At 36.0% G+C, this 72,089-nt stretch overlaps 1 protein-coding gene across 2 annotated transcripts; it reads right to left on the reverse strand.

Moving 5' to 3' along the window:
* Positions 1–2,603: 2,603 nt before the first annotated feature.
* EPYC (epiphycan) lies at positions 2,604–40,610 on the reverse strand. 2 transcript variants are annotated; one of them, XM_038558631.1, is made up of 8 exons: positions 40,475–40,610; positions 39,987–40,076; positions 37,441–37,618; positions 16,024–16,192; positions 10,957–11,115; positions 9,710–9,912; positions 8,265–8,360; positions 2,604–3,240 (listed from the first exon to the last, which is right to left on the reverse strand). In XM_038558631.1, exons 3-8 carry the CDS (start codon positions 37,603–37,605, stop codon positions 3,070–3,072), a joined length of 963 nt encoding a protein of 320 aa, XP_038414559.1. In that variant the 5' UTR covers positions 37,606–37,618; positions 39,987–40,076; positions 40,475–40,610; the 3' UTR covers positions 2,604–3,069. The 2 variants fall into 2 exon arrangements, with proteins under 2 accessions (XP_038414559.1, XP_038414560.1); XM_038558632.1 differs by having other exon boundaries at positions 37,441–37,632; positions 40,475–40,489.
* Between the last annotated feature and the right edge of the window lie 31,479 nt (positions 40,611–72,089).

Here is a 72,089-nt window from a genome sequence, read left to right on the forward strand (position 1 = left end):
CTGCCCACCCCAATTTTGTAGTAACAGTATTCAGGGGAGGCTATGAGGACAGAGGTTTTTAGATCATTTGTGGGGAGATCTAAGATCATCAGTAAGATTCCTGTGGGCAAAGCCTCATTATGACTTTTTCACGAGCCCCTTCCTCCATAAGAAAATTAAAATAAAATTTCTAATTTATGACTTGTTGCAGTAAAGATAAATATAAGCCAGATTAGATTCATTACTCCATGTTTGTTATCATCGTCATCATTATTGTCGTTATCTTGCTTTCTTTTATGTTAAAAGAAATGAAGACATTTTTCATGGGTCTCTAACATCATTATTGGCCCTTGGCACCTGCGGAATCCTAAACTGAGAACTCCGTTGAGTCACAGAAGATTTTTTTACCTACATGAATTGAGAGATAATAAACTGCTAATTTTGAGACAGTTTTTTAAAGGCAGTGATAGAAAACAGAGTTGCAATATTAGAATTCTACTTTTAGCCTGATTCAGGATAATGTATTTAAAGGCAGTATATCTAAAAAGTCAAAATGAGGGGCATCTGGGTGGCTCAATCAGTTAAGCCTCTGCCTTTGGTTCAGGTCATGACCCTGGGGTCCTGGGATCCAGGGTTAGAGCGGAACCCGGTACTTCATCAGGCTCTCTCCTTAGTGGGGAGCCTGTTTCTCCCCCTCCCTCTTCCTCTGCCCCTCCCGCCGCTCTTGCTTGCTCCTTCTCTCTCTCAACTAAAAAAAATAAAATCTTAAAAAAAATTTTTTAAGTCCAAATGAAAATTCCATTTCTAAATATCACTGGTTTATAATGATGGATTGATGGTTATGCTTTTTTAAGTTTTATAACTTTGGGTATACAAATTATGATTAAGTGAGTGCATGATTAGTTTTCCCCAAGAAAATTGATAGTCTCAAGAAAATTGATGGATATTTTTCAATATTACAGACGTATCAATGTTTGTACTTTAAATTGAAACAAGGAGATTCTTATGCACCTACTGTGGAGAACCATGAGAACAATTCTCTTCAATTGCTGCATTACAGAAATTCGGAATTTAGCTATCGTGTCTACAAATAATGGCATCCGATGGGTGATAGAGACTAATGAGAAAAATTCAGATATTATAGATGAAGAAATATATTTGCCTGAAAGAGACAGTTGAAAATAAAAATATAGATTGTATATTTTTAAATGTTAGGGGTGTACTATGGCCAATTGTCTCTTTTTTTACTTTAATAGGTTAATTCAGGAATAGATTACGCAATGATGAAAAAGTTTGACATTTAACCATTTTTGAGAGGTAGAAGAGAATCATGCACTCTCCCACACTGTCGGTGAAAGTGTAAATGGGTATAACATCTTTGAAGGCCAATCTAGTAATATTTATTAAAATTTAAAATGATATATATGCTCCTTGACCCAGAATTCCACTTCTATGAATTTATCCATAGATGTACTCTCATATGTCCACAGAGCTCTTTATGTTTACACAAGGCCAGTTTTGTAATTTAATTGTAACTACAAAAAATAAAATAAAATGAACATTCATGTCATGGGCTGATAGATGCTTTTCAGAATCAGTAGAGCTGTATGTGCTTATATGGAAAAATCATCAAGAAATCTTTTTAGCGAGAGAAGCAAGATTTAGAATAATGATTATCTCTTGTACTTAAAAATCCATGTTTATACACATAATAATGGTGATGTGTATGTGTGTGTAGGACCTGCACATGTATATTTGTATAAGAAAGGGAAATTGCAAAAAAAGAAGAAAAAAAAAAAAGGGAAATTGCTTGGAGCACCCGGATGGCTCAGTTGGTTAAGGGTCTGACTCTTGATTTTCGGCTCAGATCACAATCTCAGGGTCATGATCTCAGCATCGTGAGATGGAGCCCTGCATGGGGTCCCACGTTGAGCCCCGCAGAGCCCAGTGCATGCTCAGCACAGAGTCCCCTAGACATTCTTTCCCCTCTTTCCTCCACCCCCTCTGCTCCTCCCCCTACCCACACTCCCACGCACACATCTCTCTCTGTCTCAAATAAATAAATCTTAAAAAAAGAAAAGGGAAATTGCTTATGTAGAAGTTTTTATTTCTCATGGAAACTTTCACAAAAGCATTCAAGAAACCATTTCCTAGTTATTTCTCAGGAGTAGAACTTGGAATTTGCAACTGGGAGGAAAATCATCTTTCATTCGGTCAATCTTTCAGTTTATGACCATGTGCTGGTATTTTGATCATACATTTCAGAAAGATCAACTTCCCTTAGCAGGCGTGCCTTAGCTTCTTCCCTAGTGCGGTGATCATATCATCATCTATTTTCCATTTTCTAAATTTTACTTTATTCAAAGGCACAGAAACATACCTATAGAAGGATTTGATAGCTGTCTGGTTGTGTTTGAGGGACGAGACCAGGGTCAGGTCCTCCTGTAACACCATCATCTCACGAGATCTACCAATAAATTGCCATTTAACCAAGGGTCTAAAATGAGTAGTCATATCTCTAAGGTGATAAAATATTATTATGCAAAAACTGAAGCCACGTGTTTTACTGTTGCATATGATTATTTGTGTGTTACGATTATAATGAATATTTTCCCACAGCTCCATTGTAAATTTAAAATACTTTTATTCTCACCTTCATTTTCTTTAATAGATTTGGAAATAGAAACATGCTTTAGTGAAAAAAAAAAGAATAGGAAAGCTAAAAAACATCTAAATCTTGGCAATACACCTAAAGTGTTGATTTTGTATTTTTCTTTATTATATGCTTAACTTGAAATTGTATGGGATATAAATCCTCAAAACTTGCAAGTTACATGTGATTTACAAGAATATCTGTGAAATATTTTTTAGCATTTAGTTTTGCTCTTACTGTACATCATTTGGTTTTATTCCTGACTTACCTGGTGTTTGCTTAAATTACTAAATTGTCATCTTAGCTCAAAACTTTTAGGTGTACACCATTTTTCAGAATACAATTTGAAAGTATCATTCTGAGCTTCTGTTTTTTGAAGAGAGCAGTAAGAATTGTTCTATTGTAGTGGGCATCGTAATGCTAACCATTATCTGAAATTAGACAAGGCTTCCAATGGGCAAGCGAGGTAGGCACATGTACGCTTGAGGAGTTTTGCTGAGATTGATAGGGTTTCCATCCAATCGAATATCCTCTAGCGCCTTACGAATATAAGTCAAATTTTTAACATTGCAGAAGGTATCTTCATGCATCTCCAAAATGTTGTTATTCTAAAAGAGATGACAATAAGTAATAAGGCAAAATATAGCATACACTTAGTATTGTTTAATAACATAGTTCATTTTGCCTCATCCCCATTTTTATTCTTTTGTTCCTTCTCTTATCCAAAAAAATGCATGTTATGGGATCATTACGCATCATTGGGCAACTTCTAGGCAGGAGGAATTAAGTGACTGGAGCACAAAGTAGAAATGGGCTTGCACTTCAGTAATAGAAATGAAAGGGAGGTGAGAAAACTAATTTAAAGAAAAAGTTATTTCTAAAACTGATGAGTACTGCAAAGGAAGAATGGTAACTGTGGAAAGTTATCTGAAAGAATTATAGTGATGGAGCTGAGAATGGAATAACAACACACAGGCCTGGAAAGAGCCAAGGTAGGAATATTGCAGGGAGAGAGAACACCAAGTTCATTTTGAGTAATTACAGTGGAATTTCAAGAATGGGAAAAAAAGTCAACATGGCTGAAGTAGGGATCCCTGGGTGGCTCAATAGCTTAGTGCCTGCCTTCAGCCCAGGGTGTGATCCTGGAGACCCGGGTTAGAGTCCTGCGTCAGGCTCTGTGAATGGAGCCTGCTTCTCCCTCTGCCTGTGTCTCTGCCTTTCTCTCCTCTCTCTCTCTCTCTCTCTCTCTCTCTCTGTGTCTCTCATGAATAAATAAACAAAGTCTAAAAATAATTAAAAAAAAAAACATGGCTGAAGTAAAATGAGGGAGAAAGGGAGCAACTGTCAGGAAGATAAACAGGGCCCAGAAATACATATTTAAAAATAGCTTTATTGAGTATATTTCACATACCATAAAATTCATTCATTTTAAGTATATGGCTTAGTGGTTTTTAAGATAGTCCCAGAATTGTACAACCATCACCATAATTTATTTTTAATTAATATTTTTATCATAATTTGATTTTAGAACATCTTAAACATCCTCCAAAAGCCCTGTAGATATTAGCAATTACTCTCCTCACCTCCATCCCCTATCTCCAGCCCATGGGGACTTCTAATGTACTTTCTGTTTTTTTTATGGATTTTCTTATTTTGGATATGTTATGTAAATAGAATCATATATATCATCTTCTGTGACTGGATTCTTTCGCTGAGAACTGCATTTTCAAGGCTTATATTTTGTACCATGTATCAATACTTGTGCTTTATTGCATGATAATATTCCATTGTGTAGATATACCACATTTTTATCCATTCATCAGTTAATAGAAATTTGGATTTAGAATTTTCCAAATTTCGTTTTTGTTGATTTCTTTTTCCAGGAAGTGTCGAGTTTTTCCGAAGTAGCTGCACCATTTTAGATTCCTACCAACAATGTATGTGTTCCGATTTTCTCTGCATCCTAACCAGCACTTGAAATTATGTCTGTCTTTTTTATTTTAGCTGACCAGGTGGACTTGAAGTGGTATCTCATTGTGGTTTCATTCATGGCTACTGTAGTGAATACAATTGGTATATTATATTGATTTTATTTTTTTATTTTTTTTAATTTTTTTTTTAATTTTTATTTATTTATGATAGTCACAGAGAGAGAGAGAGGCAGAGACACAGGCAGAGGGAGAAGCAGGCTCCATGCACCGGGAGCCCGACGTGGGATTCGATCCCGGGTCTCCAGGATCGCGCCCTGGGCCAAAGGCAGGTGCCAAACCGCTGCGCCACCCAGGGATCCCTTATATTGATTTTATAAACTGTCACATTGCTGAACTCATTTAATAATTCAGAAGGTTTGCTGGATTACTTATGACTTTCAGTTTGGGGAGTATTTCCATCGTAATAACAAATCTTCCAAACCATGACTATGGACTACCTTTGCTTTATTTAGATCTCTTTCTCTCCAGATAAAATTATGTATGTTTAAGGAGTACTGTAGAATGTTTTGATATATGTATACATTATGGAACGATTACCACAATCAAGCTAATTAAAATTTTCATCACCTCCCGCAGTTACCTTTTGTATGTGTTTCCGGGAAGAACACTTAAGACCTCTCAAAAAATTTCAAGTACGTAGTAGGGTACTCTTAACTATAGTCCTCATGCTGTATTACGTTGTATCTCCAGAACCTATTCATTCTGAATAACTAGTATTTTATGTCCTTTGACTAATATGTTCCCATATCCCCTAGTCCCCAAGTCCTGGCAATCACCATTTTACTCTCTGCTTCTTTGAGTTAAACTTTTTTAGATTCCACATATAAGCGAGATCTTAAAATATGTATTTATCTGTGTTTGGTTTATTTCATTTAGCATAATATTCTCATGTTGTTGCAAATAGAATTTTTTCTTTTTTTTTTTTTTTTAATTTTTATTTTTTTATTTTATGATAGTCACAGAGAGAGAGAGAGGCAGAGACACAGGCAGAGGGAGAAGCAGGCTCCATGCACCGGGAGCCCGACGTGGGATTCGATCCCGGGTCTCCAGGATCGCGCCCTGGGCCAAAGGCAGGCGCCAAACCGCTGCGCCACCCAGGGATCCCCGAATTTTTTCTTTTTTTTTGAAAATTTTTAAAGTTTGAATAATATCCCATTGTATACATATACATACATACATATACAATTTCTTTATCCACTCACCCATTGGTAGACACATAGGTTGCTTCCATGTCTTAGCAATTGTGAATAATGCAGTGAACATGAGAGTCTCTCTGAGACAGTGATTTCATTTCTCTTGGATATATACCCAGGAGTGGGATTGCTGGATCATATGGTAGTTCTGTTTAATTATTTGAAGAACCTCCTATCATTTCCTATAAGGACTGTACCCCCTACATTCCCACAAATAGTACACAAGGGTTCCCTTTTTTCCCACAACTTTATCAACCTTGTTATCTTTGGTCTTTTTGATAATAGCTCTTCAGTGAGGTGACATCTCATTGTGGTTTTGATGTGCATTTCCCTTATGATTAGTGATGTTGGGCATCTTTTCATATACCTGTTGGCTATTTGTATGTTTTAAGAAATATCTATTTTGGCCCTTTGCCAATAATTTAATCAATTTTCATTGAGTTGTTTGAGTTTGGTACATATTCTTGATATTAACACCTTATCAAATGTTTGGTTTGTAGATCTTTTCTTCCATTCTATAGATTATCTCTTCTCTCTATTGATTGTTCCTTTTGCTCTGCAGAAGTCTTTCAACAACATGTAGCTTTCAGTCTACAAATCTTGTACTTTTCTTGTTAAAATTGTTCTTAGATGATTTATTATTTTGTGATTAGTATAAATAGAATTATTTCCTTAATTTCCTTTTCAAATTGTTCATTTCTAGAGTATACATATATAATTAATATTGGTATATTGATTTTATTACCTACTACATTGCTTAAATCACTTCTTAGATTTCTTCTTAGACTCATTGTTTATTAAGGAAAGTGTTGCTTAATATCCATATGTTTGTGAATTTTCCAAATTTCCTTTTTGTTGATTTCTATTTTAATTCCATCATAATCAGACAAGTACTTTGATAGGTTTCAGTTCTGTTCAATCTATTGTGGCCAGTTCTGTGGCCTAGTATATGACCTACCCTAGGAAATGTTCATTAAGCACTTGACAATAATGTACATTTTGCTATTGTTGGATGAAGTGTTCCATAGATGACTGTTAAGTCTAGTTGATTTTTAGTGTTGCTAAGGAGTTCTTGAACTATTTCACAGTTGATCTTAAGGCTAGTTGTTCTATCCATTATTGAAAGTGAAGTATTAACATTCCAACTTATTGTTGAATTATCTATTTCTCCCTTCAGTTCTGACAGTTTATTCTTTATACATTTTTGAGGCATATTGTTTATAATCATTATTCAATGTGTGTTATATATTATATATAATATATAATATATTATATATATAACAATATAATATATTGTTAGATGTATATATGCTTATAAGCATTAATTCTTTCTAATGGATTGACCCTCTTCTCATTGCATAATGTCCATAAGGGATAAAAGTTTTAGTGCCTATGTGCTGTACTACTCCCTTTGATAGGTAATAGGTACCTGCTGTTAATAGCAATTGTGCCTTACATGTAAGTACTTATCATGTTCCAGTAATTACTATTTGCTTTATAAATTAAAACTGTGGTGCAGGGAGGCTCACATATTTTGTCTAATCTTTAGATAGTATTGGAAGTTAGAATTTCAGCCCAAGGAATCTGTTTTTGCCAGAGCCTTCATTCTTAATTACTATACTATGTTTTGGCAAACATTTTGAAAGGAACCAAAATTAGGGATTTTTATATAAGCATTAAAATATAAATTGAAAACAATGTAAATTAAAAACAGCTATATACTCAATATTGGTGAGGTGGTCATTAGAAGAGATTGTTTTAAAAAGAGTTCATTGAATGCCTTTTTAAACCTTAGAATAGAGAATATGAAGCCAATTACTTTTTTAATGTCACATATACACAAGCCCATTGTGTTTGAATAAACATCAGAGATGCTGTTACTTTCTAGGGTCAATATTATCACAGACAATTGTAATAAAATTTAACTCAGAATTAGAAAACACATTGGAAACAGATTTTCTTAATCCAGAGAGATGAATATCTGTCATCTCTCAGCAGATAGGAATGCCCTAGGATTGAATTTAATTCAATACATAAAATCTAAAATTAAAAGCTAAAATTGATACTTTTTTCTCCTGAAAGCTAGAAATCAAATTAGGTTTTTCTTTCTCCCATTTTCTCTTCCATTTCTAATTCTTATACATTTCTTCAGAAGATGAAGTTTTCATTTTTTTTTCAAAAGTAGTTTTGGGTGCCCGAAAGATGCATTATGATTTAACAAAGACTGAAAACCTCTAAATACTAAGATTATCAGTAATCAATCAGTATAGACAGAGGCATGAAGACCTTGCACTCAGATGGAGAGAGAGAGAATGAGAGGAGAAAAAGAAGAAAATTGGTGACAGTGCGTCAACAGGCCATTATAAACAGTCTTTGTGTCTCAACTTCCTCCTCTTTGCTTTTGTTTTTCATGGAGCTGTTGGGCATACCTTACCAGTAGAAGCCTACCTGGAGGTGAAGAGCCCGTAGGTTTTCTGGGAGTGGCAGAGGGATGTGGTCCAAATTGTTATCAGTGAGGTAGAGATGATGGAGATCATACATATCCTGTAAATATTCCAAATGTAGGGACTTAGTGGAAATTAGTGGAGCCACAGTTGTATTTTCCATTCCCTGTTCATACAACTATTTGTAAAATAGCACGTGCCTGTCGAGGTCTGGTTTTGCAAAGGTGAAGCAGATTAGTTTTTTTCAGGTTACTAGACAATTCAAGTGAGTTTGGAAAGAATTAACTGTAAGCAAATATTTCTTGATGAAAATGCAAAGTGTTTCTCAATCTCTACAAAGAACCTTGCTTTGTTCTAAATTACTTAGTTTAAGCAAGGCAGTGTTTTTCCAGGGAAGACACTCTGCAGAGGATTTTGAGGATTTGGGTAAGACGTAGGAGGAATGTCCTTCATGTTACAGGGATGGAGAAAAGAGAATTTCTCTCCAACAAAATCCTCTTCTCTCTCATAAAAGTACCAGGAAAAGAGTCACCTGCTAAGAGATATTGTCTTGCTAAGACAATAAATATTTAGACAACAACAGGTCTACTCTCTAGCCAGACACCACAGAACAAAGTGTGACTCACCACTGCCCATGCCAACAAAAGCTGCTGAATGGAGAGACTGAACTTTGACCCTTGGCAGGCTCCAATGAGGTGGCCCAGCTCCCTTGCCTACCAGGGTAGTGTCCCAGGAGAGCTAATGGAGAAACAGGACTTTCGCCATTGCTCAGTCCTAATGGGTCCACACAGCCCCCTGAACGCTCCCTGTGTCCTTTCAAACAGTATTTTAAATTTGCTCTTTTAACAGAGATTGAGAAGGACAGTTTGGATACAGTAAGAGTGGGTAAGAAAGCTGGTTGGTGGGTGTTCCCTTACTCTATGCTGTTATTCTAAGTAAGACCATCTCGCCCCAAACTTGCTTTCTTCACTCAGAAAATACAATTTCTCTCTCTCTCTCTCTCTCTTTTTGAAAACACAATTTCTAAGATGAACTGAATCCATCCTTTTTTTACAAGGTAATGAAAAGATTTGAATGTCAAGGCACCACCCACACCCTGCACAAGTAGTTACCCTTAAAGCCACATAAAATATTCGCCTTGAATGGAGTTCTTGGAAAATACAATTTGTCTGGCTTGTACCATTTTCAAGTGCTCCCTATAGATTCGTGTTCCAGGTAGTTACTCACTCTTTATTCCAGTTCTGTTCTCTGTTCTTGCTGTTTAACCAGCCTCAGAACTTACCAAAGCACAATATTTCCCCAAAGCTTGATAAATAGGATTGTATAGTTTACTTTAGGAGGTAAAGGTCCCATCACATTGAATCTCCTTATGGAAATAAAAACGCTAGTCATTGACATCAAAATGGGATGGAAGGATGAAAGTCTTCCATATCCAAATTTAAAACTCACTTTAAATGCTTCTTGTTTTATTCCTTTCCTTCCCAGCCTATTGTTGCTGATATCAATAAATGTCAAAGTGTTTGGCAGTTCTGGGAGCTGCCTTATTTTATTGTCACGCAGGACGAGCTCCCGGAGGTGAGGTAGCTTTCTGAATGCATCCTCATCAATCTCAGATATTAGATTTGAGGTCAGATCAATCCTTCTTAAATCATCTAGAAGGAAAAATGAAGGAAGTAGTTAGATACGTATGAATATGTTTTGCTTGCATAAAAATATGAAGAAAAATTTTCTCACATATAAGTGAAGATAAATACGAAGTTAATTAGGAATGAACAATTAAAGAAATAATTATGTATAACTACTTTATATAAAAATTCAATTGTTTTCACCCGATACTATACTTATTTACGTACTTGTAAGAAAGATTAATTTCAACAAGGAATTGATACATTATATTTAAAATAATTGGTCATTTCCCTATATTCTTCATAAGCTTTGTCTAGATTTTTACTATTTAAAAGGTTTTCCTCAGTGATGACAGATTGCTATAGTTTTTAATAGTAACAGATATATTAGCATTAAAATACAAAGGCATTAAAAATAAATTTTCAAAGGATTAAAACACTTTATAAAGACAAGTATTAAAGTTCTTCTAAGTTGGCAGCAATTATAAAGTCAGAATGTAGGCTTGTATGCATCAATCATAAAGCAATTGTGCTTTAATGGAAGTCTATTCAAACAATCCAAATTCTAGTAAATATATGACCATGACGTTTTACTCAATGCCTTAACATGATAATGGGTTCCCAGCCTATAAAATATACATATTTATGGTTCTATTTCTTAAAAAAAAATTTAAAGGTTTTATTTATTTATTCATGAGAGACAGAGAGAGAAGCAGGCAGAGACACAGGCAGAGGAAGAAGCAGGCTCCACACAGGGAGCCCGATGTGGGACTCAATCCTGGGTATCCAGGATCACGCCCTGGGCTGAAGGCAGATGCTCAACCGCTGAGCCACCCAGGCGTCCCTCTTAAAAATATTTTATTTGAAAATATCAACTATGTAGTTTCATCATGACCTTTAACTCTTCATCATATAATTAAAACAAACCTTCAAATATTTATGTAAGAAAAAAAGTTGATTTATGAGCCATATTTTCATATTCAAATTTCATTTTTTGTACCAACATTTTATAGTGCTAAAGTTTAGGAAAGTCTGTAAGGAAGACAAAGATATTAGTGTTATCATACATACCTAGGCTTGCAAAATCATTTTTGTTGATCTTTTTAATTCTGTTGAAGCGGGAATAGAAATAAGCGGTGTTCTTGGGCAGTGGAGGAATAGCATCAAGTTCATGATCATCACAGTATACAGTGGTGCTTATACATGTACATAGAAGACAGGTTGGAAAGTCTAAAAGGTAGAGGCAAATAATTATATGTAAGTAACAAAAGCAATTTCTAAGAAATAATGTGATTAGATGTTTGCTAAATAAGTTTAGTCTCATACAGACCATCCTGGTATATTTCATATTTTCTCACATGGTTTTTCTGTAAGTGGAAATTAAAGTCCAGTGTACCAACCAAAGCAGCCACAACAATTAGTATATTCTTTGTAATGTCTTACATTTTATTTTAAATTCCAGAGTGTGGTTGTTGCTTTTATACTTATTAGAAATTCTCTTTTCCAATGTAAATATTAAGACTATGGTTTCTGTAAAGTTAAAATGTCATGCATACTATTTTTTATTAGGTCTTTGGTTCCATATTTAAAGACCACACTGAAACAAAATCTGCTTCAAGAAAAAAGATAGGGTAATCATCATTAATATTAATTGACTCAATCTCTAATTATTGAATCCTTTCTAGGTAAATGACACTGTGCTAGCTGGTGAAACAGTGAGGAGCACAAACAGATACAATTCTATTTATGATCTTCTATGGCAGATACATGTGAATAACACGAATAAAATGATGACTGTGGAAAATGTTATGAATATAGGAGCATAAAATAGGGGAATTTGACTCAGTCTGACAGTCATGGTTCTCTGAGGAGGTGAAACCGGAGTTGAGGTCTGCAAGAATGGAAGGAGTTGACCATACAGGTGGGAGTGAAGAGTATACGGCGGAGGAAGCAGCATGCGCCAAGGCCCTTCACTTTGGAGAGATTACAGAGAGCATTGAAGTGTATGGACAGACCACACAGAGACCTTAGTGGCTGTGTTATTACAGGTGTCATTTCTTATCCTAAGGATGGGCAGGGTATTGCATAATCAAATTTGCATCTTAAGAAATCACTCTACTTGAAGGTGTACTAGGAGACTGAGGGAGGGCAAGTGGACAGATTGAAGTTGAGCTGTTGTCTAGATAAAAGATGATGGTTACTTGGCTGGGATCATGGTGAGGTGTTGGAAAGGCAACAGGTCCAAAAGATATTTATGAGGCTGGATTATATCTCCACACATTGGTCTGTCTCTACCATGCACGTGCACCTGCGTACACGCCTCCTACACTCCCTGTTTCCTGGTCCAGTAGAGGACAGTGAGCTTCTAGGGAAGAGAGAAAAGCGATGACCAGATGGAAAGAAGGAAGACAGAATGGGGGAGATGTTATGGAGGCCAGTGGAGAGAGAGAGAGTCTGAAGGACAAGGTAATAGAAAGCATTCAAAAGCTGCTGAGGTGCTCAGGAAGTTAAGGACTGAAGATATCTGTTGGATTAGTCATTGTGGTGATTACAGGCTGCTTCAGCAAGAGTTGAGGAGTCATGGGGCCGGGAGCCAGAAGAACAGTCATTTGAGGAGGGACTTGGGGGTGCAGAAATAGTGACAGCAAATGTAGACAATGCTATTGAGAATTTGACAGTGAAGGAGGAGAGAGATGGTGATAGGTTTCAGCAGATATATTTGCAGCATGTAAATTGACCGAAGCAGGGGTAATTTAAAGAAAAAGGTCCAAAGTAGGAGAATTTGACTATTAAAAGGATACTGAGAGGGCAGGAGGAAGTGGGACCAAAGCACAGTGGAAAGGATTGCATCCTACCTGTGAGAGGACAGACAGTTGGTCTGTTGTAATAGGAGAGGGAGATAAGGTGTCTGCAGGTGCTTGTAAAGATTACATCTGAAAACAGAAGATTGAAAGGCTGCTACCCAGGAGATCGCATTTTACTCTGTGGAGTAGGAGGCTCAGCTTGAGGAGTAAAGGGAGGAAGAGAAGGGTGGTAAGATGTGAAATGAACAGAGGATGTAAAACAGCCATGAAGACTACATGGAAGTGATGCAAGAACTTTCTTGTGATTGCTCAGTGGTCAGTTCATCAACCAGGTCACTTTCCTGTTTTGTTTTGGTTTGTTTTTTTAAAGATTTTATTTACTTATTCACAAGAGACACAGAGAGAGAGGCAGAGACAAAGGCAGAGGGACAAGCAGGCTCCTCGCAGGGAGCCTAATGTGGGACTAGATCCCATTACCCTGGGATCAAGGCCTGACCAGAAGACAGATGCTCAACCTCTGAGCCACCCAGGAGTCCCTCACTTTCCTGGTTTTAGCTTTGAACTCTCCCACCGTGGGACCAATCTCACTCTTAGGCGAACCAGGACACTTGGCTGCCTGAGTTGAAGGATCCATTTGTGGTTTGTGATCAAGAACTAGTTATGCACCTACTGGGTCTTCTTACTGTCATTAAGTAGGAGTTATTCATAATAATAGTTTTGGGAATGAAAACTATTTTACGACTGGAAATCTAGGAAAGACAATTTAAGGGGAAGTTGTAAAATATTTAACACCAATTTTTCAGATCATTATAAATTAATATTTTCCACTCATAAAATGTTTTAAAAAGTAAGGCATTTGATTCTTCAATGTATTCATGTCTTTGCTAATTTAATAATAATTGCTTAGGGTAATTTATATATATTCACACCAGTTATAACTTAATTCTCTTTTTTCCACTCATAACCCAAGTCTACTTTATATTGCTTCAGAACACTGTTTTGAGAAATTGGTATATGAATAGTAAAAAATACAATATTTTGATTACTAATGCTCTAAATATTTCTTTCTAAGCCATTTAACTTTGATGAACATTTAAGATTTAAATTTCATCTTAAGGTTTAGAATTTCTGGCAATGCTTCATCCATGGAAATTAAAATGTGAATTGAATTTTAACTTCATTACTCACCTTCAGACTACTTTGGAAATAACTTTTATTTCCCCTAAAGTCATAGGTTTTTTTTATATGGTTTCAAAGCTGACATTATTAAGCCATAATTTTAACTAAAGCTTTTGAAAAGATTGGGCATCATGTTTTTTGTTGTGCTTGGCTCGGCTGAAAGATCTGAGTATAGGTAATTAGTCAACTTTTGACAGATCCGAAATTACTTAAGAGTGAGTAATGTTCCAGATAAATTTAATTGCCTTTTTGGAAACTTTCTTCTGGGTACTTAAATTTCCTTCTATTGTAGGTGTATCTCTTTGGTTTTATTTGTCGAGTGCTCTCCTACTCCGCAGAATGCTAACTATGTGGAAGGACTATGGTGTACTCACGAGAGGTACTGGCTTAGGATTTAGTGGTCTCTCTTCGAATTTCAGCACTGCTGTGAACCACCTCCATCATCTTGGACAACTTCTACTCTATGTTGGGGTTTTAGCTTTCCTACTTGTAAAGTGGAAATAATAATACCTAGCACACAGTATCATTCAGACTCTTCAAAGAATTAATATACCTGAAACACTGTACTGGTTTGCGTAGACACCACATTTTACAAAAGACAACTTGTTACACCACTTATTGGTGAACAGTTAAAATCTGGTAGGTGCGGAGAGTCGATTGGTGGTTACCAGGGACCGGGTGGGGAGTGATGAGGGTTTATTGGGCAACACACACAAAGTTTCAGTGATGCAAAATGAGTAAGTTCTGGAGATCGGCTGTACGGTATAGTGCCTAGAGTTAATGAAACCGTGTTGCACACTGAAACATTTGTTAAGAGCAAAAAATAAACTGTTATCAATAATAGAGTAACGAGAATAACTGACATTTATTATGTTTATTATGAGTCAGGCACTAAATCCATTCATTTAATCCTTATGATAATGCTTTGAAGATCTGTTATTTATGATCCCGTATTTTAGATGAGGAAGCTAAGGCAACACTGGTGAATGGCTTGCTCCAGAATGTGTAACCAGCAAGTCCCAAAGCTGGGATTTGAATGCCCTCCCTCTCTTTTGTTCTCTCAGTATGTTCTGCACACAATACTGTCATATTACCCACAACACATTATTGCCTCCTCATCTGTTTGCATGTCTGTCTCCCTGTACTAGATAAAACTATCCATGAGAACAGTCATCATTTTAAGATAAGTTTTGTTATCTCCAGAACTTACAGTACAGAGACACTCCAATGCTGTGCTAATGAACCTTTGCAGTGGGAACTCTACTCATTTTCCCACACCCCCTTGCTATGCCATTCTCTGTATGGGAAAGTATCCTGGTGTGAGTCCATCTGAGTACCCCCAAGGGATGCACTGACAAATTCTAACAAGAAACAGACAGATCATAGAATCACGTTGAACACCGGGAGCTTTTTCTCATTAACGAAAAGGCCCTGGTTTAGATCACCTTCAGGCTGTACAAGAGGGAGTCCAGTGTTAGGGAACACCTTCCACTCTGCTGTTCCCCAGGACTGAGAGAGAAGCAGCCCATGTTCCAATAAATACACAGACAAGAATCAGGACAGGCTGGCTTTAAACCCAGTGTGTGAAACTAGCAGCTATGTGATCTCTGACAAGTTTCTACTCTTTTTGAGCTAGTTTCCTTTGTAACAAAGGCCTAAGGCCTTTACATGGTGGTTGTAGTCATTAAATGAGAGAATGTGAGGTGCTGAGCATGTGACATTGTGACACATAGCATGTGTTCAATCAATGTAAAATATTATTACCATCACCATCATCATAATCAGCCATCCTTACCTTCTCACCCTGAGCCGCTGTGGCCTGCACTGTCAGGCATAAATTTTCATCTCACTGGTAGTGTAGTGTATTCTTTGTTCTAGAGATGGATCCCACCCCAAGGGTTTTGAGTTATGTATGATGCTAGATAAATACTTTCGTCCCAAATCTTTGGATATTTGATCATTTCCATCATGCCAAAGCTGAATTATTAAAACCACTTTATAGTTGTTACAAAATACATGGGTATCTCCTGCTTCTAACCCAGCCTATGGCACAACTTTCTCTGTGGGTGGTGCGGATGGCCTGTGGCATTGGGGCTTGGCACTTCTGAGGTATAACCAAGTGGACTTAATTCAAATCAGCCTTGATGGGCCTGACCTTCATTGGTGTGTGGGCCCAGAACCCCGGTGAATTCAGGCTCCTGTGGAGAAGAGCCATCGATGAGTCTGGGGGTTGATTCCTCCTCCTCCTCTTCAGCCTCCTCTGGCTGTGGGGGTGGGGTAAGGAGCTCTCTATTCCCAGAAGGCATCACTGTGGCTATTTCAATCTGAAAAAGAAACAAAATTTCATCAGGCAACCTTCTCTCTCCCCCTGTGAGGCAGGAAGACAAATTTTGAGTGTATCCATTTTGGCCACAAGAGGTCACTGCTGTTCTGAAGTTGGACACCGCAGGGCCTGCTCCCCTGGAGGGGTACATGTGGTTCTAGTTACTATTATTGTTGGTTTTAATAAATTTTGCTTCTCAAATCTTAGTAATAATTTCCAATGCCCATGGTTTTGGGTTTGTGGGTTTAGGCTTTTGCTTTTTCAAACATTCTTACATGTTTATTCATTTTTTAAAAACCCTCATTTATTGTTTTCTAAATACATAGCATTGCAAGAATGCATTATTGTGGTGGAAGATTCAAATTAATCCAGAAGCGTGCAGAATAAAATCCCAAAGTCCTTTTAACCCTGAAGTCCTGACCATTCCCTTGGAAGATAAAAACCGTTAATAAATGAAGGTGTATATTCTAGTCCTTTTAATCTTGGTTTCCTAGGTTCAGATAATCTGGTTTGCTTGTTTGTTTTTTAACAACTTACACTTCTTCCAGTTGTTTTACTGTAAAATATCCTTTCTCCTAAAAGAAAAGTATATATGGAGATATGAAAACTATATGGTTCGATTATGCTGTGCCATTTCTCATATGCTTTCAATATTATTTTGAGTAACAAGCATTACCAACAACATTTGGGTTTGTTAAAATTGACCTTTTTGAGAGCTTTTACAACAGAGGGCATTTATTAAAATTGAAAAAATACTCAAATATTTTCTCAGGGATTATAGTTTATATTCTACTTGGTTTTCTCTTCTTGCATATTTTAGGTAATGAGGAACTGCCCTTAAGAACACTGTTTGCATTTAGAATAAATCCTTCTCTCAAATCCCTTCCCATGCCTCAATGAGACAATTCTCCTGTATTACTTAAAAAATGTGTACCTCCCTGACAATATTGTCACCTTAGGCAGGAAATCTGTTCAAGACGGTTTGCTAGTAATATGCAGCACCCACTTTTGGGGGCACACTTTTCTTATGGCTTCCCCAGGAATCCCAGCTTCCCCTTTTATCACCCTGACTGGGCTGCTTGATCCTTCCCACCCTTCTTTATTTGCACTTATTAACCAAGCAAAATAACACACAAATTACCTTCTACCTTATTTAATGTCAAAATGACACGTGCAATATTATTTTTGTGTGTAAAATAAGTACATGATTAGGCCAGATATTCCCTGAGTATTTTAGATAGATGTTCTATTTCATCACAACATTTTTAAAGATACATTTATTATTTAGTATTATTTTTTTATAAATTTGAATACATTGCTTCACAAATGAAAAATTATCCTTTTAAAGGAACACTAAGCTCTCTGGTCAGGTCACACTTTTGAATTGTTTCTCTATGTTTCTGTAGACTCTCCTCATTTCCGCCCTTTCTGCACTGTATTGTGAGGGCTCCATCGGTTCGTGCCTATCCAAGCCCACTAGATGGTACACTCCGAGTTACATGTTTTAGCTTTGTAACTCAAGGCTGTAGCATAAGAGGTGATCAACAAGTACTTATTAAATATAATTTTAAAATTGCTTGTCCAAAATGTATCTAATTCACAGCCTTATATTTAATTTCAGAAATTCTACTGATAAGAATCATGAATGTGTTCACGCTCACTTTGATGCACTTAAAGCATGAAATCCAAGCAGAAGCAGCTCATATTGTATTCGGTGCATTAGGAAGCCATACATAAAGATATTGTAAACCTTGGCCAGAAATCTCCACTTGCGAAGATTGGGCATACTTCCTTAAACAGGGAGACATACGGTTTCCATCTGCAGGATCAGAATGAAGCAGATTTAGAAGGAATAGATCTGCAGAGACCAAAAGGAGGCTCCAGGAAGGGCGGAAATTGAGACAGATGTTTCATGGAATGGAGGCAGCCTAAAGGGAGAAACACATTCCAGACACGTCGCCTTGAATCTTCAGCTTTGTAGGGAAAATGTTTGCACATACTTTCTACAGATAATTGTTTTTCCACTGATCTGATGTGAAGCTGTAAGATCTCACTTGTCATCTGATATAATGAAGCAAAACCAGCTTTTGTGTTTATCAGAACCTGTTTTGTTCATGCTTACTTGCTAATAAAATGTGAACGTTGAACAATTTTGAAGACCAAGGAGAAAGAATGCTTTTTCAGTTCAGCGAAATCCCAAAACTGTAAACTCAAAATGCTGTTCCTGGTAAGCTTTTCGAATCGCAGATGCATTTATTCTCACTATTGAATAGAAATGATTTAGGCTTCTGTCTTTTTTTTTTTTCTTTTTCTTTTAACAATTTTCATACTGTGTTATGAAGCTGTAAGGCAATGCAAGCAAAGAAATGAAGCCAAGGAAGTATGACCACCTGGCTCTCCATGTGGCTGACTTTTATGCTTATGCTACAGAAGCCTAAATTTGGGAATAAACACAAATGGCCAGAAAACATCCCAGCCCCTTTTTCTCAAGCTACAACTGGCAACACTCAAATGCAGATATAACGAGGACTCTGATATAGATATCCATCCTTCCCAAATTCCCCTCCATTATTTTTCCTTTTACCTCCTTGTTTTACTCTGATCTGACTCCTACTGAATTGTTTTAAGCCAATACTTATTATATTTACTTGAATTTTGCAAACACAATAAATACAAAGGATCACTCCTGCATATGGCCTTGGACTTGGCCACCACTGTGCTTGCATATCTTCTCAACATAGGACCATCAGGGCATATCTCTGAGTTGACTTATTTGTAATAAGTTGTCTATTTCTTTCACCTTTTTACCAGGCTTTAGAACTATAGATAGTTTATGTCATGGTAGACTGTGTTTAGGAGTGTACTCCATGCCCCTGAAAGAGTATGTCTATTCCAGAGATGACAAATGCTTGGCCCATAGAGCGACCTGTAGAGCGAAGTATCAGCAAATGTCAGATTGGAGTGATAATAGTGCCAAGAAGAATCATCAGACCTGCTTCAGCCTCTGCACCCCACGCAGCCTTGACTCCATGTAAGCAATCCAGAACCTTTTTTTTCTTTTTTTCTTTTTTTTTCTGTGTCCAACACCATCACCATAATCTAAGTCACTACCCTGTCTTGCTGGGAATACAGTAGTCTACTTACAGGAAGTTGGCACTTCTTCCATTATACATTCACTCAATAATGAGAATAAGCTCTTAAAAAGACAAAGCTGATTATGTCAACCTCTGCTTAAAATATTCAAATGGCTTTTTTATTGTTCTTAATACACAAGAACAGTGGCCTTGCAGAAGCACAGAAACATTATTGGTTAAGAGGAAGGATTCTGATAACATGAGCATGACTTTAGCCTACCTCTGAGGCTTTGGGTGAGTTACTTTACCTCCTGGACCTCAGTTTCTCCATCTGTAAAATCCTGGTATATATAGTATATAGTACAGCTGTGTTAGGATGAAAATGTTACTACACATAGTTAAGCGCCATGGAAATTTACTATTATTATTTGCTATTTTCTTTTTTGCTATTTTTATTTTATGTTTGCTATTATTATTAAAATAAATTTGGGCAGCCCCAGTGGCTCAGTGGTTTAGCGCCACCTTCAGTCCAGGGTGTGATCCTAGAGACCTGGGATGAGTCCCTCATCAGGCTCCCTGCATGGAGCCTGCTCCTCCCTATGCCTGTGTCTGTGCCTCTCTCTCTCTCTCTGTGTCTCTCATGAATAAATAAATAAAATCTTTTATTTTTTTATTTTTTTTAAATCTTTTAAAAAAATAAAATAAATTCAAAACTCTTTGACTTACAAAGTCCTGCATGGCTTGACCCTTCTAGCGTCCTCTTCCTCCATTTCATACCAACTGGGCTCTTCTGCTGCACTGATTATCTGTAATTTCTTATGCTCCTTGTTCTATAAGACATTTGCATGTACTAGTTGCTCTACTTGGAATTCCCAACATTCCTCATTTTTTCCCCATTCTTATTTTATTTTTTAACAGCTTTATTGACAGTTCAGTAAATCCATGTAGAAAAAGAAAGTAAAAGTATGTATACACTGAGATTCTTGTTGACTCATTGATTTTCACTTAAGGATGAAGAGATCATTGTTTCTATTAGAATAGAAAAAATAATGCAGTTTTAATTGTAGATATGAATAGGGTCTAGGATAGAGTCACAGTGAGGTTTCCATTCCAAGAAATTGAAGTTACTTTAGGTTGTTCTCATGATATAAAACTGACCTTAAAAATGCACAAGAAGGGGCACCTGGCTGCCACACTGGTTGAGCATCTGCCTTTGGCTCAGATCGTGATCCCAGGGTCCTGGGATCGAGTTCCTCATCAATCTCCCTTCAGGGATCCTGCTTCTCCCTCTGCCTATGTCTCTGCCTCTCTCTGTCTCTGAATAAATAAATAAAATCTTAAAAAAAAAAAAAAGCACAAGAAAAGAGCATTCCTCCCAAGCGTTTGGGAGCAGCTTCCTGACTCTTGACTTACTAGTGATATTAGTACAGCTAAAGAAAAAAAAAAAGTGAAGAGAGTGGCAGGCTAAAAAAAATCAAGTTCAGGAAAGAATGGTTTATTATTGTTACCAGCATTGTTTGGAGCAAAGAAATATTAAATTTGTTGAATATATACCAAAGTCACTAAAGAGATCATCTCTGATATGAAAAGAAGTTTTACTGGATCTCATCAGGGACCAGATGAAAATTAACTGGCATGGATTGAATATTCACTATGTGAGAAACTGTTACGTTCTTTCCATTGATTCATGTGTAATTATCAGAAGAAATCTGTAGAAGGTGCAATAATCGTGCACATATAATAGATTTGTAAACTGAGGACAGGAGGCGGGAGGACCAAATAAATTGCTAGAGGTCACAGAATTTCTAAGTAGTTAGGCCAAGATTTGCATCTAATTAGTGCTGCCTCAGACTGCTTGCTATACTTAATTTTGATTCTGCACTCAGCCAAATAAATGTCTGCTGAGTAACCTGGTTTCTTAGGAACCTGCATTCTGAGAAAGAGGGGTTCTAGATTGGGGAAATGAGGCTTATCATTTTAAGGATTCATAAATGAACCTTCTTGTACACATTTTAAGCCTCACATAATTTTTGCATGGAATAACTCATCAACCAAAAATCTTATTTGATCATCACTGATTATGTTAGTCAGTTGCTAATCCTGAAGGCTAAAGATCACACCAAGGCCATGTTGCCCTATGGGAGCAGTTGACAGCCATTCAGTCTTCCCCTGAATGACAAGTACAAAAAATATCACATAGCATTGGTGTAGATGGATTATAAAATTCAAGTAGCATTTATTATATTTCTCATTTTTTTAATAAAGATTTTATTTATTTATTCATGACAGACACACACACACAGAGAAAGAGAGGCAGAGACACAGGCAGAGGGAGAAGCAGGCTCCATGCAGGGAGCCTGATGTGGGACTCCATCCCCGGACTCCAGGATCACACCCTAGGCCGAAGGCAGATGCTAAACCACTGGGCCACCCAGGGATCCCCATAATTCTCATCTTTGTGAGAAATAAAGTATTGTGTCAGAATAAACTTTAGTCTGGTTAAACATGATGGCTAAGACAATTCCGTGTATTTACCACAGTTTCATTTTCCTCCGGGGCATTCAGCTAAACTACATTTTCTACTTTCTTTGAATCTAGATTGGGTCATGTGGCGAGCTTTAGCCAATTGAATGAGAAGGGAAGTAATGCAGCACATCTGGCCCAAATTAATGAAGCACAAGGATACTTGCTCAATCTGTCAAAGGAAGATACCATTATGACCTTGAAGTCTCAAGGTGAAGATGGTGAAGTTCTAGCAAGAAAGAAGTTTGAATCCCTGAGTAGCTACTTGGAGGACAGAAAATCTATTGACTTGTATTGGACAGTCATGTCAGCAAGATATAAATTTTTGTTGTGTAAAGCCATTGGGATTTTGGAATGGTTACTGCTGCTAATGTAACTTGCCCTAAAATACATTTTTTCAATTTTTCTTATCCATTTCTTAACCATACTGAGGGAATAATTTTTAATACGTTTATGGATTGATTTACCTAGCACGTCACTGACATTAGAAAAAAAGTAAATGCATATTTTTTTGTCACTCTTTTCTTTCTGATTTCTTTTTTACAAATAACTGTCCTTTGAGCTTGCTTATTTGGTGGACTACTTACTGAAATAGTATACTACCACATTTGAATGAATTCACCGTTATTTCAATTTATTTATTTACAAAACTTAGTATTTTATTAGCTGGATTAAGTAAGAGTTAATAAATTTATATAACTATCTACAAGTCCTATATCAAAATTAGTTAACAGCTTTTTATTTACTTCAAAAATCATAATATCACAATATTTGATATTGACTTGCTAGGATGTAGTTATGAAAATGTGAATTCTTTCATGTTTTTAAAAAATCTATCCTAATAAATTATGATTCATCATAAATTCATAACTCTAAATGGTAATGCTTTTTTGTATTTAATGCAATGTTTAAGTGAAAATTTTAATGCAAAAGCAAAGAGAGCTGATGATTTGAAAGTCTCATTTAATCATACCCTCTCTAGTCTGTGTCTCTTCTGGGACTACAGCATTTTGTTGTTCACATGTTTATTTTCTCATTTCCTTTCCTTTTTGTCAGAAAGTGGCAATATTCCATTTTTAGTTGCCAGAAAATAATTCTACTTCGGTTTTATCCTAGTTTATTAAGGTCTCCATTCACCATCATCCTGCTAGGCTCCAGAAACTTAATAGACTTTCAATATCCTAGTTCTCACAAAATGTATCATCTAGTTCTAATTGAATGTCTCCAAATAATATTGGTAGATAACTTTGGCAAAGGCTTTAGAAACATTATCTAATAACAAAGTCAGTTCACATTCCTTCCCCCCTTACTGCCCTTGTTCCCCAAGTAAGGATGCCAGGAGGACAATTTAGTGTAGGCTGAAATCAGTAATCTCATGAGGATAGGGGTTGGGGGAGAGTCAATCACAGTAATTGAAAACAAGAAGTTGGACTGAAAACCAAGAGATTTGGAACTTTATAAACTCTAGTTTTTTTTGTGTCCTTTTTTTTTATGATGGAGTAATTTAGAATTTTTTTTAAGTTTCAATCTTTCCTATCCTAACACAAAGCAAATTGTTCCTTCTAACACAGACTTTATTGATTCAGAAAGCATAATGAGCCATGGCTTTTAATAAGTAGAACTTCTCTGTATAAAATTGCTATTCAGTCATGTTGATGATGATGACAATGAGGATGATGATGATGATGATGTATATATTATCAGTGGGTAACAATTGTATATATTATCAGTGGGTAACAATTGACATTTTGAATAGGAAAATACATGCATTTATAGAGGATGTCCCAGGGAGGATCAGTGAATAGCCAATTGCCTTTAAAAGGATAATTAGTAAATTAATTTGTTTCTACTATCCAATTTCGGTAGTAAAGCCTTAAAAAATTTTACAAATTTAGAAACCTGACTATCTTTTAGGGTCAGAATTACTTTAAGCAAATTCAAAAGATGTACTAACCCAGAAAGCTAACTTAAATTCTTCTACTGCCACCAATATAGTCTCTGTAGCCTTTGTAGTCTCACTTGGGAAGCTAATTATGATCAAAAGATTGTTGGTGACCATAGAACAGAACAAAGGACTCTAGGCAAGTCAGTTCTATAATACCATAAGGTAAAGGAAGAGCTGTTTTCAAGGGATCAGAATCTTTAAATTTGTTGATGACCATAGGTTTTTGCTATTATTACTATGATTGAATCACCCTGCCAGTAAAAGACTGCTGAATAGTAGTTAATTGGCTTTGAAAATATTTGATTTTATGATTTTTTTTCTCTTAGTACCAAAATATATCATTTCCCTTCAACCTCCTTTATGTCTTCATATATGTTACAGATTCAATATAGTTTTAGTAGAAGGATTTTTCTCTTAAATGCCCTGGATTTGATTTCTTTCATATTTATGTCTTCAAGCAGAGTTTTGATATCATAATTCCAAAGAAAACACTTATGAGAAAATTTGATCCAGCCTTAATATCTTTTATACATATTTTCTTTATTCTTCTTGTATATGTTAAGAAATGGAGTATATTTTTACTTCTTTAAAGCCCACATTAAATGTGAGCAGAAAGACTGGCATGATGTCACTGTGATTATCCTTTAGAGCTCACCTATCTGCTTCTCATATTGGCCTCATTGACATCAAAAGCCAGTGAGTATGCAAACTGATGGGTGACAACATTACCAACCAATAATTCTTGCACTATTTCCATCTTGTCTGTGTGGATCTTTTTTTTTTTTTTTTTTTTTTTTTTTTTTGTGTGTGTGTGTGTGTGTGTATCTTAATAAATACAGGGTAAGCTTATCTATTCCTGGAAGATTCAAGACAAGGTTAGCCATAACTTGTCTTAGGAGTATTAAAAGGATGAATCTGTGGAATTGGGAAAGATTTAGTGAAAATTAGGCATATTGAAAGAGAGGCAGGACAATAACAGGTCAGTTTCAGTCTTTAGTGAGATATTAGTATGATGGGAGAAAATGTCCAGGGTAGGATTACCCAACTTGAAAATATGAAAGGTTCCAAAAAATTTTTTGAACAGTGTTACTTCTAGAAGATTTATAATTCAAGAATCTTCTTAAATGTTTTTTAAGAGTTTGTTTGTTTATTTATTTATTTATTTTAGAGAGTGGGGAGGCATAGAGGGAGAGGGGGTAACAAGGATCCAAGCAGACTCTATGCCGAGTACAGAACCTGAGATCATGATCTGAGGCAAAATTAAGAGTTGGATGCTTAGCAGACTGAGCCACCCAGGTCCCTTTAATTTCCATTTAAAAAAATATATATTTATTTATTACCTGAGAGAGTGTGAGGGTGAGTGGGGGGAGGAGCTGAGGGAGAGAATCTTAAGCAGACTCCCTACTGAGCCAACTGGGGGCTTGATCTCATGACCCATGAGATCATGACCTGAGCCAAAATCATGAATCAGCCACTTACCTGACTGAGCCACCCACGTGCCCCTATTTCTTTTAATCTTTCCCTATGTTAGATGCCACAAGACAAAATCAATAGGACTATGTTAGAAAAACAAGAGTCTGGATGAGAAAAAAAAAGAGAAGGCACACAGGTAGCACACAGTCCTAGGGCAGTATGGGGACCAAATTCAATGCAGATTATAATAATTCAGGAAGAAAAATAAACACCAACTGACTCACACTATAAGAGGAGCCGAGGGAAGTCAAACACTTGATCTGACCCATCCCAAGAGATTCTGATTTCAAAAGTCGGAGGTGTGGCCTAGGCATTAGGATTTCTGAAAGCTCTACAGATGAATCAAATATGTAGTCAAAGTTGACCACACTAGAGGGGAAATGTACTCCACTGAATAGTATGTAGAAGACAGAAATGCTAATTAAGTCCCAGAATTTTGAAAGGTTAGTAAAGTCTTGATGAGAATGTGATAGAAGGATTGTTTTACACTGTGCTCCGGGGGCCAGAGGCTTTACAAACATTCACAACAGCCTCAGTTCAAGAATCTGCTGAGGTTGATTCTTCAGGGAAAAAAAAAAAAAAAAAAAGATGGGGAAGAGCGGAAAGCTCTCTGGGAGTTGGATTTCTTGAATTTTGGAGCAGGAAGCCAAGGAGAAGCCACTGGCAGAGCTTTCAGGCTGGAGAACCCCACCAGCTGAAAATTCTTGCTCACAAGATCATCTGTCACCTGAGAGAATAAATAAAGCAGCATCAGGAGCCAGAAACCCAGGGCTTAGCAGAAAAATAGGCATTCAAAGACTTTGAGTTGAGCATGCAAAAAGAGGAAAAAACTTCTGATTGACCTGGTGGCTGGGCTGGCCGCCATCATATGTTTTAAAAACATTCTGGAAAACAGAACTATCTCAAATGCTACTCTGAGAAAAGAGCCATTATACTAGGGGATGTTTCCTGGCTCAGTGCTGCTCAAATGACAGGTCTATCAGAATGACGGGGAGGAGTGATGTCCCTGATCACTAGCCCTCTGGGGCTTCTGATTCGTTAGGTCTGTGGTGGGACCTGAAAATGTGCATTCCTGACCAACTCCCAGGCGATGCTGATATTGTCAGTTCAGGAACTACATTCTAAGAACAGCTACTCTAAGAACAATAAAACAGTGCAATAATTTAACTCCTGATGGAAGATTTCTCCAAGTGTTTGAGCTCAAAATTTGCAAACTAGGGACACTAAACATGAACTGACCAACATCTGGGTGAGGCTAAACCAAGATTTTTTTCCACCTCCTAATTTTTCTTAGGTACCCCATGTCTTTTCTTGGTATGGGTCTGCCCATACCATGTATTGGTTCTGGGGAATCTGCTTTTGCTCAGATTAATTATTTTGGAGACTCAGGATCAACTTGTCTTTAAAATAGAGTTAGTTTTGTGATAATACTGTATGTGCACTTAATCCCTCATTCTTTTTCATATTAAGGCCATGGGAGACTTGGTAATGAACTAATAACAAAGGATCTTCTTGAAGGAACTACACCTGTATCTAGAAGAATTCACTTATGTTGTCATTACTGGAAGAGTCCAGCTTGACCCAGGTAAGATGAAGATAAAGCAAAAGGAATTAGGAGAAGGACTATTTAGATTTAAATTTTTTGGATTTTTAAATCAAAGTCAAGCAACTCTGATTTTATACTATAATCATTTTGGATTTAAGCAAGTTCAGACTTAATTTGCAGGAGAGGTTAATCTATAGTTTCTATTTTTCCTCCAAAACTTCATAGAAGTGGAGGAAATACATACATATTTGTGTTACGTTTATGTTTCTGGTATTGTTTTATTGGAGTGTATTTACTTAGCATTTAATTTCATTTCAGAGTCTTTTCTAAGCTCTATTATTAAGGTGGCTTTGATACAATTTGAGGTAGAACATAGAAGTGAGAGTGAAATTTCAATTTCAGGTACAGGAAGGCCTTTGAGATAAATTCACTGATGCTCTTGGATCGATTTTAGAGCTTCTGGGATCAAAATCTACATTCTGCCAGAAGCCACCTAAGAGTGATTGTTGGCAGGTGGTAGGTCTCATAAAGGCAGGACCACAATTGTCCTAAAAATCGGGGTTTTTCTGTTGAAGGGGAGAGCTATATTGAATTTAGTAGTTAAGCCTAATGGCTGGAAGGCCACCATCCTTGGGGCGGGGGTGGGGGTGGGGTGGATACATCCCCTGTTGGCCTCTTTACTCACTCTTCCTGAGGAAGAATGACTAGGCTAATTGGTGGGTGGGAGAAAATACTAGGGCTGAGTGTTCACCCTCTCTTTTCGGGGGAATTTCCTGCCTGTCAAGAGCATAGATTGTTTTGTCCCTTCCTGCACTAAGATTTACTGGATCAGGCACTAATCTGAGGATGGTGGTTAACCACTGTTGCTGAAAACTGATGGCATATCTACTTCTGGAATTTTATGTTAGGATGCTCATAATTGCTTCATACCTAAGTCATACATTTCAACCCAGCCTTTATTGGTAGTAAAGGAGATATTTTGGACTTCATTTGTCTGAATCTCATTCCTGTTACTCTACTAGGTCTGAAGTTAGGTAGTGCAATAGGAGGAGCTTATATGGGGTCTCTTAAAACCTAACACTTATTGTCCAGAAAAAAATCAGTATTATATGTATCTATATGTATTATAATACAAAATAATATGCATTTTATATATGTACCTGACTCTTGGCTTCATATTATGTTCCTAACTCTTGTTTTCTCTTTACCTTACTTTCCTAATTCATATTTTTTGTGTCATAATGTAAAAGAATACATAATCAATCATATATAGTATAAGATGTGATATTGTAGATATCTACAGACTATATCTACAGTCTATAATATAGACTATATTATGTAATTTTAGAAATTCTTTTGTGAGATGTTGATGTAAACGGGTATTTTATCTCTATAGTAATATTCACTGTATATATCTTTATCTGTTGCTGTACACATTATAGCTTATTATACTTATTCATGTAAGTAGCCTTAAATACTGTGATAGATAAACACACAACTAAAATAACATGTCTGAGATTCTCAACTGAGGACATATTTGGGGACAATTTCTCAGCATATATATTTTGTAACAGAATTCATAGAAGCCTTATGTCTCACCAGGTAACTACAGATATGTGTGTGTGTGTGTGTGTGTGTGTATTTCACTTTCTGTATTGTGTTGAAGATGCAAATTTATAAGATGAGTAGATAAGTAGGTACTGAGGGTCAGAGAGGAACAGGTATGATTTCCCTGCCCCAATATCCTTGGCTCTCAAGAGAAGACGGGATGTCAGATGTAAAGTGAACTCATGCCCGATGCAGTCAACCTGAATTACAGCTGAAATTCCATCCCTTTCCTGAAGGTTTCCATGACCACAGTGCCCAAGCTTCAGTGGCTATTGACTGAATGAGTGATTTGATGATAAAGCTAACATTTATTAAACATTTACCATGTGCCAAGCTCTAAGTTAGGCAGTTAACAAGCATTATCTTACCTAATCATCATAAGGTAGCTTATAAGCAGGAAGCTGAAGCTCAGAAGGATTGTATGATCTTCCAAGGCTGTACAGTTGGTGTACAGACCTAGAAGTCACACACAGTAAGTCTGGATCCAAAACCCACGTCAATCAACACCATGACAAAGTGCTTCTTAAGGATGAAACAAATGTACACATGAGAAACACCCAAAGCCAGTGGTTTCTTTCATTATTCTTTGCAGTGTGTGGGTTGATTGTTTAAATGCCAGGCAAATTCAAGTTAGGTAAACAAATGTCCTCATCGATATATTCACTTCAATTAGGATCCTCACTGTGCCAGTCAGTTCTGAACCAATAAGGCCAGGCCTTCAAAAGATAATATTTAAATTATAGGTCTGCTTCTCATTAAAAAAAGAAAATGGAAATCCAGAATGTTATTTGGATTTTCACTCTAGCACAGACTAAAGTTTTTGTTAAACAGAATGGAATTTTACATTTATCTTTTTCCAAAATTGTCCCACACAGTTGATAATAAATCTTGAAGCTATTGCTTGTCATTACGATTATGTCAACAATTGGCTTCTGAAGGTTTTAAAAGGAGTGAGACATTCAGCCTGGGTTACTAAAGATGTATTCTTAAGGATTTCATAGGATGGTGTGTGGTTATCTTAAAGTGCAATGGAATTTTTCTCTGAAAGTGAGCCTGGTGCTCAAACTGATTTAAGTGATCCATATTAATTATCTAAAAGAATGCAACCATGAAGACTGGCAATGAAAGCTCTATCTTATTTTCTATTTTATCTTGAAAATGGAAAAGGAAGAAATGTGCTTGGCAAAGACTGCTCAATCCCCACATTTCTCACAAAGCAGCTTTCAGTTCAGTATTGTGTTACCTCTCGATCCCTTAAATACTTTGACAGCTAACACAGATGCTTAGATATTGTGTTCATTATAATCACTTGAAAATTCTTGCTTTTCTGATTCCTAACAATCAAATTACTTAATTTCAGAGGAAAGAAACCTCAATATTGGACACAGCTAAAAGAAGTAAAGATTAAAGAGAAGAAGGAAAATAATGGGAGTTTTTAATGCCAAAGTCTCTCTGGTTTGGCATTAAAACAATCTGGTTTAAATTTTACTCTGAAATTTACTAGCTGAATAACCTTGGGCAAAATTCTGATCCTCAGTTGTTCTTAATAATAATAATAATAATAATAATAATAGAATAATTTCTCATTTCAAGGGACAGTTATGAGAATTAACTTGTGTTTGTGGTCTCATAAATGAGGTATAATTCAAACACAAACAAGTCACTGACAAAGACCATCAATGTTCTTTCATTTCCTATATGACCCTATATGGTTGTATATGATGAGCCTATATGATTGTATGTTTGTTGCTACATTTTTTTCAAGTTTTCTAATAGTTTTAAAATAATATTCAAATAGTGTAACACTGTTTTGAGAGGAGCATATGGAAAGTTAATCAGACAGCCATATTAAAAGCTCATCAGCAAAATTCTTCCCTCCCTTCCTCCAGAGTGTCTTCCATGAAGAAGATTAGCTTTTATTTGTTGCCAAATTCTGAAAAGAACATTTAATTCAGGTTGAGCCTAAGTTACTTCTTCCAATAAAAAGTGTTTTATATGCAAACCATAAGTTTGAAACCTTAAAATGTATTGTATAAACTGGCCAAAGAGAGACATCATTTCAAATATAAGGATAAAATTATTCCATGCCTTCATCATCAGAGGAAATAAATAGTAGAAATATTACTAATTTAATTACTTTTTGTTTAGAAACTACAGAGATGGTTTTTGAAATAAGCTACCTGTTAGCATTACCAATCTATTACATTTAGGTAACCTAATTAAAAATATCTTTACGTATCATTTCCAAAGTGAACATTATTTCTATAAGTCACCCAAAATTAATTTGATTCTACTTAAGCAATTTCTAGTGTTAGAGGCATCAACATTTATTCTAAAATTATTTGCATGGCACCATATTACCATGATGACAACTGAAAAGAAACCAAAGTTCAACAGTTACTGAATACAACTGCCTTCACTGAGTTTTTGTCCATTTCTACAACTCCACTAAATTTAATTTTCATTCCTTTAATGAATCCGGTTCTTCATCTCTGAAAGCTATTTTTTAAGTTTAATTAATTTGTTTCCATGGCAGTTTTCTTTATAAGGATGATTTTAAACAATTTAGCTACTTATTCTCTTTATGAAAGAGAAAAAAACAGGCTAATTTTAAGATCAATGGAGAGTAATAGCAAGGAAAGCATGTCTCTTCAAAAAATTTCCTGTTGGTCAATTATTATTGATATCCCTTTTCAGTTGTTATTGCTGTTTATTTATGAATGTATACCCCACCTCATTCCAGAAATTTATAAGGCATTTTTAAAAGCATTTGTGGTAATGCTTCAGTCTATACAAGGACATTAGGATGATAGGGAAGTAATATAAAATGAGGAGAGGCTCCTGGGTGGCTCAGTTAAGCATCCAACTCTTGGTTCAGCTCAGGTCATGGTCTCATGGGTCCTGAGATAAAACCCTGCCTGGGGTTTCTTGCTCAGCAAGGAGACTGCTTGAAGATTCTCTCCCTCCCCCCTTTTCTCTACTCACACTTACTCTCTCTACATAATAAATACAACTTGAAAGAAAAAAGACAGAAAGAAAAAGAAAAAGAAAGAAAGAAAGAAAGAAAGAAAGAAAGAAAGAAAGAGAAAGAGAAAAAGAAAAGAAAGAAAGAAGAAGGAAAGAAAAGAAAGAAAGAAGAAAGAATAAGACAAAAATTCTGGCTCCAGATTTCTGAGCAAAATGACTAGCACAATTAGTTCCAAGATGTAGGGCCCAGAAAATAAGCAACTTTCTTAAAACTTGCAACCCATTTGGACAATTCCTAATCCATATCCTCTTGAAGAGCATTGTATGGGATCATTGCAAATGCCCTTCACACTGTCCTACATTAAATACAAACAAGTGTTCCACAGGGTTCTGAAGTAAAACTATTCATGTTGTCTATTGAAGATGCAGGGACACTGCAGATTCAAGTAAGTAAAATTAACTACATATAAGTAAGATAGTGTAGGACAGGATAAGTCTGACTGGGTGGAGCAAAGGAGAATTTCCTGCAGGAATGGTAGGTTCATATCCTCCATAAATATTAATATGGTCACTTTTCTGGGGAAAAGAAATAACTCATGGGCAGGAGGTGTTTCTCTTAGATTTCAGAGAAATGAAAAATCAATAACCCCAAAACTACTATGAAACTGAAAACACCAAATACCTACCTTATTCAAGACACAGTCTCAATTTAAGTCACTCAAAGGATACCAAATTTTGAACTTATGAAATCTTCAAGGAAAATAGCGAAATATTTCCCTGCATTCCAAACCACCCAATAAGTATGATTTTTATAAATCTATATACAGATTAGATAGATAGCCCATGACATACATATACTATGTTGGAGAATGACTATCTACATTTATTCTTTGAAGTAGTTAGTCTTAAGCCATTCTGTATTACAGTAATTAGGTAAGTCTATCTATAAAGGTTACTTCCAGTTTACATTATTCACCCATAGAACAATGCTTTCTTTCTCCTTTAGTAGTGTGGGAGCACCAGGGTTCAGTTCAACTAAAACAGATGCCAAGTTAAAAGAACAATTTGGAACCTGGTAGAGAATGGAGGGGAGATAATAGAATTTTTTATTCATCTGCTGGAAATTATTTTCTGATATGAGAAGATAGTTTCACTATAATTATATGTCATTAGTAACTATAATCTTAGTCACTTACTTTCTCTTTACCTCAATATTCTCATCTATTCAATGAAAATGACAATAGCATTTCCTAGTTTTGTTGTCAGAAATGAAATAATGCACATGAAAGCCTAGAATAATATTTGGCATATAATACATGCTCAACTAATATTCATCAGAAAGCAAAAAGTTCCTATTTTGGTCTTATGGGTTATATCCATTCCTTCTTATATCATTAAAGTAAAATAAAAGCTAAGCAAAAAAACTCAGAAATTTTATGTTATACCAGCAAATTTATCCATTATTCACTGGGTAACATAGAGTATCATGATGGAATTGCTGGGCCTAAGATCTGCTCTTAACATCAAATCTAGCAGAGCTTGGATATTCTAAATCACCAGAAATCATTGTTTAAGTCAGCAATCTGGAGTACTATCATTACATAAGATTTTCAAACCCAGAAATTCTTTCATGACCCTTTCCAATCACTAGGGAGGTAATGAATATCCTATCAGCAGTAGAAATCAACAAAGCTCTGTTGCGATTCTAACTCCAGGGCTGGGGGGGGCGGGTAGTAATTTGGCTCATTGTTAAATAAATCACTGGATTCATAAATGCAAGCCTTGCAGCAGTGTAATTCAAATTTGGTTTTCAGGAAAAAAACATAATTATGGCATATTGTATTAGTTTGCTCTGGCTGCCTGACAAATTGCCATACATTTAGCAGCTTTAAACTATATTCATTTTTTTAACAGTTTCTGTGGGTCAGAAGTCCAGAGATGGCCTGATTAGGTTCTCTACTCAGGCTCTCACAAGGCCAAAATCAAGGTAATGGCCAGGGCTGTGAGCTCATGTGGTGCTCTGTGTTCCTTGGATCTATAGTATGTGGTTTTCATGTGCTCACTGGCTGTTGCTTCTCTCAAAATTTAGAGACTTCCTGCACTCCTTGCTATGCGGACCCATCCATCTTCAAAGCCAGCAACAGATAATTTCCCTCGCCTTGAATTTCTCTCATGCTGCAAAACTTGACCCTGACCTCAAGACACCATTTTAAAGGGGGCATGAGTATACAATGGAATATTCCTCAGCCATCAGAAAGGATGAATACTTACCATTTACATCAACATGGATGGAACTGGAGGGTATTACGCTGAGCGAAATAAGTCAATCAGAGAAAGACAATTATCATATGGTTTGACTTATATGTGGAATATAAGAAACAATGCAGAGGATCATAGAGAAAGGGAGGGAAAACTGAATGGGAAGTCATCAGAGAGGGAGACAAACCATGAGAGACCCACTATAGTAAACAAATTAAGGGTTGCTGGAAGAGAAGTGGGTCAGGGAATGGGGTAACTGGGTGATGGGCATGAAGGAAGGCACAGGATGTGATAAACACTGGGTGTTATATGCAGCTGGGGGGGTTATGGAACACTCCATCTGAAATTAATGATATACTATATGTTGGCTAACTGAATTCTAATTTAAAAAGAATTTAAAACAGAAAGGGAGCATAAATATAGGTCAAGCCAAGCAAGAGAACTTCCCTTTTTAAATTTCAGTTGTGCCATATAAAATAACCTAATTATAGGAGTGATATCCCAATATATCCATGTTGTTAAGGATTATAGAGGGTGTGGACATACTAGGGGATGGGACATTTCAGGTACATCTTAAAATTCTGCCTACCTCATATGTCAGAGGCCTTAAGGATTAATTATTTAGTCTAGAGGGTCTACTATATTGGCCTACAATGCCAAGCCTTAAAATTTAGAAGAAAGAGACTGTCATATATTTTAGAAGCATTGTTCAATTTTTCTATAAATTTGTAATTTTAAACTATTAAAGCTGTCTTTTCTATAGATGATAAACTCTAGGCTAAGATAGGCAGAACCAGACTCTTGGCTTTGAGAACAAAAAATAAAGGAGCCTAGTTTCAGTACTCTCCATGTGCTTTGTTTACCATGAATTTTTTCATCAACCACACCGGTATGTTACCAGTGTTCATGCAAAAAGTATCACTTAGGATCGAGAATGTATTAAACACTTGCTCTTAATTTCTAAAGGTGAGATAAATAAGGTTATCAGGAGTTATCAGAATCTGAATTTCCAGGACTAAATTCAAGAAATTCATATCATAAGTAATTGCATTCTAGAGTCCATTCACATGGCTGGATTCATTGGCTTTATTTTACATTTTTCCATAAGGAATTGTTTATTAGTTCTTTGTTTATAAAGGAATTCACATTAATGATTTGTTAAGATCTGAGATGATGTTCTGAATTTTGTTCCTCATGTTATTTTATTTATTATATCATATTGTTTTTATCTCTTTTTTTTATAGGTGGTGGGTGAGTAGGTTGGCTAATTGAATTTTGCTACTGTGCCAATTTGGTTAAAAATATGCATAGTTTTTAAATGTATTATGTTTTCATTATAGCATGGGTATATGTATATATGTGTATCATGTATCTATACACTGGTTTTCTGATGTTGACTTCATCACAAAAGATTATGAAACCCGGGATAACTTACGTATTTCCATTAGCAACAAGAGATTATTTAGTAGCTCCCTGGAGCTCTCAGTTGTTAAGAATACTGGGTTTGGCTAGGCCAGTGTGAAAATTAAGGAAGCCTGAATGAGGTAAGTGGGTACAATGCCACGTATTTGGTACCTTGCAAGAAGTTTGCTATCAGAATAAGCAAATACTGAGGAAATACTAAATATAATACTAAATTATATTTCTCTCTATACACTTACTAGCTTAAATTTCTTGATGGCAGAAAGAACTTCACAATCTCATGAGAATATCTGTTCATCAAAAAGGAAAACTGTGTGGAGGTTCCTCAAAGAGTTAAAAATAGAGCTACCGTATGACTCAGCAGTTGCACTACTGGGGATTTACCCCAAAGATACTGATGCAGTGAAATGCCAGGACACCTGCACCCCAATGTTCATAGCAGCAGTGTCCACAATAGCCAAACTGTGGAAGGAGCTTTGGTATCCATCAAAAGATGAATGGATAAAGATGTGGTCTATATGTACAACAGAATATTACTCAGCCATTAGAAACCACGAATACCTATCATTTGCTTCGACAGGGATGGAACTGGAGGGTATTATGCTGAGTGAAGTAAGTCAATCGGAGAAGGACAATCAAGGGGTTTCATTCATACGGGGTATATATAAAAAATAGTGAAAGGGATTATAGGAGAAAGGAGAGAAGATGAGTGGGAAAGATCAGAGAGGGTGACAAAACATGACTCCTAACTCTGGGAAACAAACAAGGGTTAGTGGAAGGGGAGGTGGGCAGGGGGATGGGGTGACTGGGTGATGGGCACTGAGGGGGGCACTTGATGGGATGAGCACTGGGTGTTATACTATATGTTGGCAAATCAAACTCCAATTAAAAAAGGGCTTCTGACAGCAAGCAACAGCTTTAAAGAAGTCTTCAGATAAAGCTGGTCGCTTTCACAATTTATCTGGGGCAGCCTTGAGCACTTCCTAGCATCCACTCCCAGGCCTACCCAAAACAGAAGATTCACTTACTGTACTTGCCAAGCCTCTTGATCCTATGAAATATCTTTTGAAGAAATGACAAGTAAATTTAAACTACAATATTTAGTTCTGTAGATAACTGCAGATACATACTTGGTCTTTTTTAAAAAAATATTTATTCAATGGGAAAAGGAGCAGGGCAGATGAGTTCAGCCCTGAAAAAGTTTCTCCTTATATTCTCCGCTGATGCATTAGGTTGAAGGTATGGAGGTCACGTACAGCAAGTCTGGTATTAATGAGCATACACTCAACAGAACATGCCATTAACGTAACAGAAGATGTACAGCATAATGAATCAAACAGTGAAAAAAGACCTGAAAAATAGAATCACAACATGGCAGAAAAAAAAAATGGTCTTCTGATAAACCTAAGACTTTACTAACAAGACAGAACGAGAAAAAGGGAGACAAAGAAGGAGTGGAGGCCAGGCAGGGGAGAGTGAAGACAAAATAGAGGAAGATGGAAAGGAAAATGGAGTCTGGGAGAAGATGTGAAAACTATCGTATTGTGAAAATTTGATTCTTGAATTTCATCAAGCAACATAAGCAACAAGAAGGTTTATCCTCTTAATATAGAACTAAGTTCCATTTGAATATATGCTTTTGTCTAAATATTTTATTTCCCTAGTTATCAAAAGTAATATTCTAGGAAGATTTACACTTGAATGACTGCCCAAAATATGTTATGATCCTGTAAAGGTGATGTAATTTCCCTTTTGGTTGATTTCTACTTAATTAGTTTTTGTCAATGTTGTACATTAATTACACTCTAACATTTCAAGGTCTGTTTGTTTTCTGATTCAGAAAAAATTAGTCTGTATCCTTTAGTTATGTAAAAAGTCTAACATTTAATTAGAAATATGTCATATCAGATTTATGTAATGGGCTGTAACCTTGCCAATGCCTACATTACTGCTGAGAGATAATCAGTCATTTCAGAAAGCACATTCACTCTTGGAATGCAGTGGAGTTCCAAATCATCATCCTTTCTTTGCATTCTTTTTATTTTCTCTTAATTTATTTTAATCTCACATCTTTTTCCTTTGCTCCAAACTTCCCCAACTTTCTCATCATTGCATGTATATTATCTCCACTCTTCCTTATTGACTGCATTTTCTTCTAATTTTCTCTTCTAACTTGCTAGAAACTCTTTTGTTGTTGTTGTTTTAATTTTACAAGAAGATGTAAAGGAAATGAAGTGAACTTTGAGAAAGCAAAAGAGTGTCCCAATGTTAACTTTCAACAACAGATTGAACAGATTCTGGAGAAAAGATTCATATGAAATTATTAAGCTAGAACATCTCTATTTACAAATAAAAATCTATTTGAAAGGAACAAACTCAGTAATTCCCCATATGCATGCTTTTAAGTCTCAAGAGTGGGACCAATCAGTTACCTCAGCTTGACCAATAGGTATGTTTTCATAGTTGTACAAATTATCCAGGTCTTCCAAAGTGGCATCATACGTTTCTGAGTCATAGTTGATGGGTTCCAGAGTTGGAGCAGTCACAGCAGCATCAAAGATGACAAGTCCCAGAATGAGCCTTGCTAGCATTTTCATTTTTCAAGCTTTCCTAATCAAAAAATACTAAAATGTATAAATATTTAATTGATAATAACTCATGAAGACTTTTCACTAAACAGGAATGATAAATCAATATGAGTGCTTAGAGCTCAAGCTTACACAGATCATTTATAAGCATAACACATGAAATTGTGTAGATTCTGAAGATTATTGATACCGATGCTCAAATTAATTCAGAAACCTATCTACGTTTTTATAGTAGATACTGTAATTACAGTGAAATTAAGTTTATTTCATAGAGAAACACAGAGAAAATGGGATGTGGAAATATTGTGATACACTTATTGACAAAAACTTTGCATTCATTAGAGCTTTACCTTTTACTAAACATTAAGTTTCTTTCATCAACTCTGGGATGTAGGAAGGAGAAGGAGAAGGAAGACTGGAACTGTCACTCCATTTTACAGATGAGGAAACCAAAACAGGTTTGGCTAGTGATCTAACTGGACTCAACTGTTTTTTTGTACATTCAAGCCAATGGCTTTTTACAGACAAAATAATGAAAGTTTTTTTTTTCCTATTACTTCCTTGTTGTCTCTGGGTATCATTAATGTATATATAATTTAATGTATGTATAAATCAATATTTCATGCAATATTTTTCAAAACTTATTCTTAGCTAAATGGAGCAGAAAAGACAATTATTTTTCCTTTAGTGCTCAGTGTTTTATTTCAATTCTTAATAGCCATCTGAGCTTTGAACTCAGAATCAATAGGAATCCATGTCTAAAAGACACTATTTGGTAAGATTTCCTTACAGGAGGATTTCTACACACTTGGATTAAAAAGTCTTTTGATTTCTAATTCTTATTTTCCATGATTATAATCCTGGTTTTGGGAGAGATTCAATCAAAATCTTATAATTTTATTTATAGTATATATAATATGTTATACATATACATGTATATATGTATAATAATATTTGTAATTTTAATTATTTTAGTTCTCCATGTACTCCTTTGAATACAGTTTCGTTTAGAAAAAGAAGTCTCTCATGTTTAATTTTAAACATCTAAGTTGGGCCCATCAAAAATGTTACCTGGTGATCATTTATTGAGGAAGCAAAGCATTTGTAAAAGTTTTTAACAAGCATGTCTAATTTTAAAGGTTTTGTATTTTGGAAACACTTCTTAGGCTTACTTCAAGAACAGTAACTACGGTCTTGGTACCTATGCACACATGTAAAAGGGAATTCATGATAAATATTACTTTTAAACTTGAATGCACCGGCAGACAAACTGACCTTCAGTTACTTGAAAGAAAGTCTTTATGAAGCAGGTTTAGGCAGAAGGATATGAAATCCCTCTGAGAATAAGACACAGTACAAGGAGCTCCTTTTTCTTCCCTCCTATGCTTTCTTTAAATCATTTTTTTCATTCACACTGGGTAAACTAGGCTTCTATTTTACCTGCCTTTGCAGGGCTCTCTGCAGGACTGCAGATTTGGAACTGCTGTGACCAGTCAACAACAAAAAGTCCTACTTAATCAAACATGTGATTTACAAATCTTCTAGGAACCATTCTTCCATTTTCAAGTGGGAGGCATTCACAGTGGCCACCACTAACCTAGAAAAAATATTTTCCTTCTCCATTTCTGGCAACTTTCATTGTTCAAAGTAATTATGCACTTGCTGATTATTTTTCTCACTTCATGCTCTGTATCTGATTATAAGTGTCTACATTCTTAGAGTTTATTTGCATTGTGATCATCCCTTAGAGCTATCAGCAGTAAGAAAGTCTGTGCAAACTCTAAAACTATGAAGAACCCCTATGTATGTGTAGTTTAAAAAGGATTTTTCTTCTTCAAGTAACTATCCTAACATTTAATAAGTGTGTTTGTTGAAACTTTGAATTTGGTGTGCACTTCACTCCATGTCATATTTTGAAAATTATGCTTATATAAAACTTTAAAACATATATCTTAATAAGACAGGTCAAATGCATAATTCCCATGTGATCATTAGTATATTTTTAAAACACCTGAACTCTCCCCTTTTTCTTCTTTTGCATAATATTTCAATCAATACTAATCAATAGTGCCGGTCTATACTGTCAAGAAACATGGTCTATGTCAGGGCACTCGATTTAAGGAATATATTGGAAACTACTATAATTTTATTGGCATCTATCCTGACTATTAAGATCAACTGTTTTACTGTATGTTATTAATTCCTGAGCTAATTCAAATTTTTGGATTTTCCAAGAATAATAAAAATATCAAATAGCGAAGTTAAGCCTAGTCCATTGAATCAAATTCACCCTGAGATATTAAAGCAAGTTGAATTATTTTTTAAAAGGTTACTATAGTAGAAAAAAAAAAGTCTCTAAACCCAAGAAGAAAGCAAGTGTAAAAACTTACCTTTGGCTCCCACTTGGTGAAATGGCATGAAGTGACTGAAGACGCAGAGCCAGTAGTATTTGCCCCTGACCAATGGTTGTGAATTCTGGTCTGTGGGAGGTGGAATTTATAACACTCAATTTTCTGTTTGGAAAAGCTAACCTTGAGAAATGCTTCTCAGTCTTTAAAACCCCCAAATTACTTTATAGTCACTCAAAATAAGCAATAGAATCCAAATGACATAGTGTATAGAGCTCTTGAAATTATATTAAAGGAGTTATAATTGCCAATGTGCCACCTTCAATATTTTAAATGGAAAAAGTTGGTTTTAATATATTTCATCTATAAAAACTTCACCAATTAAGGAAAAGTTAATGTATACAGTGATACTATAGATGAATATGTTAGAATTATTCTAATAAGAAATAGTTTTCCTTGCATGTCTTGAATTATTTTCTTCACTTTTCATTAATGTTAGAAGAAATTCAGTAATGTTGCAAAAGCCTTACCTGTTTTAATGTTGGATAAGTAACAAGAAAAAAAATCCAAATTATTTTGATTGCTTAGAATGCTCTGAGAGCAATGAAACAATAAACCCTCTGCATGCCCATGTACAAAAAAAAAAAAAAGTTGTCCTCAAACAATGCATAAATATGATCTGAGTGGTTTGAAAAAGAGGCTCCTTTTTCTCTCTTTTATCTATCAGAGCCAAACAAATCAAATTACATAAAAACATTTTCCCACAGAATACAAGATTTGTTGTAGGCTCCTGCTACCTGACATGGTTTGTGAAACTCAGAATTATGATAGGTTTGGAGAGAAAACACATTTGTGTTAACTTCCATTTTCACCTCCACTCACACTGCAAAATTCTAGAGGAAGACGGAACTTGTGTCATGTACGTTGGCAGGCTTTACATAAGTCCCGGAGTCTGGTTCTAAATTGTGCATCAGGAATCCTTGTTCCTTGACCAGAAGGGAATAGCTGTGTTGAAGTTTGCAAGTGCGTTAGGGCAAACTGACGGAGGAGAATATCTGTCTTCAGGACTCTCACTCCTCCTTCCACCTTCCCAGCCATCCCCCCCACCCCAACTTCTTTGCTTATATGGATTCAGGGCGCTGCCAGCCATCCTCCTCATCACCCACACCTGCTTCCACACTTCTACATGATTTGCTCTCCGTGTGCCTTATTTTTCTGAGGACCAGTTTTATTTGTAATGGAAGCACTGATTCTGGGTGAAGTCCAGAACCTACCAAGACCTCTCCAACAGCAGAGAGGCCATTCTGGGGGTGGGGACTCCCTTCCTGCCTCCTTGAAGTTTCACATCCTATGGAGGCTACTTCCAGAAGCACTTCTGGAAAGAGGACTGGATATGAGTTCACCGGTTAGATGAGTTTAGATATTGTTAACTCTCAACACATTTTCAATCAGATGGGTGACACACAAGCATTAAATTATCCAGTGTCATGTGTGATGCAAACAAGGAGAAAATCAAATTGAGTCAGGTTCCCAGATGTTACTGAGACCATCTGAGGGATGCAGGTAAAGGTAAAAAGGCAGGGTGTCTCTCACCTTAGATTCTAAGGCTGTTTACCTGTCCCTGGGTGTTAGGCTCTTTTAGGTGTTTGAGGATAAAACTAGATGAATAGAATATCCATGAAAATACCTGATATTTCTTCTTCTTCCTCTATTATTTAATCTAATACTCTGCCCACATTGTCAAGTGAAAAAGATGGCATCTAGGTAGTCCCTTCTTTTCTGAAAGGCTCTCTGGCTAAACCTCTAAGACTCTATTTCCAAAAATAACATTTTCACACTATCCTTTAGTGACCTGTTCGTTTAAGTGTCATTGTTCTTCAGCTTCAGAACACTGTCCACTAATGTAGTTGTTTCGTGACAATTTAATAACTAAATTACTTGTCCTAATATAGGATTGATAGCAGAAATGATCATTCCCGAGTCTGCTCTTTTTTCCAAATTAGGTAAATCTTTCACTTTTACTTATAAAATATGGATAATTTTTCAGTCACTTCTCTTGGTCTTACTTGGACTCTCTCCAATATTTCAAGATCTATTTTGAACTGTGGGAGCTCAAATTTGTAACAATCTCATGAGGACCTAATCTCTATTTAATAGTGGAAGGATTAATTACCACTTCCAGTCTTTCTTATCCTTAGTAAATATCTTTTAGCTTCATGATAATTTTCTTAATAGAGCCTGAGCTTGGTTATTAGAAACCCTCTGGGGATCTTGCATTATCTAGCAACTGAGGCTTTCTGGCTTTCTCTCTGTAAGCCCCCAAACATTTTGCAAATCCTTTTGGCTACGATTCTTAACACAATTAACTCAATGTCAGCCTGCTTGCTTAAGTGGAATTAATTTTAAGGTCTTCTCTTAATGATTCTCTTGGTTCTGTGGCAGTGGTGATCAGAGAGGAGCACTCTGAGGACCGCACACGGCTGCCCGTCCTTGTCCTCAGCCCCCAAAAGCCACATCGGTGGGAGCTACAGGTGGGTGTCAACATCCTACCCCACTGCTTATAAGGAAGAAAACCATTACCTGAAATGATTAGCTACCTTCTTACAAAGAACCCCTATGTTGCCTTAGGGACTCTATGCTCATCAGTGCAAGTCCTGCAGTTTCAGACCGTAAATGCATGCATACCTGTACCCCCTACTCTGATCTCATCACCTCCTCCAGCATCTTGCAAGGCTGACCTGCAATCTGCAAACTCTCCTTTGCCCTCAGTTTCTTTTTGGAACATTTCCCTTTGCTTCTTTTATCTTAAAAGAATCTGGCTGTCCCCTGACCAAGTTTTGTCCTACTGTCCTTTACAGTGATGGGTTTTTGTGGTTTTTTTTTTTCTACTTCACTCATATAACTCAAAGATGGAGCATTTTCTCTTGTTCTATATTTTCCCTTCCAAATGATTTGTCATCTTTATCTTTCAAGAAAAAACCTTGCTCATTCTGAAACTCATGGCATTTGGTTTAACTCTCTCTAACCTCTCCCCAGTCGTCAACTGGTTGGTCTCCCAGCCAAACCTGTTGTTGTTGTTGATGACTGTGGCTCGTGGCTCGCTCATGCCCTCCACTCATGCCCTGTCATCATTTCAGGGATTCCAACCTCCATGTGCATGATCCATCTATCACGGTGACTCCTTTATCTTCACATGTATAGTAAAGTCACAGCATTCCGAGCCAGCCACTCACCATCACTGTCACACCTTCTAACTCACCATCACCAGGTCTTACATAACCCTACTAATGGGCCACTAGTATCATTTTTCCCTCTGCCTAATGAGACCTTCTTGCCATAGCCTCCATCACTTTTCCACAATTCGTTACATCTTCCATCTTGACCTTTCTCCTTACCTTTGGATTTGATGTGCCGTTATCATATATTTATACCTTTTCAAGCACTTTCTGCTCTTTTTTGTTCTTTCTCCTTCCACCCTACTCACCTGGAAAAACCTCAACTTTAGGTGAATACAGCTCCCAACTTTCTTCTCCCCTGTATCTGAGCAGCTGTATTTTACTAGTGAAAATCATACACAACAATGATTGGTGTCACTCTAAATTCTTTAAACTGATCTTCAACCCTGGCCAACAGACTATTTTAAGATGGCTGTTTTATAACATTTCTTCTCTTATCAAACCTTCCCTATTCCTTTTCTCTTCGCAGAAAGTCATTAGAGTGATGGTCGAAGTCATCACAAATATACTCTCTACACTTTTGCCATCCAAACCACCTGCACCTATATGCATCCTCTCTGCTTTCTCCTTCTGTGACCGAGTAAGACGTTAAAGTAAATTCCTTAAAGGATGACCAGGATCTTAGTCCCTTTCCTCTTTTTTAAGATCTGTTTCTCTAATTATGTCCTCCCTCCCAGCATCTCCCTTTCTGCTAGGTCAGTTCTCTGCATAGACACATATGCTCTGGACAAAACTGAGGCAGGAATTCCCTCTGACACAAGTGAACTGAATGAAGGTCAAAGATGGTGGCTTCAGCAATATCATTGAGAACACATGTGTAAGTCCAAAGACATGAAAAAGTCAAATTATTTTCAAACACCGCTGAGTCCAAAGCTATTTCTGCAGACTTGATTCACTCTACATCTGAAATTATGTCTCAACTTTATAAAATACATTTTCATCTTACTACCATCCTGTTTTTATGACCCCTTTTACAGAAAAAAAAATTCCCAGACAAATGGTGTTCATTGGCTGTTTCCCTTTGCTCTGTTCCTGTTCAGTCTCCATTACCCTGTAGTTTGGGCTCTGTTGGGGTAATTTTCTGGCTTTGTCTTAACTGCTGTCCTAGCAGCCAACTTTGGTTTCCCTGTGGTTTTCCTCTTACCCCACTGGCTATACCTTTTCCGTTCTTTTGTCAGCCACCTCTTTCTCTACCCGGCCTTTACATCCTGGAGAGCCTCTGGTTTTTAGTCCAGTGAGTCATCTTTTTTCCATTTATCCTTTTCTCTGGAGTGCCTTCAACTATTTCCATGCTATAATTACAACAAAACAAGAATAATGTCAATACTAACTAACATTTTGAATGCTCACTCTACACCTGGAATTGTTTATTATCCTCACTTGCTAAGGTCCAGGGAGGTTAAGTGACTTCAACCAGTAAGAGGCAGAGCCAAAATCAAAGCTGAAGCAGTCTGGCAGCGAAGTCCAACTTCTTAACCACAACACTAAACCACCACTTTATGTTGAAATCTTCTAGCTTTACCTCCCATCCCAGCCCTCACCATTCATTCTGAGCTGCAGATTCTTCTGTGCTGTTGACTACATTGAACATGACATCGTCATTTAGTTCATCGGTCATTGGGCCATCACGGTGTGCCTGAGATAATGACTCTGGACCCATCTTAAATTTTGTTCTTTTGCTCTTTGTGCTCAATTAAACAATATCACATCCCTCTCAGATGGCTACAATCTGAAGCCATAAAAGTATTGTAGATTTCTTCCATTTCCCTACTTCCCCGCATCTAATCCACCAAAATGATGTTGGCTCTATTTCCTGTGTATTTCATTGCACCATCCTCTCTCATCTGGACTATCAAAAAAGCCTGTTACCAGGTCTCCTTCTTCCTCTTCTGTGCTTCTATCATTCATTTTCCAAACCCCAGCCAGAGGTCATCTAAAATGTGAATATATGAAACTCCTCGGTTTTTCATTGAGACATTCAGTAGCTTCCTATTTCTCTTCAGATAAAATTAACTCTTATGCCATGTCCCAAAAAGCTCCCCATCAGCTACAGCTTACTTACTTCTCCAGGCTTAGATCAAGCACCATGCCCTCTGTCACTTGCTACAGGTATACGAATGACCTTTCTGTTCTTGAATCATGCCCGATCCGGCTTCCTCAGTGTTGCAACTGAGGAAGCAGGTAACGTTGTTACCCCTTATGTTAGAATGACTGGCTAGCTTTTGAAACTGTTCATGTTTTTACATAAATACCACCTCGAAGGAGCTTTCCTGCTTAGCCCCCTCTCCATCAGAGTAGACCCTCTTCCTTTGCATCACACTAATGACTGCACTACAGTTGTGGGGTTTTTTCATGTCACTTGCTGCAATCTGTTATTCTATTTTTCTGTCTTTTATATATCTCCCCCAGGTGTATATAAACACCATGATGCATAACATTTACTGGTCATATTCACAGTCTAAAATAGCGTCTAAAATAGTCCTTGGCCCAAGATTCATGCCCAATGTTATTTAAATGAATCAATCAAATAATGATGACTTAAATCAAATGCATAGCAATTCAAAGTAATAAATATTTATTACTAAATACTTAAATAACTAATATGATTTGTTTGGGCTACTCTAAAATATATAGGATTACTTGCATTCATGAGAAGTGGTTTTTGGCCTTTCTTTCCATTTCCTTTTTTTTTGGAATTGCATCTTTCTGGTTTTTGTCTTTTTAAGATTTTATTTATTCATGAGACACAGAGAGAGAGAGAGTCAGAGACATGGGTAGAGAGAGAAGCAGGGTCCCTGAAGGGATCCTGATGCAGGACTCAATCCCAGGACCTTGGGATCATGACCTGAAGCAAAGGCAGATGCTCAACCACTGAGCCACCCAGGCACCCCACCTACTTTATTTTCTTCGCCAAAATGTGATATTCACAAAAATGTGATATATCTCCTTTGTTTATTGTTGCATTTCTTTTCTGTAAGCACACAGTAAGCAGTCAATAAATATTTGTTGAATATGTTGATGAACCAACTTAGGTCTCTGGCTGAATGCTTTACCCCTGAGCCTGCAGTGAACTGAGAAAGGAGTGGTTTCCAGCAGGCACTAGTAAAAGAAGAGCAAATGAATCATGAGTTGCAAACGTCTTTGAGCTTTAGCACATAGATTTTCTGAAAACTGTTTTGTGTGAACTGAGTGGTTTTCCGTAAAATTTATTATTTTTATCTGTCTTCCCAAAGAATAGACATCAGGTATCAATGAATAAGATGTTAGAGTAGTGCCACTTGATCTCTGCTTCATGCAGAGTTTATGGAATACTGTGTTTTCCGTATCATTTTCACATTACTCATGCTTAATCAATAGTAATTATAATAACAATTATAGACACTGTTAGTTCTGTTTAATCATCACTTAGTCTTTGAATTATTACATTTTATTTGCCTGTTTTATGTTGCGTCTTTTTAAGAAGTTTATCATTTTGGTATAAATTATACGTTTCCGTCATTATAAAAATTCCAAGACTACGTTTTGAGAAAAAGGGAAAATAAATCATCTGAATGCTCACCACCCAAAATGTTGTTATCTCTGTGTATCTACAGACAACAATGCTTTTAGCTGTATTTGCTTCCAGATTTTGTTTTTTCCAAAAACATTTCATATGTGCCAAATTCCCTGAGGTCTTGCATGTTTGAAAATGTCTGAATTTTTTACTCTGAGGACAAATTGTTTGGTAGGATATTCTTAGGTCACATTTTTCTTAGGACATTGAGACATTGCTTCATTGTCTTTTGGCTCTAAAGGTTGCAGTGGAAAAGTCTGAAACCAGCCTAATTATTTTCCACTGTTTTGGTCATTTTCTTTTCTCCTCTGGAGGCTTATGTTTTCTACACCTTGAACCTTGGTAACATCACTAAGTGATGGCTTGACATTTATGGTTCTGTATCAATCTTTCCAAGAGAAGAATGTGCCTTTTCACTTGAGATCAGTTACTATTCTTCATTTCAGCACAAATCTCTTCTAGCTTACCTTTGAATTTTGATTTCTGTTTAGTTCATTGTAATCTTTTTTTTTCGGAAATAACAATTACATCATATTGAAACTCATTTTGTTTTTTTTTTCTATTGCCATCTCTTTTCACTCTAGTCAATGTTATTATTTTTCTCTTTCCTGTATATGTCCTTAAACTGGCTACTCTTCTATTGTTTTTATTGTTTTTATTTTTTCTTCTATTGTTTTTAGTAAATATTTTGAAATATGCCCAAGGGAATATTAACAGAGGCTTTTTCTTCGTGGGAAGCTACCCTACCAGAGGCCCCTCTGACTTGATGGAAAGGCCATCAGCCAATTCCAGCTCCCAATAGCCTCTTTGTCTCAATAAAGTAAGAGAGAGAAAGAGCACTAAGGCATATTTCCCAGGGACTAAGGTCTACTAAAAATCTGAGATTTAACTATAAAAATACATAATGCTTATCCTCCCCAACACTTTATCAGCACATCAACAGGGCTTCAACATAAAAACAACAGATTAGACCTGAGAAAGCTTCAAGACACAGACTCTGCTGAAGAAAGAGTTCTTAAGGGAAACCCAAAGGCAACAGAGACTGGGGGAGACATCCAGCAAGGAAACTAGAGAAAACTATACCTTCTGGCACCTACATCTGTGGCAAACACTGAACACAACTCAACTCTTAGCCAGATAACATGAAACCTCACACTAAAAGTCTAATAACCTCAGTGTCTAACACTCCATATATCATGTCCAGATTTCAATAAAAAATTACAAGACATACTAAAAGACAAGAAAAACAGTCTGAAGAGACAAAGCAAGTATCAGAACATGACTTAGATATGACATAGATTTTGAAATGATCAGAGAGAGAATTTAAAATAAATATGCTTAATATGTTCATGACTTTATTGGAAAAAGTAGACAACTTGCAAAGGCAATGGATAATGTGGTGTATGGACAAGTAAAATGAATGACAGTGATGTTGTAAAGGATGGGAGAAAGGAGTTGGGGAACATTCTGGTGATAGCGGTTTCATTCATACTTGCCCAAAACAGGAAGCATTCAAAATACCCTTCAAAGGTGAGTGGATAAACTGCGGTACCCCTATAGAATGCAATATTATTCAAAAAAAATTTTAATGAGTTATCAAGCCATAAGAGAACATGGATTAAAATTGAATATATAGTTGCTAGATGAAAGAAGCTAATCTTTAAATTAGACATATTGCATGATTCCAAACATATGACATTCTGGAAAAGGCAAAACTATGAAAAGAGTTAAAAAAAAATCAGTGGTGCCAGGTGTTTAAAGAACATGATTTTTTTTTTTTTTATAGGAGTTAGTAGGTGAAGCAAAGGGAGTTTTTTAGGCATGGAAACCATTCTGTATGATACTATGGTTGATACATGATGTTATGCATGTGTCAAAACACACAGAACTCTACAGCACCAATAGTGAACCTTAATGTCAACCATGGACTTTAGTTAATATTGGTTCATTAATTATGACAAATGCCCCATACTAATGCAAGAAATTAATAATAAAGGAAAAGTATATGGGGCACAAGAGGTGATAATCTACAAATCTCTGCTCCATCTGCTCAATTTTCCTATAAATCTAAACCTATTCTTCAAAAATTAATTTTAAAAAAATCTAACGTTTTCATTTCACACACACACACACACACACACACACACAAAGATTAATACATTAATTTACTCATGAATTTGCCTTAGTTTGGGTGTACTTACTACAGACATACCTCAGACATATTGCAGAGTTGATTCCAGACCACTGCAATAGAGTAAGCCAAACAAATTTTTTTTGTTTCCCAGTGCATGTAAAAGTTATGTTTCCACTATACTGTGGTCTACTAAGTTGTGCAGTAGCATTATATTTAAAAAAACAATGTACATACTTTAATCAAAGAAACACTTTATTGCTAAAAAGTGCTAACCATCATCTGAGTTTTCAGGGACTAGTCATTGATGATCACAGATCATCATAACAAATACAATAATGAAGAAGCTTGAAATATCGTGAGAACTACCAAAATGTGACGCAGAGACACTAAGCGAGAAAATATGCTGTGGGAAAAAATGGTGCCAATAGAGTTGCTCAATGCAGGGTGGCCACAGACCTTTAATTTGGGGATGGAGGGGACAGTATCTGTGAAGTTCAATAAAGCAATGGACAATAAAATGAGGTATACCTGTGTATCCCAGGCACTGTACTTGACACATACACTTTTATGGAATTCTCCTGATGTAGTGAGAACCTAAACTAAAAATACAGTATCATACTAGGTTAAGGATAGACTATATTTTAAAATGACTTGTATTATATGACTTCAATCACTCCTACTGCTACTACCTTTAGTTACAGATGGATCCCTGGATTAATCTGCAGGGATAACCCACATACTGAGTACATTATATTATTCATATACATACACTGTAAAAGAAATATGAATAATACATATATATACACACACACATATATATATGGGGTGGGTCTATATAAGTGTGTGTATATATGTTTTATACAAATGTATATATAATATATGTATTATATATATTTGAGAAATTTACTCCTTCAGCAAATATTTTCTTCTAAAGAAAAACATTTAATCAAAAGAGGCCTTTATCAGAGCTGAGAACTGTAGCCCACAGTATGTTTATGGTGTTCTTACTACAGAATATTGCCTCACTTCTAACTTTGTGTCTACACATGGATATAAATGCCAACAGTCTTAACACTTTGCTCCCTCGTTTTCTGACTCTGATGTTTGTTGGCTCCATTACAGTTAACATCTAGTCTTCCCCTGGCTGAAGTTCCTTTATGTTGTCTAACTTGGTTAAATCACTCGTCCTGAGCTGAATAAGTTAATTCATGTACTTGTTTACAAGATGATATGTTTTTTTCATCTTGGCCTTCACAGCTGGTGTAGGTGAATTGGCTTTTTGCTCTAAACTTGATTCCCATCCCAGAACATCATCCAATTTTCACTCTTTCTATGTTTCAAACATTAATTTGACTCTCATGTGTGTAGCTTGAGATGGCATTCAATATAGCTTTTAAAACTTGCTACTGTTTTTCCCTCTTTATAGGTTTCCCCAGTTACAATCATATTTTAGACTCCAGGTTTTTTAATATGCCAGTGCCAAAGCCATTAACAAAATGATAGATGATAAAATAAAAATATACACCTAAGAGTAAAATGGAATTTTAATAAGTTTATTAATAACCAGTGAAATATTTGTAAAAGCAACTATATGATATAATGGGTAATATGGATTCTAAACCTGAAGATTTAATTCTATTTAGCCTTTTATAATTATTTGTGTAAAGTTCTGACTTTAATTCCAGTATAATTAATATATAGTGTTATATTAGTTTCAGATGCACATTAGAGTGATTTAACACTTCCATACAGCACCCAGGGCCCATCACAAGTGCACTCCTTAATCCCCATCACTCATTTCACCCATCCCCCCACCTTCCCTTTGGTAACCACCAGTTTGTTCTCTAGAGTTAAAAATCTGTTTCTTGGTTTGCCTCTCTGTCTCCCCCCCACCTCCTCTGCTCATTTGTTTTTTTGTTTTTGTTTTTTTTTTAATTCCACATAGGAGTGAAATCATATTTGTGAAATCATATTTGTCTTCCTCTGACTGATTTACTTTATTTAGCATTTTACTCTCTAGCTCCATCCATGTCATTGCAAATGGCAAGATTTCATTCTTTTTTATGCTGAATAATATTCCATTGTGTATACAGACCACATCTTCTTTATCCATTCATCAGTGGATGGACACTTGAGCTGCTTCCATAATTGGAAGCTATTGTAAATAAGGCTGCTATAAACATGGGTGTGCACGTATCTTTTTGAATTAGTGTTTTTGTATTTTAGGGGTAAATACCCAGTAGTGAGATTGCTGGATCATACAGTAGTCCTATTGTTAACTTTTTGAGGAACTTCCATACTGTTCCACAGTGACCACCGCACCAGTTGTATTCCCACAAACAATGTAAGGGGGTTTCTTTCTCTCCACATTCTCCCAAAACCTGTTGTTTCTTGTGTTATTGATTTTAGCCATTCAACAGATGTGATATCACATTGTAGTTTTGATTTGCATTTCCTAGTCTTTTTTTATTATTATTTAAACTACTAAGTAAATGCCTCAAGGAATCAGAGATGTTTCTCTTCCACAAGAGAAAACATAGACAATCTGTTAATGACAACTAGAGACTTTTTCCATTTAAGTGACTATGGAATTTATCTTTCTATTTAAGGAAATGGTCTGCGTTTCTTTAAAATTGTCTATAATGCATCATTTTATACTGTTCTTATTTTTAAAAATCCTCTGATAACATTGTGTATAGTGACAACAGAGCAATGACCGATGCCTTCTTATGCTTGGAATTAAATAAAAAATCAATAACATAGCTGAAATATGTTTTCTGTTGTGGCTTAGCACCTTTCCAACCTCACCTTATCCTGTCATGTTCTTTACTCACGAAAGATTCAGTCACATTAGTGTTTTACTGCCCCCACTGTACCAATTTCTTTCCATTTCAAGTTCTTCACCTCTGTGGTTTCCTTTTGTCTCATATGTACTTTCATCCTCTCAAAACACCACAACAAATCATCTATGTCTCGGAGAGACCTTCCTGAGTCCTGCAAACTAGAAGTCATATTGTTATTTTTCCCCATGGCCTCTTGTTTTATTTTTCCATATTTTTTCTCATTGAATATTTTGAGCTTATTTATTATCAAATTTAATTTCCACAAAGCTAAATTCCAGAAGGGCAAAAATCACATTTTATTTTCCTGTCTTTGGATGTCCATTATCTAGTTCTGTCTCTGGAACAAAAGAAGGCTCCAAATCAATGTTTGAATAGAGAAAATCGAGTTTTAAAATTTATATTGTGAGGCCATTCATTGGGTCAAATTAGTCTAGAAATACATTAAAACCAAGTAAATACAGGAAGACCACTGGGATGATTGTTGCCTCACATGACCAAAGTGTCTACTGGTGGAAATAGTAGTTGGTATTGTCGATTTTTTAGTATGCCTTGTGTCAGCTCTGGAGCTGGTATCCCTTACTGACCACCAGGTTGTCTGTTGTCTGATACATAGTCCTAGCCACTCAGTGGGTAACTGTTAGTTGAGTTTTCCCAACTTTTCTCTTACTTGGCATTTCATAAGAGCCTGCTGAATGAATGAATTATGAATGAAGATTCAGGAAGTCTTTATTCAGTCCTGATATGCATCACTCATGGCATAGGGAATACAAAGTAATAAACATGATAAACTTCAGAGCTGAAGAGGTTGACAGAAGGCAGCAGAGAGAATATAACACCAATTCTCCACTCTGCTTATCATATCGATGCACACACGCACACACACACACACTACCAGAGGGAAATACATCATGATAAGGTTTAACTACCTGTGTTAAAAATTACAGATAATACAATATTTCCTTTCTTTTCTTTCAGGCAGGGAAGTTTTTTTGTTTTTATTTAGTTTTTTATTAGAGTGTGGTGGACATACAATATCATGTTAGTCTCCTACTTAATATCATATACAATAGAGTGATTCTACAATTACATACATTACAAAGTGATCACCCTGATAAATCTAGCTATCATCTGTCACCATACAAAGGTCAATATTATTAACTACATTCCCAGTGATGTAAATTGCATCCCTGTGACTTATTTATTTTATAACTGGAAGCTTGTACCCTTTTTCCTTACTTTTAAGACAATTTTTATTTTTCAGAATTATTATTTCTTAAGATAAAAAGTGTTTTCTCTTATCAACTCTCACCGTCTCAGGGTAAGATGCATTTTGAACTATGCTACGTGGAAACACCAAATCTCTTTAAATCAGCTTTTATAATTATAATTTATTATAGAATTCTTATCAAAATTAAACTAAAATTGCTAAATTATGAATAATTTTATCAATATTATTATTATGTCAATAGCAAGTGTGTAATTTTACTCTTTTGTTTGATTTACTCTGTAATTATATCTCTCAATTACTGATAAGTATTGTCAGATTTAGGAAATAAAAATACAGCAACACAGGGGCACCTGAGCAGCTCAGTTGGTTAAGCATCTGCCTTCTGCCCAGGTCATGGTCCTATGGTCCTGGCTCCCTCATCTGTCTGATTCTCTCTCTCGCTCTGCCCCTCCCCACCCTTTCTTGTGCTCTCTCTTTCTCAAATAAACAAATAAAATCTTTAAAAAATATATAACACCACAGTGAAATTTCAATTTCAATGAATGACAATTTTTTAGGGTACAAGTATGTCTCATGTAATATTTAGGACAGATTTATACCAAAAAATTACTCATTCCTTGCCTAAAATTAGGATTAACAGCATGTCTTGTATTTTGTAGTCAATCCTAATTAGTTTAAAATTTGAGCCAGAAAAGGAAGAATGGATCTCTTCAAACTCCAATAAGTCATTGCAAAGATTCCTCATAGAACCTCTGAATCTCTAGAATGGCAGGGAACTTACAGGTCAGGTAGGAAAGTAAAATGTGCAAAACTTAGGTACCTCTCACAGGGTATTCTGATGAGGTTTCACTGAAGGCAACGGATTCCATCTCACTTAAGCATTTGGGAGCATGTGTGTGGAGCCTGGGGCAGTGGCAATAGACCAGGGGAAGTTTATTTATCCTTTGATATGTAAGGCGATATCCTTGAAGTTCCCGAAATCTTAAAGGTGTGTGTAGTTTCACAGCAGAGCTAGGATTTCTGAAAGTATGCATGGTTTCCAATGGTCAGCATGAGTCAGCATGTAACATAAGAAGATGCCATATATAGGTTCTGTTTCAGCAGTCTTTTTTTTTTTTTTCAGCAGTCTATTTTAAGCAAGTTTTTGATCAACACCTTACCTGAATTTTTAGATATGTGCATGATGTAAGTTAGGGTAGGTGTCAGTACCCCCAATATTAGTCAAGGTTCTCCAGAAAAACAGAACCAATAGAATACATGTATATATGCCATGGAGATTTATCTTAAAGAATTAGCTCACACACTTGTAGGGGCTGGTAGGTCCAAAATTCCTAGGGCCAGACATCAAGCTGGAAATTCAGGCGGTAGTTAATGTAGTAACCTTGAGTCTGAAATGTATAGGGCAGGATGGTAAAACTCATAGGAGATCTCTATATTACAGTCTTGAGGCTTAATTTCTTCTTCTTTTGGAAATCTCAGTTTTCCCTCTAGAGACCTTCAATTGATTGGATGAGCCTCATTCTTATCATCAAGGATAATCTCTTTCACTTAAAGTCAGCTGACTATAGATGTTAATCACATCTACAAAATATCTGTACAGCAGCGTCTAGATTAGTGTTTGACCAGACAACTGGGCACCATAGGCTAATCAACTTGACACATAAAATTAACTATCACACTCCTTATAACTGATACACACTTAAAGGTTCAAAACATTTCATTCCTAACCTAGCATGAAGAATCTTGGCTTTGGACTTAGATGGCCTATAAGTTCAACATTTACTGGCAATGTACCCTTGAAAAACTCATTTATTGGGCAGCCCCGGTGGCTCAGCGGTTTAGCACCGCCTTCAGCATGGGGTGTGATCCTGGAGACCTGGGATTGAGTCCCACGTCAGGCTCCCTGCATGGAGCCTGCTTCTCCCTCTACCTGTGTCTCTGCCTCTCTCTCTCTCTGTCTGTCATGAATAAATAAATAACATCTTTAAAAAAAAAACTCATTTATTCTTTCTTTACCTCAGATTATTGTCATGTAAAACAAGAAAAACAATACCCTTTTGGGATTGACCTGAGGACTGTATATTTAAATAATCTATTGCATGTAAAAGTGTATAGCACAATTTCCAATGTACTGGAAGCATTCAGTAAATAGTAATTTTTGTTTATACTGATAGCTATTATAATTATTTCATAATGTACTATGATTTTATTTGAATTCATGTTGTTCTCTGGGTTACTTAGCTAGATTGACATTTTGCCTTGACTACTATTCCTCTTCCTAGTAGATTTTCTTTTCTTTTTTTTTTTTTTTTTAAGATTTTATTTATTTATGAGAGACACAGAGAGAGGCAGAGACATAGGCAGAGGAAGGAGCAGGCTCCATGCAGAGAGCCTGATGTGGGACTCGATCCTAGGACTCCAGGATCACGCCCTGGGCTGAAGGCAGATGCTCAACTGCTGAGCCACCCAGGCGTCCCCCTAGTAGATTTTCTAAGGGCACTCCACATATCAGCTAAATCAAGAAGTTAAAAAAAAAGTACAATTTTACTTTTAACCAGTCCTCTTTCAGACACCTTAAGGCAAAATCCTTTGCTAAGCCTTTTAGGTAATCCCAGTCATTATCCTAAAATGTGACTATTTAGATAAATAACATATTCTCTGTGGAGAAAGGTAGGTGTGAAATAAAGTGTGTGAGAAGTGTCAGGTGCATGTCCTCAGCAGAGGTATATGAGAGCAGGTCTCATGAGGAGAAAGAATCGTGCCTGAAGTGAAAGCACGGAAAAAAAAAAAAAAAAATATATATATATATATATATATATATATATATTAGAAACACATTCACAATCCAAGTCAGCTCTGTCGGCCTTTTTAACCCTGCCACTCCTTTAAAAAGAAATTCAACCCAATTAAAGCAAACATAACACCCGCCAGCTTTCTCCTGCATATCATTTTTAGATCACCAGCATGGAGCTGCCCAGGAGCAACCCCTGTGTGCGCCCATTCTCCTGGTGGGAGGCAGTGGGTAAGCGACAGCAAGACAGGGACTCATCTGGGATCTTTGTAGAGCCATGGGAAGAAGCTGCCGGGACAGGTAGGAGACTGAAGTCATTGCAATTTGAATAATTAACAAAAAGTCACCCAGGGCACCTGGGTAGCTCAGTGGTTGAGCGTCTACTTTTGGCTGAGGGCATCATCCCAGGGTCCTGGGATCAAGTCCTGCATCAAGGTCCCCCCAGGGAGCCTGCTTCTCCCTCTGCCTCTGTCTCTGTCTCTCTCTGTATGTCTCTCATGAATAAATAAATAAAATCTCTTAAAAAAAAAAAAAAAAAGAAAGAAAAGAAAAGTCACTTGATTTCTAGTCCCAGGCTGGCATGGCCTGGTAATCAATTGTCTTGTTTAGATATATGAATCAACGCAGTATTCTTCAAACTTCCATCATTACCAGGCCACTTTAATGAGTTTCATCATATCCTTACAAACTCCTTGCACTCCTTAATGTTTTTTTTTTTTTTAATCAAATGCAACTTGATTCCTTTAAACGTTTAGGCCCATATTATCTCCTGATTTCTGTAAAATTTCAGAATGTCACAGAAATTTCACAGAAATCATGAGTGCTTTATTGTCTTGTGTATCACATTAAAAATAAAATTTAAAACTATCTAAACAAACTGCTGAAATCTGCGTCTCATACAACCACTTGGAAGTGTATCATGAGAGGGTGTGTGAGTCAGGGGAGGGGCAGGGAGAGAGGTGGAATTTCAGGCAGACTCTCCACTGAGTGTCCACATGGGGCTCAATCATCTCATATCCCAGAGATCATGACCTAAGCCAAAATCAAGAGATGCTTAACTGTCTGAGCCAACCAGCCACCCCAAAAATCTAGGTTTTAAACAGATTCTGAGCCCTTATTGTTTTAACAAATGTTTGTCAATTATGTCAGGAGCTGTTCTATGCATTGCAAATGCAGAAATAATTGAGGCAGTTCATCATTGAATTTACTTTCAAGTGGGGATGTCAGACAAATGAAAAACAAACACAGTTTAAATAATGACACATGCTACAAAGACAACAAAACAGATTAAAAGGAAAGGAAGTTACTGCAAGGGTGAAGTTTTTATTTCACTGTGGCTAAGTATCATCAGTATCCCCTTCTTTTTCTTGGCAATCATCCCAAGGCAATAAAGAGGATAAGAAACAGATACGTAAAGTTCATCATAAAATAAATAAAAATAAACAAATAAAATCTCGGCAATAACAGCAAGCAACCCTGAATTATCAAATAGGAGAGAGGATTGTCCAAACAGTGAAGACCAACAGGGTATAGAAAGAGGATCTTTGTGGTTGCAGAACTCAATTAAAAGTCCATAAACACTGCTTTGCAATCCTGAGACTCAGAAGCCAATTTTTTGTTTGCAAAAATGCCAACAGGCTGCCTGGACTGGTGGGGGTAGTAGCTTCCTTGGGCCTGGCTCTTGTTTGAAGGAAAAATCACACAGACAACCTCCCTGTAGTTTAGTTCAAAGACAGGAGAGAGGTCCTTCGTGCCTTTGGGAGCTGCCTGCCAGTTGCTAACCTCAATATTTTGGGGATAAATAAAAGCTACTAAAGTCCTCACACACATCAACATAGGGCATAAACACATTTCTTACCATCTTGGAATATGCTACAGGCCTATCCTTCAGGAAGACTTCATTCAAATAATTAGGTTAGGAAAAATCATTTTATTCAAACATCGGTTGTCAGAATGGAACTAGCTATGATATAAAATTTAAGCAGACCGAGAAAACTCCGGCATGCATATTCTAATCCCTAGATTAATCCCTAAAAATATAACAAAAAGAGATAAACAACTAACAAATATATGTTAGAGTTCTAAGAGTTTCTCAAGTCATAAAAATACTTAATACTTTTAAGTATACTTGCTTAATAATTTTAAAGATTAGGTAAAAATACTTAATTTTAGAGTAATAAAAACAAAAACAGATTATTACACTAACTGTGGTGGGAATTTCATAATGTGTATTAATTCGACTTATTGTGTTATATACCTGAAACTAATATAATATTGCATATCACTAGCTTAAATGAAAAGAACAGGTATTAGCTAATTCTATGGCAGCAGTAGTCACTTTGTAAAATGTAAATGTATGAAATCAACATGTTGTACAACTTAAGCTTACACAATGTTATGTGTGAATTATATTTCGATAAAAACACTTTTTAAAAAAGAGGAAAAGGGAATAGAAGTCAAAACAGTATAAACAGAAAACAAATTGTTAAGCGACAGATCTAGAACTATAAGTATTCATTCATATTAACTATGAATATTAATAATTACATTAAGTGTTAGTAAACTAAATGAAAAAGGCAAAAGTCACCAAAATAGATTAATAAGAAAAAGAATGCTACATAGTAATATTAAAAGAAATAGTCTACAAAGGATACATACTCTGATTTCTTTGATATCAAAATCTAGGGCAGACAGATGAATCTATAATGGAAAAAAATTAGAACAGTGGATGTTTTCAGGAGGGTGAGGTCAATAGTTGACTTTCTGGACTGATACTGATGTTCTATATCCTGGTAAGAATGGTCTTTGTTTGTTAAAATTCAGCAAATATACACTGAACATTTACATATTTCTCTTGTTTCATGTAATTTTTTTTTCATCATAAATGTACTCTTTAAAACCTATCCCCTACTTCCCCAATGCCCCACCCCTCTGGTAACCATCAGTTTGTTCTCTGTAGTTAAGAGTCTGTTTCTTGATTTGTTTTTCTCTCTCTTGTCTTCCTTTGCTCATTTGTTTTGTTTCCTAAATTCCACACAGGAGTGAGATCGTATGATATTGGCCTTTCTCTGACTGACTTATATTGCTTAGCATTATACTCTAGTTCTATCCATGTTGTTGCAAATGGCAAGATTTCATTCTTTTTGTGGCCTAGTAATATTCCATTATGTATATAATATTATATATACATGGATAAAAAATATATATCACTTAATATATACCACTATATATACCATTTAATGATATTATATAACATTTAATAATATTCCATTATATATATATATACAATATATATACCACTATAATATAGAGAAAGCCTATACGTATTCATATAGTCTCGAGGAAGAAGTATACTGATAGCTGCAATTTATTTTGAGAAGTGCCAAATAATAAATGGATGATGGGGGGCTAGAAGTATTTATATATGATAAATATTCCATAAATATTCCACAAATACATTCGATTAGAGTAAGTACTAATTGTGGAATCATGGTAATGAGTATATGAGTATTCAATGTAAAACTCTTTTGACTTCCTTCCAGCAGGAAGGCCTATTGAAAAGCCTGCTGAGGCATCAGGTCAAGAGACTTAGCTGCTGAAGGCAGCACAGCAAGTCTTCCCACTGTGGTAGTTTCCAGAATCAGATACCTCAAAGTCTTGATCTTCTCCTACTTTCCTTTTTTCCTAGTATCATAATCTTCAGTGTTGTACATGCAAATAAATGGGCTTTGCATCATGAAAATAAAGAAATGATTTAAAAGAGATCAATCATTGCCAAAAGATGTAGTTATTTAGGCACTTCTGGCCTTTAGTTACCTGTTCTGGTTCGGTTCATATTGCAGGGGAGTTTAAAGGCCCAGAAGCCACTTTAGAACTAAAAAATAAGATACTAAAAAATAAGAATCATGCATCATTTTATATATTTAATCATCATGGCCAAGTACTATTCTGGCTTTTTGTTACAACTACTTCAAACCAAGACTCATTGTTCCCTAGCACATTACTGAAGTTACAAAAACTCAAATCACTGGGTTGTTAAAAGTTTTACAAGTAGGGATGCTGGGTGGCTCAGTCAATTAAGCATCTGCCTTCAGCTCAGGTCATGATCACAGGGTTCCTGGATGGACCCCTACATCCAGCTTTCTGCTCAGTGAGGAGTCTGCTTCTCCCCCTGGCTCCTGCTCTCTTCCCTGCTCTCTGTCAAATAAGTAAAATCTTAAACACATACACACACACACACACAGATTTTTACAAATAATAATAGCAAAATAGGAAGCAGAGCTGGAATATGGGAGTTTGGGGTATAAAACATTCCCCTACCCTCCCACCATCACTACTTATATTGATCTTTCAGTCTTAATTAAAATAAAATCTATGTCCCTTGTTTGTACAGTGTTAATGAAATCATTAATGCAGTATAAGTTATCTGTAAGAGTCTTTGCTCTTTCAGAGAGGAGGGTCTTTTAAATTATTATTTAAAACAAATTCACGGGGATCCCTGGGTGACTCAGCGGTTTGGCGCCTGCCTTCAGCCCAGGGCATCATCCTGGAGTCCGGGGATCCAGTCCCACATCGGTTTCCCGCATGGAGCCTGCTTCTCCCTCTGCCTGTGTCTCTGCCTCCCTCTCTCTGTGTCTCTCATGAATAAATAAATAAAATCTTCTTAAAAAAATAAATAAAAAATAAAACAAGTTCACTTCTTTAGTAAAATTCACTATTTGGAATACATTTCTTTGAAAAACATTTATGGTTTTCACTTAAGAAACAAACTAAAAAAAAAACATTCCAGACTTTGGCAGCTTAAAATATCATTTATCCTTCCGGATCTGAGTTTGAGTGAGGCAGCTCTACTTCAGATTGCCGTAAGTGGCAAAAATCTAGATGAAAAGAAAGGCAAAGAATTGAAGCTAATCACAGAATATGCCACAAACACAAGTCAGCAAGTGCACCACTTGGCCCCCTTGAACTTCAGAACACACTTCACTTTTCCAAGAGAATGTTCATAAAAATTGATGATATGCTGAGCTATAAGGCATGACTCAACGTATCCCAAGGACTAAAGTCAGTGGGATAAAATCTCTGACCAAAGGAAGAAGCTACAAATGGATGACAAAACAATCACTAAGCAATTACACATTAAGAAATACACCTCTAAGTAATCCTGTAGATCAAAAAAGAAATCTCAGTTAAAATTAGGAAATACTTTTAATTCAGTGACAACACAAATCCTGCATTACACAACCCGTGGGATGCATCTATAGTTTCTCACAGAGGGAAATTTGTAGCCTAAAATGGACAGTATGGAATTTAAAAATAAAGATAGAATTTCAATGATTTAAATATTCATTTAAGGATAGGATAATAAGACTGAAATCTAAACAAAAGAAAGAAGGAAGAAAATAATGAAAAAGTGAATTTAAAATAATAAAATAGAAAACAAAAATAATAGAAAGGATTGAGAAGGCCAAAATTTGGTATTTGAAAAACCTCATAAAGTTGATGAATGTCTTATGAATTTAATCTAGGGGAAAAAACAGAGAGATGTAATATAAAGAATGAAAAAGAAAAAATTATAATCCCATTTACATTGAAAACCTAGATAAGGATATTCTGAGAAAACTTCTGTCAATAACTTTTATTCAAATCTTTCATCATTGGGCTTAATAATTTTCTATGTGTGGCTAACTTCTATAAAAATGTTTTAGGAGTACTAGGTGTCTCAGTTGGTTAAGCCATGGACCCTTAATTTTGGCTTAGGTCATGATCTCAGCGTTCTGATATCAAGCCCCACATTGGATTCTGCACTGGACATGGAATCTGCTTAAAACTCCTCTCTCTCTCTCCCTCTGCCTCTGCCTCCCCCTTCTCATGAACACTCTCTCTCTAAGAAAATAAAATAAAATTTAAAAATGTTTTTAAAAACAATTATATAATCAGCTTAAATTTTACTGAATGCTAATTCTGTGCCAACAGTAATTCTTAGTGATTGGCATACATTATTATCTCATTTAATTCTCATGGCAACTTTACGAAGTAGGTCCTTTTCTTATTCTTACATTAAAAATGAAAAAAAAAGAAAAAAGAAAAAAACTTGAGGCATAGAGTTTAAGTAACTCGTCTAATTTACCCAGCTAAGCAGAGATACAAGTGCTCAAAGAAAAAAATAGCAAGAAAGCAGAAAAGCTGAGACAATTTGCCAGAGCTCAAGAAAGAGCAATCAAGAAGTGAGAAATGAGGACAAACTTCACAATATTTGACTCTAAAGGAAAGAGTAGCTAAAGCAAATCTGAATACCCACTGTAGATCAAAACCACTACACAATCTTATAGAATGTGATGGCTTATGTGATGGCTTATTTTTATTAATTTTAATTAGGTCTATAAAATTTTGAATTAAGATTTATGTATTCCAAATTCTCAAATATGTATATTTACACACACATATTCCCAAATATGAAAATGAATATAAATACAAATATTTATAGATATAGGCATTCATGATGCAAATATTTTCATATTACAATGACTTGGAAGTTCTCATCTTCCTTAACTTGTAAAATTATGTGAGAGTCTCATAAAATGGCATGAAGTAGAAGATCATGGTTTAGGTGAAAACCAATTTACCACAAATGGAGAACTCTAAGCTCGCAGTAGACACTGGCCTATCTGTAGCCTCCAAAGAACTTGGTCTATCCTGGAATCACCTTTAATGCCTCATTTGTGGAAGCCTAGATGAGTACTTTGCAAATATTAAATCTGAGAAACCAGATGATGAATTTGGCACTAGTGTTGTTGTTTTAAGAGACTCCTACTGAATACAGCAAAGTTAAAAACACCATAGCGAAAGTTTGCAATGAGAGTTTCATTCCTCCACAATTTCTCAATGAAGGTAAGGGTTGTGGAGTATTTCAAACATGTGATGTTGGATTGGAAAGTTGACTGAACTTTTTTTGAACTTTATGGAAAAATTGTGTTTACACAAGTGTTTGTGATAAGTAAGTAGATGGGTCCAATCATATCTCTTATTGTGAGGAATGCAGAGGAATTTTTAGTTGAGGAAGGAGAATTTCCTTTTAATTTTATTGAGAAAACTTAGAATTATTGAATACTGAATTTAGAATTTACATTTCAAAGTTAAGCCGTTTCCTAGCGTGAGAGATAAAAAGGAAAGGAACTGTTTTGTGTTTAGCTTTTTGAATATTACTTTTTATACAGTTTGGTATTCAAATCATGCATGCCCCCATTGTTTTGCTGAAAATACTAAAAGACATGAAGCATAATTGTGCCCAGTTAATATCTTATTTTATATTAAAACCAGATAATTATATATGGCATTTTCCTCCTTATTTAGTTTTTATATATAATATTTCTAGACACATTTACTTTGAACACTAAAACACTAAGTTATAAGGACATTCAAAATTAAAGTACACAGGGGAGCTTAGTGCAAATAATACTATTGACATTATTCTGGATGAAATTTATTCTACCCTTTTCTATGTCTAAATGGTCATTTTGCATAAATATTATCTTTGATTTCAATAAAGATTTATAGCTTCTGGGATTGTTTAATTTTATGGAATGAATCATAGTCAATAGAGGGTTTCAAATAATTTCTTCATAAGAGATCATCTTTGGTTAGCACACTCTTTTCATTTCTTTAGCTCACCTTAATAATAAACTTAATCAAATACAACATATTCCAGTGTATTTACAAATATGCCAAATTTTATAGTATTTGTCATTGTAATGAGAGCTAAGGGATAGATTTTTAGACCTTTTAGATGGAAAATAAGAGAATAAGGGTTTTTTTGGTGTTTATAAAAGTAATATAAGTGACTTTCTTTGGGGATCCCTGGGTGGTGCAGCGGTTTGGCGCCTGCCTTTGGCCCAGGGCGCGATCCTGGAGACCCGGGATCGAGTCCCATGTCAGGCTCCCGGTGCATGGAGCCTGCTTCTCCCTCTGCCTGTGTCTCTGCCTCTCTCTCTCTCTCTCTCTCTCTCTGTGTGACTGTCATAAATAAATAAAATTTTTTTTAAAAAAGTGGCTTTCTTCATCTGAAATAATAGTTATTTAACTATTATTAAATATGACACTTATGATATCTGCCAAACTCACAAACACCTCTAAGGGAAAAGCAGTCAGAGCTCCGATTATAGGATTGCTCTATACACCAAATATTATACACTGTGATACCACTCTATAAGCACCTATGATTGGACCATGACTCAGTGTTGCATCCCAGAAAAGTGTGTCCACGCCAGACTTTGAAAGTGCCCAGTGGAAACTGCCCTGAATGACAGCACCATTGTCAGAAATTTGAACTAAGAACCATTGGTTCTGCTGGCTTTCTTTGTGTTTATGCCCAATAATACTTTCCGCATTGCTTCTAGGAATAGAATTATCTTACTTATTAGAAACCTATTGGATATAGTTCGGGGGTGCTGACATTATTCCTGTTTCTACTGCCACAGGTATGACACTATGATTGGTTCAGAGATGGGCACTTACTATGTTAATTAGAATCAGTCAGAATACTCTTTGTGGATATTATGTTAGAGCCATTGGAATATACACTCATTTCCAACCATATCACTAAGATGATATGATATAACTCTAGAACTAGTGGTGTCAATATGGCCCATCACTTGGAACAATCTGGTCTGAGACAGAGACATAGAGATGAAGAGAGACGGCAAAGGCACAGAGCAATATTGTTTGAACCCCTGTATCAACCACTCCTAAATCCAATGGGAAACCTTTACTTATCACTTCCGTACAACAATAAATTATGTTTTATGTTAATGGCAGTTTGTTTTGGATTTTTTTAATTGTATTTAAAAATATCTGTTAATACAGAGAAGATTTATGCATAGACAAAGAAATATAAAGCTTAAAAGAAACAGATAAAGACAAACCGTAAGTCAGAGAGAAGCATGAAGAATCATAAGGGAATCAAAATTGCGAAGGAGCAAAAGCTATGAGGAAATATGTTGGTTTGGAGAAAAGAATGAAAAGCAGATGTTTGGAAAGTTGTTAAAAGCTAGTTACTACTGAATCACCTACAGCTACTTAGAATCCAGTTCCAGCCTTTCTAATATTGGGTACTGCTATGGTTTCCATTATTCCCCAGATCTGGTTGCATACCTGTGTCATACTTCCTTATGTCCACTTGTTTCCTCACAATAAGCACCCCATTATTTGGTGATAACTTCAAAATACTGTTTTGCTTGCTTTCACAAGGGACTGATTAAAATAAATTATTTTAAGCTTTTTAATGAAATAGTCACATTTTCCATATTTGTCTTTCACCATCATAGATTGATGACAGTTATGGAAATAAATGAAATAGAGAAATTGCCATTTTCAACTGAAAGATTTTATTTAATGGCAGTGCATAAACAAGGTAAGTAATGTAAAAATTCTATATCTTAGCAATTTAATTCATATAAACATTTACTTAATATATTCCCTTTAGTTCAGATGCTTTCCTATAAAAAAATGAAAAATATCTGAATTAAATTGATCCTATTATAAGGTAATATTATATAATTTGCAACTCAAAGTCCAGAGACAGGACAGACACCAGACTCTTTGTGGTATCTGGCTCAGTGATATCCACCAGTGAATTTCACAAAGTATATGAAATAAGCAAGTACTTATAAAATGTAATTTATAAGACAGTAATAAAAAAAGAAAATCGAATATGCCCAATATCTAGTTATATAACTGTCATTACAAACTCGTCACAAACTCTCAATCCTGTAATGGTAAAGTAGCTTATATATGACTAATCCTCATGCAGATAAAAATTACAAATGGTAGATAAAATATATGAAGAACTAGGGACACCTGGGTGGCTCAGTGGTTTAGTGTCTACTTTTGGCTCAGGCCATGATCCCGGGGTGCTGGGATCGAGTCCCACATCGGGCTTCCTGCAGGGAGCCTGCTTCTCCCTCTGCCTATGTCTCTGCCTCTCTCTGTGTCTTCTATGATAAATAAATAAAATCTTTAAGAAAAAAAAAAAAAGAAGAAGAACTAGAGAGTGGCCAAAGTAACAGAAAGTGGGTAGAGCTGACCCAAGAAAACAGAGAACTATACTAACTTTTCACCAGAGGGAACACTTGAGGTGGTACACAAGCTGGAATTTCACTGGGTAAAGAGAAGTAAGGAGGGAGGTCCTGTAAAGTAGGAATGACCAAGAGGAGAGCCCCAAATCTGTATATAAACTCTACTTAAATCCTTTTCTGAACACTGAACTGTATGTGTGCAGTGGAGATTTCAGTGTTCTCCATGAAAAGCAACAGATAGAAGAATGAGATAAATGGGAAATTTCAGTTGACGCCTACTTCAGGGGAACTATAATTTTGATTTTGAGTCAAGCCAGTTTAATTGCCTATTAAAATAAAAATCAGTAATCTTTAGAAAAGAGAATAGAATCCAATCTCTACAATGTATCATCCGCACTATCTACTACACGATAAAAGGATGATGAGATGAAATTGTGACCCACTGTCAAGAGAAAAACAATCCACAGAAATCAATCATAAAGTGCTCTGAATATTGATATTAGAATAAATGGGTTTTAAATTGAAAACCTATAGATAGGTCCGGGAACTTCAAGTGAAATATGGTCAAAATGAATAGGCAGATAGGGGATGTCAGCAGAGAAATGGAAATTCCAGAAAATAACCCAAGTTCTATAACTGAGCGAGACTATATGTAATTTATTTTTTTAAGATTTATTTATTTTAGAGAGAGAGAATGAGCCAGGGAGGGGCAGAGGGAGAAACAGAGAGAGAATCTCTGACACAGGGCTCTAATCTCAAGACTCTGAGATCATGACCTGAGCCAAAATCAAGAGTCTAATGCTTACCTGACTGAGCCACTCAGATGCCCAAGACTATACGTAATTAAAAAAAAAAAAAAAAGTTTTCATTTTTGGTAAAAATAAGTGGTTAATAAGCTTGAGGATAGATAATAGAAAACATACAATTTTAAGAGAACAGAGAGAAGAACATTTTAAAATAAGTCAGTACATTCTCAGTGACCTGTGAGATTATATTAAGAGGTCTAAAATGCAGGTGATTAGATTCCATGAAGGAGATGAAAGAAAGAATGGGGAATAAAAAAATTATTTGGAAAATATATTAGTTTTCTCAGGTCACCATAACACAATACCACATATGGAGTGGCTTAAACAATAGAAATTCATTTTCTTACAGTTCCAGAGGCAAGCCCACCATCAAGGTGCCATTTGGGCTGGTTTCATAAGGCCTTTCTTCTGGCTTGCTGATGGCTGATGTCTGTCTGTGTTCCCACGTGACCTTTTGTCTGTGGGCCTGTGGAGACAGAAGGAGGGGGGCAGGGGGAAGGAGAGAGGGAGAAGAAGAGGAAGGAAGAGATCTAGTGTCTCTTTCTCCTCTTACTAGGACTAGTGAGGCCACATCTGAAATGATCTCATTTAACCTCTATTTCCTCCTATGGCCCTATCTCTAAATACAGTTACACTGTGGCAAGAACTCCCACATACAGATTTTGAGGGGAGAGAATTCAGTCTAGAGCGGAGGAATAAGGACTCCAAATTTTCCAAATGTGGTAACAAACATCTACTGGTAGGTCCAAGATTCTCAGAAAACTCTAAGCAAGATAAATATAGAGAAAAACAGCTGGTTTCATCATGAATAAACTCAAAAATCAGAAATAAAAATAATATCTTAAAAGTAAGCAAAGGGGTACCTGAGTGGCTCAGTTGGTTAAGCACTTGACCTTTGGTTTCGGCTCAGGTGGTGATCATGGTTGTGAGAGTGAGCCCCAGTCTCTGCGCACTCAACATGGAGTCTGCTTGAAACTCTCTCTCCCTCTCCTTCTGCCCTCCCCCCATTCAAATAAATAGAAATAAATCTTAAAAAAAAAAAAAAAGTAAGCAGAGAAGAATGATGCATTCCTATAGGAGAGCAACAATACCAGAAACAGCTGATATCAAAAGCAAGAGAGGTCAGATGACAATGGGATCACATTTTTCAAGTGCTGGAATGAGGTTTACCATAAAGTTTATACCCAGAAAAAAAAATCTACAAAAATAAAAGTTAAATGAAGAGATAATCAAACCTGAAAAATAGGAGGATTTGTATCCAGCAGAACTGGATATATTTTTATGGGAATTTTAACATACATAGATGTAATACATAGATGATACCACCAGCACAGGGGAAAGCACAAATAGGACTCTATCCTTTGGAATATGAATCTGGAGTTTAGACAGACTACACCTCATTTTCTCCATTGCTTTGACTTTGCTTGTGCTAAACCACTGCCTTTCTTTGTACCCTGGAAAATTTCACTCACCAGTCAAGATTCAAGTCACCTGGTGACCTTTCTACATGAGGCACCTCAAAAATTTGCAGAGCGGAAGAGTGCTCTGGGCTTCAGTAATAGCAATTACAGCAGTAATCCATGTTGTGCTTTCTATATGATCACCCTCTGCTAGACCACTCAAGAGCAGACACCGTATTTGATTGTTCTAGCTCCTACCAGTCTGTCTCCTCCTGGTAGACATTTGAATGAAGGAAAGCTAAATGAAATAAAAAAAAGAAAAAAAAAGAATGGATGAAAGATTACCTTGTTGAACAAAGGGAAATTGGCAAAAGAAAAGAATTTCTAGGGTAAAAAAGGTTTGAACATACCTTTTTGTATGTTCATACAAAACATACTGTATGTACATACTGAGTTTGTGGTGCTAAAAGGTAGCAATCAAGTAAAGATGCAACCACAGCTGTGAAAAGTGGGTTGATGATGTAAACAAGAGGCAGGATTTGAAGAAAGAGCTAAAAATCATGGATAAAACTCATCTCATTGTAGAAAACTCAAGTAAGGAAAATATCCCAAAACGTTACTCTCAAGAAGTAACTTTTGGGGTGCTTATCGCATCACAGCTAACCTCTAGCAGTTTAAGACTTCTATCCAAGAAATTATGTATTTTATTCTGCAGAAGAGATTTGACTATATAAACTATGGTTAATGGAAAAATGTTATAATATGTTACAGAAGGCTTATTGGCTAACCAGACTTACACTGACTCCTTATTTTCATAAGTTGACATCCTACTGTTGGAAATGGAATTTTCTCTCTGCATAAGTTCTTTATCTTCTGTTTTTATGATTAACATCTGGCATCAATAACATGGTAGTTTAGGAAACAATTTTAATCATACAGGGTTTCTTTTTTTTTTGAGGATTTGGTTTGTTTGGGATTCTAAGTTTATTGGTTACACATGGTATCATTCTCTTTAAAATTCAAAATTAAACATTGACTAATTTCTTTTCAAATCTTGAAGCAATATTCCTTGTACTAAATGGACTATCATGAAATTTTGTGAGAGCTATATCCAATTGCTTTAGCAGATAATTTGATTTCTCCTGTGGAAGGATTTTGTTTTATCCATGTTAATTGATTCACTTTTACAGAAGGTTTTCTGACAATTGGAAAGGCATTCTGTATCCTATATAATGAAAACCAGTCAGTGTGGCATTTAAAATTTTTAAGGCTTGACCAAAAAAAAAATGGGTAAAGTTATTCTAAACATAATAAAAATGTATTTAATCAAAGATTCTTAGGATGAAGAACTGGAAAATCTGTCAGTTTCATCAATATTTCAAACTCATCATTTCTCAAATAACAAAACTCTAAGGCCCTGACAGAAAGACTATTCCATTGTGTTGTCAGCTAATGACAAAGGCAGTATGAGATAAAACTCAGGGTTTTTTTTTAATCAAACTGTGCACCCTTTCTACCACCAGGATAAATTTGCAATTCTACATAAACATATTTTTTAGCATGACATTTTTTCAAACTATAGGTACATCTCCACAATCATTCATAATGCAGTCATGTTCAGTGGCCTATGTTACAGAGATGAAAAAATGAATTGATAAGAATGGGAGTAGTTATATGAAGACCCCAGCTTTCTCTTCCCTCACTGGCTAATCCCAAGAGTAGCCACTGGCTAATCTTCTGCAAGTGTCTCAGAGTTCCCAGAGTGTTTGGTCACTGGTTGCCCACCATGGAAATCATTCATTAACAAATCCATTATTGGCTCTCTTACCTCACCTCGCCCCCCCCCCGCACCAGCTGTTCAATTTTTTCCTGGGATGACTTCCACTCACTATGTATAACCCCAGTCCTTGTCTCAGAATCTGCTTTAGGAATAAGAGAAATGAGGACAATGGGAAAATGAGGGAGTGTTTAGCCCTTCCTGTGTTTACAGGAAGGTGAGAAATAGAAAACAGGATTTGTCAGGGGCCGAGCTGACCAACCATTACTGCTACAGTGATGGTTTTTACTCTCATTAACGAATGAGAAAATCCAAGTCTAGCTATTTTGTAGTTGCCTGAAGTCTTGCAAGAACTCAGCGATGTGATTGACAAGTGCAATCTGTTATTTACTTGCCACCAGCTGCAGGGTGTGAGAGCATGTTCTCTGTGGCTGGAGTACCCCCCGAAGTGGAAGTGGGCTGAACCTTTTTTGCCTTTGTTGAGTCTGCAGTCTTTTTTCTGCATCCCAGACTGAGAAATAGCATCTTTGATTTTTTAATTACCATCAATTTTACTGATGTGTTTGTGTAGTTGAAACTTCTAATATTTATGGCTCAGTATATGTTAGATACTGTGCATTTATGATGGCATCAATGTATATTTAGCAATTTACTTTTGGGATTAAAAATAGCACTAATTTTGGAGCCCCTGGGTGGCTCAGTGGCTTAGGTATCTGACTCTTGATTTCAGCTCAGGGCATGATCTCAAGGTCCCGAGAGTAATCCCTGTGTCAGGCTCCATACTCAACACAGAGCCTGCTTGAGATTCTCTCTCTCCCTCTCTCTCTGCCCCTCCCCTGCTTACCGGCTATCAATGTCAATCAATCAATCAAATACTTTAAAAGAATAAGGGTCATTTTTTTTTCTTAAAGTGTATTTTTCTTCTTAATCTTAGCCTATAACGTCAGGGAGTAGATTATCCTCTTTTAGACAATGGGAGGATGGCTTGCAGGCTGACCCTACTAGGACCTGAGACTTGAGCACTTATAATTTCTGATTTAAAAACAATTCTTCTATAGGCATGGCAAAGCAATTTTGACACTTTATCTTCTCAAATTGAATTGATTCGGTTCTTTGCCACTCTTGGCATGCTGACTTTTTTTTTTTTTTAATTTTAGCTACCATGTTGTATTGCATTTCACACTTTCTTAGACAAAGAGCAGAGCTTGATAAACCTTGTTAAAAGAATGGTGAGTAAAGGCTAACTTTCTACTTAGAAAAGGATATTAGTGATATCTGAATCTTTGTGATTCAGACAAAGATACTGCTAGATATCATATTACCAGAAATTAATACCACTGCCCCTTAAGAAAAAAAAGGAGAAAGAAAAAGCAACAACAAAGAATAGGAACCCCATATTAGTGCTTTTTTGCAAGAATTTTATATGTTTGGAATCACACAACTTTTGATGAATGATATTGTGTAATATGTACCATCTGGGATTAAAATACTTATCATTTAGTAAAGAAGATAAAGAAAGAACATTTGGATGTCTTTACAATATGTTCATAGAACAAGCAATCTTTTGACTGCAACAAAAGATACATATAAACTTTTTTTTTGCCATCATTTATTTTTCCTTATGTGCATGAAATATGAGAAATTAAATGTAAAACTAGTTTCCTTGTGAACTTTTCCTTTAGGTTTGCCAATAAAGAGAGGATATAATTATTTCCAGACTTCCATTGGTTTGATTCTGTTTGTGTGTGTGTATGTTTGTGTGTGTGTATGCATGTGTGTATGTGAACATGCTAAATGAGCTATCATTTTGGAATATTTATTCTCATTACCACTGTTCACAATTTAAATTTAGTAGAATTACAACATACTTTTGGCATGAGGTCCCTGAACTAATTATGTGGATTTAATTGCAAAGTGGATTGGTATATATTTACTTCGCATCTGTAAAGATCATTCAGATGGATGTCAGCTTATTTTATTTTCTTGTGAATATGTTCAAATTCATAACTCCATTTCAGAAAGATAACTTTGAATATTAATTCATTGCCCTCAGGCTCTTTAGTCACAGCTGTTTCTTTTATAAACAGAAGATTGGATGTGGCAATTTTCATTTTATTCTGTTGAGATCTTTCCCCAAACATTTGGAATTATTACTTAGGACCAAAAGTTTCTGTCAGCTAACTTAGAGATTGTTGAACTATCTTGGCCATTTAGAATTGCTGAGAATTTAGATTGAGCATTCATTCTTTGTAAAGTTTATATGCTTAGATTTTGAGAGTAGAAACTTTCATTTTGGACAAATGAAAT

The sequence above is a fragment of the Canis lupus genome, chromosome 15 (genome assembly GCF_011100685.1).
Source record: "Canis lupus familiaris isolate Mischka breed German Shepherd chromosome 15, alternate assembly UU_Cfam_GSD_1.0, whole genome shotgun sequence".
NCBI lineage: Eukaryota > Metazoa > Chordata > Mammalia > Carnivora > Canidae > Canis > Canis lupus.

Bases quoted from the DNA above. Each gene is read 5' to 3' on its own strand.
- EPYC (XM_038558631.1), bottom strand. From the start codon at position 37,605: ATGAAAATGCTAGCAAGGCTCATTCTGGGACTTGTCATCTTTGATGCT. The intron at 16,193-37,440 runs GTAACTGATTGG...TTTCTTTTTCAG, and splicing joins TACCTATTGGTCAAGCTGAG to ATTGAAATAGCCACAGTGAT. The intron at 3,241-8,264 runs GTAGGCTTCTAC...CATCTCTTTTAG, and splicing joins TACGGGCTCTTCACCTCCAG to AATAACAACATTTTGGAGAT.